General features: G+C 39.3%; 2 protein-coding genes and 1 long non-coding RNA gene across 7 annotated transcripts in view; 1 reads left to right on the top strand and 2 right to left on the bottom strand.

The window, feature by feature from the left end:
- The first annotated feature begins 614 nt into the window (after nt 1-614).
- On the top strand, nt 615-16,769 carry LOC137636122 (uncharacterized). 2 transcript variants are annotated; one of them, XM_068368527.1, is made up of 2 exons: nt 615-11,810; nt 11,968-16,769. In XM_068368527.1, exon 1 carries the CDS (start codon nt 2,677-2,679, stop codon nt 3,691-3,693), a length of 1,017 nt encoding a protein of 338 aa, XP_068224628.1. In that variant the 5' UTR covers nt 615-2,676; the 3' UTR covers nt 3,694-11,810; nt 11,968-16,769. The 2 variants fall into 2 exon arrangements, with proteins under 2 accessions (XP_068224628.1, XP_068224629.1); XM_068368528.1 differs by having other exon boundaries at nt 615-16,413; nt 16,669-16,769.
- An 11,883-nt stretch (nt 16,770-28,652) lies between these two features.
- Nucleotides 28,653-35,347, bottom strand: LOC137636123 (uncharacterized). The gene is made up of 3 exons (XM_068368529.1): nt 35,083-35,347; nt 34,403-34,589; nt 28,653-32,899 (listed from the first exon to the last, which is right to left on the bottom strand). Exon 3 carries the CDS (start codon nt 31,050-31,052, stop codon nt 29,982-29,984), a length of 1,071 nt encoding a protein of 356 aa, XP_068224630.1. The 5' UTR covers nt 31,053-32,899; nt 34,403-34,589; nt 35,083-35,347; the 3' UTR covers nt 28,653-29,981.
- A 16,035-nt stretch (nt 35,348-51,382) lies between these two features.
- The window catches only part of LOC137636120 (uncharacterized), a 27,937-nt gene continuing 18,371 nt past the window's right edge, over nt 51,383-60,948 (bottom strand). For all 4 annotated transcript variants that reach the window (XR_011042948.1, XR_011042949.1, XR_011042946.1 and 1 more), the window contains exon 5: nt 51,383-51,837. This is a non-coding gene — a long non-coding RNA (uncharacterized lncRNA). The remainder of the gene's footprint in view (nt 51,838-60,948) is intronic.

Below are 60,948 nucleotides of genomic sequence, written 5' to 3'. Positions count from 1 at the left end.
TATTTTTATAGTTTATGTATGAAAGATCTATTTTAATGATGTTACAGTTTTTAAAATGTTTTGTTTTAATTGTTCATTACTTCTCATACAGTATATTTTTTTCCTTATTTCCTTTCTCACTGGGCTATTTTTCCATTTAAGCCCTTGGTGTTATCTAGTACATTACATACATATACCAAGGCACTTCCCCCAATTTTGGGGGGTAGCCGACATCAAACAAATGAAACAAAATAGGGGACCTCTCCTCTCTACGTTCCTCCCAGCCTGACAAGGGACTCAACCGAGTTTGGCTGGTACTGCTGGGGTGCCACAGCCCACCCTCCCCCGTTATCCACCACAGATGAAGCTTCATAACGCTGAATCCCCTACTGCTGCTACCTCCATGGTCATCCAAGGCACCGGAGGAAGCAGCAGGGCCTACCGGAACTGTGTCACAATCGCTCGCCATTCATTCCTATTTCTAGCACGCTCTCTTGCCTCTCTCACATCTATCCTATCACCCAGATCTTTCTTCACTCCCGTGTCCGGAAAAGTCGCCGTAAACAAGTTTGCCGAAGGAAAACTCGCCTCAGGAGTTTTTGCCTCATGAAATTTTGCCCAATAGGAAAAATCACCGCAAGACAATTTTGCCGTAAAACAAGTATTTGTGATAAAAACACTTTAGTTTCTGAAGTACCATTTTATCTCTTTCAAATAACCAAGTTTGGCTTTCGAAGTTTCGATAAGTAAACAACCAATAAGGAAATCAAGTAATTTTTTTTATCTTTAATTTTATCTTTCTAAAAGTTTTTTATATATTCGACTAGTTTTTTGTAGGCAGCCAACCCAAGACGATGGTGTATCAAATGAAAACTAGTAGAGGAGGACTGAAATCAGTTGACGATCTTAACCCTTTTACCCCCAAAGGACGTACTGGTACGTTTCACAAAACCCATCCCTTTACCCCCATGGACGTACCGGTACGTCCTTGCAAAAAAATGTTATAAATTTTTTTTTTCATATTTTTGATAATTTTTTGAGAAAATTCAGGCATTTTCCAAGTGAATGAGACCAACCTGACCTCTCTATGACAAAAATTATGGCTGTTAAAGCAATTTAAAAAAAAATATACTGCAAAATGTGCTGGGAAAAAAATAACCCCCCGGGGGTTAAGGGTTGGAAATTTCCAAATAGCCTGGGGGTAAAAGGGTTAACTATATTTACCGATTAGATCGAAAATACGGCGAGAAAACATATTGGAAATGTGATTATATCGAGTGTAAAGCAAGAGTGCAATTGAATGGAGAGTTACTTGAAGAGGTGGATCAGTTTAAGTACTTGGGGTCTGTTGTTGCAGCAAATGGTGGAGTGGAAGCAGATGTACGTCAGAGAGTTGGAAGATGATAGTGTATCTATAGGCAAAACAGTCGGCGAGCATTGCCATCCTTCTCATCCATCTAAGCCTAAAGTTTACGAAGCAAAAACAAAAATTCATCCATCTAAGCCTAAAGTTTACGAAGCAAAAACAAAAATTCATCCATCTAAGCCTAAAGTTTACGAAGCAAAAACAAAAATTCATCCATCTAAGCCTAAAGTTTACGAAGCAAAAACAAAAATTCATCCATCTAAGCCTAAAGTTTACGAAGCAAAAACAAAAATTCATCCATCTAAGCCTAAAGTTTACGAAGCAAAAACAAAAATTCATCCATCTAAGCCTAAAGTTTACGAAGCAAAAACAAAAATTCATCCATCTAAGCCTAAAGTTTACGAAGCAAAAACAAAAATGAAATCAATAGCCACCAATTCACAAGCCTCTGCACGGTCCCTAATTGCAGAGGTTGCATCTAGTTTAGATTCAAATGCATTTGTTTTTCATCCCCATTATTTAATATTGGTAATAATATGGATTCTCCCATGCTTCCTTCCTGTTCTGATATGATGTTCTTTTCTTCATTTCCCGGAATTCTGACATTAAAAAATCCAACTTTTCTATTATATTTGCTCTTTCGCCTTCATATTTATTTTTGTGTGTATACCTGCAATTATCCCCATATCTGCACCAACCCCTGGCATTATAGATGCATTCTTTGTAGTTGGGCTCTAAATGTGCATATTTGGGTTGAAAGGTCTCATATCTTGGGGCTCAAGCACATTTGTCGCGCAGTATTAGAGGCTGGAGGCAAAAGGAAAATCAAGCTCCTCCAATCCCAACCGGAAGAAGTGGGTATATTATACATACATACATATACCAAGGCACTTCCCCCAATTTTGGGGGGTAGCCGACATCAACAAAGAAACAAAAACAAAATGGGGACCTCTACTCTCTATGTTCCTCCCAGCCTAACAAGGGACTCAACTGAGTTCAGCTGGTACTGCTAGGGTGCCACAGCCCACCCTCCCACATTATTCACCACAGATGAAGCTTCATAATGCTGAATCCCCTACTGCTGCTACCTCCGCGGTCATCTAAGGCATCTGAGGCAGCAGCAGGGCCTACCGGAACTGCGTCACAATCGCTCGCCATTCATTCCTATTTCTAGCACGCTCTCTTGCCTCGCTCACATCTATCCTCCTATCACCCAGAGCTTCCTTCACTCCATCCATCCACCCAAACCTTGGCCTTCCTCTCGTATTTCTCCCATCAACTCTTGCATTCATCACCTTCTTTGGCAGACAGCCATTTTCCATTCTCTCAACATGGCCAAACCACTTCAACACATTATACCAGAAGAATATAAATTTCTTGAAAATGGTGATCAGTTGTTATTATATGATAGTGGGGAAGATTGTCCAGACAGATTTTTAGTTTTTGGCACAAAAGCTGGGCTAGACGACCTTGAGAAAAACAAGGACTGGGCGTGTGACGGCACGTTTAAATGCATCCCAGAGATATATTACCAATTGTTCACGTTACATATTGTTATAAAGAATATTAGCATACCACGTATTTTTGTCTTGCTACCTGACAAATCTCAAGTAACTTACAGCAGACTTTTCAGTGCCTTCAAGGACTTACGCCCATCATTACAACCCGAAACCTTGATGGTCGATTTTGAAAAAGCAAGTATTAACGCCTTTTCTGCTGTATTTCCAACAATAAAAGTAACAGGTTGTTTATTTCATATGGCTAAGAATATTTATAGGCACATTGTGGATCTCGGTTTAAAGTCGCGTTATCAAACAGACGCAGATGTGGATCTCGGTTTAAAGTCGCGTTATCAAACAGACGCAGATGTGGATCTCGGTTTAAAGTCGCGTTATCAAACAGACGCAGATGTGGATCTCGGTTTAAAGTCGCGTTATCAAACAGACGCAGATGTGGATCTCGGTTTAAAGTCGCGTTATCAAACAGACGCAGATGTGGATCTCGGTTTAAAGTCGCGTTATCAAACAGACGCAGATGTGGATCTCGGTTTAAAGTCACGTTATCAAACAGACGCAGATGTGGATCTCGGTTTAAAGTCGGGTTATCAAACAGACGCAGAATTCAACAACAAATTCAAATGTTTCACCGCCTTAGCTTTCCTTCCTGTGCAAGATGTTGTTGATGGATTTATCGAGCTATCAGATGATGACGATTTACCCCAAGAATTAGTATCTTATTTCGAAACGCACCATAGAGGAGGAGAACGGGGTAGAGGAGAGCGAAGACGAAGAGTGGAGCCTACTTTTCCTATTGCATTATGGAATGTTTTTGAACGAGTTCGAGCATAATAGAAGCAGAACGAACAACAGCATAGAAGGCTACCATAATGCACTGCAGAGCTCAATGACAAATAAGCATCCAAATCTATGGAAGCTTATTTCGTATCTAAAAAAGGAAGAGAGGAGCGTTTGTATGGTGACGGCCAGATCCCATAGAAAACGGGAATATTCTGAACTGGCCGTCGTTCTAAAAACAATTTTGGCGGAAGAAGCTAACTTAAAAAACCAACCTAACCTATGCTAAAAGCCGTATCCTTAACCAGGGGGGCTTCGCCCCCCGGACCCCCCCCCCCTCACAATAGTTTCCTTACCTACGAGTACGACGGGAGAAGCTAACTTAAAAAACCCACCTAACCTATGCTAAAAGCCGTGTCCTTACCCAGGGGGGCTGCGCCCCCCCGGACCCCCCTGTACACAACATATTTAAGATCCGTAGACCATTTCCAAACTTTTTGATTCTATATTTACCACATACAGTCGGAGCGATAATAAGCAAATTAGGACGCTTGGCCGTAGCGCTACAAACTACCCGGAAGAGATTTTAGCAAGAAAGAAAAAGTGTGACTTAGACCGAGGAAACGCTAAAGGAATGAAAAAGGTATATGGTGATGTCAACACAAGACTCCATTGACAAGTAATTGGGTACAATTCTGCACAGAAAAGAGACTATTTGCGTAGTATTGCGTGGAATCTGCACTCTTTTTAACCCTTTTACCCCCAAAGGACGTACTGGTACGTTTCACAAAACCCATCCCTTTACCCCCATGGACGTACCGGTACGTCCTTGCAAAAAAATGCTATAAATTTTTTTTTTATATTTTTGATAATTTTTTGAAAAAATTCAGGCATTTTCCAAGAGAATGAGACCAACCTGACCTCTCTATGACAAAAATTAAGGCTGTTAAAGCAATTTAAAAAAAAATATACTGCAAAAGGTGCTGGGAAAAAAATAACCCCTTGGGGGTTAAGGGTTGGAAATTTCCAAATAGCCTGGGGGTAAAAGGGTTAAATTATTGCATTTTTTCTGTTCTCTTGTTTTACGTCAAAATTGTCTTAAGGCGATTTTTCCTATTAGGCGAAATTTCTCGAGGCGAGAATTCCTGGGGCGAGTTTTCCTACGGCAAACTTGTTTACGGCGAATTTTCTTAAATCCCTTCACTCCATCCATCCACCCATACCTTGGCCTTCCTCTTGTACCTCTCCCATCAACTCTTGCATTCATCAAAGAGGTGGAGCTGGGGGGAGAGTGACTGTACCAGTTCAGTCCTCTGGGTGCTAAATGGGTTACTGCTCCTCAGGTGTTCATTCAGATGTTCACATGGATAGTAACCTGGGGCCACTACAAGCGATATGTACGACTGTAGATGCATGTCTCGAGTGGGTGATCCTTGCCTCTGTGTGGCAGTGGCGACAAGATTGAGTTCGACTTTCCACTTTCATCATGATCTGGGGATTGTGATAATCAAGGCAAAGTTGAATTGCTTACCCAAGCCAAGGTCGATACACTTGGGCATGTCGGATTCAACTAATTAGGTAATCACATCAGCAAGCCTAAGGAGGTAGTGCGTATATTCTGTCATACAGAACTACCCCAGCTCTGACAGAATCTTCTCAGCCGCCTTTCTTAACTGGAGAAGCTCATCCTTCTAAGACAGTGGTTCCCAACCTTTTTTCTGTCATTTCCCCCCTGCACCCAGTTCAACCATCCATATTTCCCCCTTCATGCCCCGCCCAGTCCTCATGCCCACTCGCCTGCTTCAGAAATGGGCATGACACTCCAATTCTCCCCTTGAATATCATGTCTTTGAGAACTGATATGATCATATCACAATTGAATGGCTAACAGCAAATTGCCGCACGTACTATGAGGATATTTTCCTCTTGTTTTAGTTAGTAGGTTGTGTAATTATTTCCCCCCCTGGAAGCTTCAAATTTCCCCTCAGGGGGAAATTTCCCCCAGGTTGGGAACCACTGTTCTAAGAGCTCCTTTGGTAAAGATCTCATCAAACACTGTTGGAAGAATCGCTGGTTAGCGTTTAGGGATTACCATCCCTTCTTGTGCTGTTAGGATGGGAGATTTGGGTTGATCTTACCTTTTGACTAACAAGGAACCCTCTTAGGGGAATCCCTCTTAAATCTTTGACTCCTTACATGCAACTATGCTCAGGTGCATTAAAAGAAGGAAGGCGGGCATGCCCGAACAACCGAGTTGTCTCAGCAGTGGGATCAGCAGAAGCATCTACTTTAATGGCTTGGGTTTAGCAATCCTATGGTGCTGCAAGTCTTCCAAGAGCCTTGAGGAGGAATCCGACTGATAGATGCGATAACACCACCTTATTGGCTTACGTGTAGTTCCATAACCCGACAAAGCAGATGCTTTTCGGGGAGGCATTTCATGCTGGTGAGTTGTCAGCCAATCACATTCTGGGCAAGAGGAATGGGCTAGCAGACACAGTAACCAAAGGAAGTTTGTAAGGTCAGATGGTTCCTATTATGCGTAATGAAGTGTGTCCTGGTTGGAGTGTTCTCCAGGAAGTGACTTGTTTACCATACAGCTAGACAAGAAGAACCCCAGGTTTTCACCCCCTTTCCAACTCCATGATCTATGTTCGAAGTCACCTTCCAACACCCATGGGATCACTTGGATGGTTACACCCTGTCTCCAATGAAACCTGGTTTGTCAACTAGTCTAACGTATGAGATTACACCGGGACTCAGGATGATTTAGGTGGCTCCCAGATGGCCTCATCCCAAATGGTTTCCTGTTTTCCTTTGTCGAGATATGGAGGAACCCCCTTGGCCTTCACTCGCATGGTAAAGTAGGACATTCTCTATGGTGGATATCAAAATAAGGGATTCTTCTCAAGTCAGATCATCTGTAGACAAGATTGCGGAGTTTCACTTCTTGGCTGGGAGAAGCTCCTCTCAGTAGTGCCCATCAAGGCTACCACTCAGACTTGAACATTGTCTTTTGATGGAAGGGGATAGTTTTTCTTTACCGCATCCGAGCCTTTGAGAAGGTCTTGGTCTAAGTTAACCCTTTTACCCCCAGGCTATTTGGAAATTTCCAACCCTTAACCCCCAGGGGGTTATTTTTTTCCCAGCACATTTTGCAGTATATTTTTTTTAAATTGCTCTAACAGCCTTAATATTTGTCATAGAGAGGTCAGGTTGGTCTCATTCTCTTGGAAAATGCCTGAATTTTCTCAAAAAATTATCAAAAATATGAAAAAAATATTTTTTATAGCATTTTTTTGCAAGGACTTACCGGTACGTCCATGGGGTAAAGGGATGGCTTTTGTGAAACGTACCGGTACGTCCTTTGGGGGTAATAGGGTTAAGACTCTCAAGACTGTTTCTGCTGCCTTATAATCAGCAATGAGGTTAAGACTCTCAAGACTGTTTCTGCTGCCTTATAATCAGCAATGAGGTTAAGACTCTCAAGACTGTTTCTGCTGCCTTATAATCAGCAATGAGGTTATGTTGGTAACATGGTCTCTCTGTCTTAGTCTTCCAATCTTAAGAGGTGTGTAGAAGCTACTTAGTGTAGTGCTGTAGTGGTTAGCGGGTTGCGGTCGGATGTAGCACATAGACTGACTGTTCTAGATGCCGACCCAACTCTCACTGCACTACACTTAAGAGAATTGTCCCCAGAAAAGTCAGTACTCTATAGTATTAGCACTAGGCACCAGCCCCTTGATTTAGTTCTTGGCAAGTGGACCTAACAAGCAATTGAGATCTTTAGGTATTTTTGCAAATACTGCACTTCACATTATACAGTTTGAATCTCAGATAAGATTTTAGTTTAGACAAGCATATGAAACATTTCAGTAATTTAAATTTGCTCTGCTATCTAAATGGTTAGGAATCGGTAACGCAGTCGTCGGAAAAGAATAATCTTAACCCTTTTACCCCCAAAGGACATACTGGTACGTTTCACAAAAGCCATCCCTATACCCCCATAGACGTACCGGTACGTCCTTGCAAAAAGCTGCTATTTAAATTTTTTCTTGCATATTTTTTATAACTTTTTGAGAAACTTCAGGCATTTTCCAAAAGAATGAGACCAACCTGACCTCTCCATGACAAAAATTAAGGCTGTTAGAGCAATTTAAAAAAAAATATACTGCAAAATGTGCTTGAAAAAAAAACGCCTGGGGGTTAAGGGTTGGAAAGTTCCAAATAGATTGGGGGTAAAAGAGTTGAGTATCACCAACTCGGCAAATATAGAAAATAAACGGGTTTAAAGGTCGCTCATGAATGGCAGCGGCAAAGACAGTTACTATGCCCTAGAGACTGATCATATATACATATAATCAGCACCCAAGCGAGGACCAGGGAGGGCCAAGCAATGGCTGCTGATGACACAGCAGGTAGGCCTATAGACTTCCTCAAACCTCCCATCTTTAGCTCACAAGTATGGTGAGGTTGCAGACATTACAAGAAACTATCGGGCTTGAGAGGGGTTCGAATCCCAGTCCGGCAGATCACGAGGCAGGGACACTTGCAATAAGCCAATGCAGCGTTGTAAATAGTTTATACAAAATTTGCAGTCATTCTATGACTAATGATAATAATGTGCTCATCATGAAATGGTCTGTATTGTTTCAAATGAAGTACCTCAGTGAGGCTTAAATCATACTGACCACTAAACCAGAATGAAATGTCACATCTAACATTTAAAACCAACACCTATCAAGAAATTTAATTTTGACCACAGCAGAGCATACCAGGATGGTCTTGCTCCGGATTGACGACACGAGGAATTTTGCTCAGCAGCTTTCTCAGAGCTGGACTGTGACTGAATTCTTGTTCCACAGTTTTCAATGTGAGAGAAGTTTGTCAAGAAATTTAATTTTAACCACAGCAGAGCACACCAGGATGGTCTTGCTCCGGATTGACGACACGAGAAATGTCGCTCGGCAGCTTTCTCAGAGCTGGACTGTGACTGAATTCTTGTTCCACAGTTTTCAATGTGACTTGTGGCTTTACATGATTACAATAAAATGATATACAGTATCCTCTGCATAAGGTATATTGCCAACTCAGGCAAGTTACTTCACAGATTTCATCACAAATGTCATAAACTGGGTTATTTTAGGTCATGAAGTTTTGGTACATCTTGCCTGGTCTACTGCGAGTTGGGCATTTTTCTAACACAAAAAAACAAGAAAGGAGTCATGAGATAAGATGGCTGATTGCTAAACTATAGTAAAAGTGTTAGAATTATGAAATGATCAGTATGAAAATGTATAACTTGATTTTATTTTCATACAAAATGGTATTATTTATTTGCAACTATTAATTTAATAGTGCTAGGATCATGGCCAAACTTGGACCCTGCCAGGATACGACCCCGTCTCCATGCCATCTCTGTATGAAGTGTGGAGTGGCACGGAGAGAAGAGGCTTTTGTGCACCCTGAGGGCTCTGCAGTGCTGTCTGAAGAAGGCCTGACTGCTCAGAACCTGGGTGACGGCGACTCTTCCTTGGCACGGTCCGAACCAAGAAAGAGTCGTGTAGAACAAGATCTCTTTTAGACTTCGGAAGTCTATCCGTAATGGGAACGCTTGAATTGCTGAGAGAGTCTAGGTTCCAGGTAGGACCGGAACTTGCAAAGTCCGGGACTAGGTTCCACCCTTGTCTTCAAGAGGAGTCTTGCAGTTAGCTTAGTGTGAAGGTTGGGTGGTTGTAGTTTATGTACATACATACATATACCAAGGCACTTCCCCCAATTTTGGGGGGTAGCCGACATCAACAAATGAATCAAAACAAAAAGGGGACCTCTACTCTCTACGTTTCTCCCAGCCTGACAAGGGACTCAACCGAGTTCAGCTGGTACTGCTAGGGTGCCACAGCCCAGATGAAGCTTCATAATGCTGAATCCCCTACTGCTGCTACCTCCGCGGTCATCTAAGGCACCGGAGGAAGCAGCAGGAAAGGGGGTAGTTTATGTACCAGAGCATTTTCATGGCCTTTATTCTAGAGGTGTACTCAAGCTTTTGACACATTTGCGCTTGGTCTTGTGATGGTTGCTAGCCCAGATCCCTTAGGAGACAGTAAGCATATCCTCTCTGGTAACATATAAATTTAACTCTGTAAAGGAGGAAGAATGACTGACCCCTCCTCCATTCTTTCTGCCTCTATCTTGGGGACAAAGTGGTCAAAGTGTTACTCTGTAAAGGGGGAAGAATGACTGGCCCCTCCTCCATTCTTTCTGCCTCTATCTTAGGGACAAAGTGGTCAAAGTGTTACTCGCTTGATCTGGCTTGATGATGTGAACTACACTTCTGAGCTCCATCTTTAAAACCTATGAAAGTTCTCATCCATCCTCCATAGACAAGGATGAGGATGGTAGAATATATACCAGCACTTTGTCATAAGCCAGGTATATTATTCCTGACTGCAAACCCCTTAGGCGGGAAAGGGATCCCTCCTTTGAGCAAGTACAAATGTTCTCGAACATCTCCAGGGAAGAAAAAGAAAGTACCACTTCCGACATTCCAAGCAGTGAGTCTCCCTACCTAAAAGACGATGTTTTGTATTTGAGTAGGAACAAATCACAAATTTTTAAAGTAATTTGTATTTTTCCTAGCAATACGAACATGCGTTCTTTAGATTATACTTATCCCGTCAACCACTCCTCTCAGTCTTGAGCCAAAAGGTCATTATTGAAGAGACTATGACAGGTAAGGGGGTGGGCTCTCGCCTTTGCTCCCAAAGTTTGCTTGACTGCTTGTTCAGCGATTCAGCGGCCGTCCAGCTTTGAGCTGAAAACACACTCCCTACCCAAAGGACTCAGGTTTGTATAGCTAGGAAAAATACAAATTACTTTTAGAAATTTAGGATTTTAGTTATGTTGTGATAGCTTTTGATAGATTTTAGAATCTTAACTGTGACCATTTTTTCCCAACAGCTTTCCGAAAGATTTATATAAAGTATTAATTTGCCTAGAAGGCACCTCTTGGGTTGCACGGGGCAGGGAGTGCAGTGTGGCCACCCACCTGAAGAGGAGGGAAAAGGAAAGAAGAGGAAGAGTTGATGGAGAGGTATGGGATCCCAGACACTTCTTTTTCATAACCCCCTTCTCTCTCCCTCCCTCCCTACCCCCTTTTCTTATTGACTTATGTGTATGATTCTTTCCCTCAGTGTCTCTCCTCTCTCTCTCTCACTCTCTCTCACCCAGGTCTTTCCAACCTGTTTTCTCCAGATGTTCAGTTCTTTAATTTTGGTCTGAAATATGTCTTTAATTGCCTTGTTAGTTAAGTTTGTTGTTTAGTAAAAGGACCTATAATGTTCTTTATAAAAAATTGTTTACTGAAGTCAGTATTGCATTTGTCAAAATCATTTGCTTATTACTTTCATTGTGTGCTGCTATTTTGATCCAATTATTTTAGTACTGAAATTTTTCTAATGAATGTATATGTAATTTTTATTCTGTGTGCTATTTCTGTTCTTTAAGCAAATTTAGAAATGATTATGTACATGATTTGATGTGTATTGCAAGAGAAAATATGACTTTACATGTAATGCTTAACACTTTCAAGGTTTTATTTAAATACTTCTTGTTCTCATTAAGGAATTTACTGTCTCATATAAATAGGTAGCAAGATTGTAATTACAACTTACAATCTAACCAATGTGATCTGGTTGATAATATTTTTAAGTCTTAGTGTTTAAAGTAAGAAAGGATAATGGCATTTCTTTGTAATTAAATAGTATTGAAAGTTTTTTCATTTCTTTGGTTGATATAAATGTCACTTATTTTCAGTTGAACTGAGATGTAAAATGAATTGTAAATAATCATTTAAACGAGTCACATGAAATGTAAAAGCCACTTTTGTATAATGGCTTTAAAATACTGTATCGTATTCTTTAGCTGCATTAATTGAATTGAATTTCTGTTAAATTGTCATTGGGAATACTCGTCAACTGTTTTCACCAAGTGTACAGACAGACTCGCCGATATTGCGGGTGCGTTGAGATCTCTTGGTCCACAGGGCGTCGGACACTGCGGGCCATAGTTAGTATTGCCGTTTAGACCTTTAGCGGCCCTGTAGGAAATTCTGAATAGGGGTGTCATGTTGTCGTCTCGTTCTTGTCTTAGCTATGTCGCTGAACTGGTGGGTTTTCAGATGTCTGGGAACCTAGGAAACATTGTTGGTTGAATATTATGGACCTTTGGAGGAATCATAAGGATCACTGTATTTGTTCTATGTATCCCAGAAAAGGCTAGTGTCCTTTGTTTCCTGTTTTTGTTCCAGGAACATTTAAGAACTGGTAGGTTTTCAGATGTCTGGGAATCTAGGAAACATTGTCGGTTGAATATTATGGACCTTTGGAGGAATCATAAGGATCACTGTATATGTTCTATGTATCCAGAAAAGGCCTGTGTCCTTTGTTTCCTGTTTTTGTTCCAGGAACATTCAAAGCTCTGGATGTTTGGCCCTCAATCTCATCTAGTTACTGTGCTGACATTTTTATTCCCGGTTTATTTGTTGTATTTGAAGAACACTTGGTATTATTACCATGTTTTAGGGAGATAGTTGTTATTATTATTCACAAAGAAACTGGCTCAAAGTCCTGTATCTTTCCACCCCTTATGTCTTGAGACAAAGAAAGACAAAAGATTATAGTTAAACTACTGATGGAAATGATAAATAAACATACATATCTTGTATGCAGAACACATTTGGCTCAAGCTTTGAGACAAATTTAGTGTATTGTGAAAGTTCCTTTACTTTACTTTTCCCATGTTTTAAACAAATGTGGAGAGATAATACATACATAGATATACCAAGGCACTTCCCCCAATTTTGGGGGTTAGCCGACATCAAACCAATAAAACAGAAAAGGGGACCTCTCCTCTCTACGTTCCTCCCAGCCTGACAAGGGACTCAACCGAGTTCGGCTGGTACTGCTAGGGTGCCACAGCCCACCCTCCCCCGTTATCCACCGCAGATGAAGCTTCATAACGCTGAATCCCCTACTGCTGTTACCTCTGCGGTCTTCCAAGGCACCGGAGGAAGCAGCAGGGCCTACCGGAACTGCGTCACAATCGCTCGCCATTCATTCCTATTTCTAGCACGCTCCTTTGCCTCTCTCACATCTATCCTCCTATCCCCCAGAGCTTCCTTCACTCCATCCATCCACCCAAATGGACAAAGTAAAAAGCAGTGTTTACTGCTTTAAAATCTTGGCTCTTGTTAACTCATGCTCACTGATTTGAGTTTTGTCTTAGAAATGATTATTTATCACTAGGTACTGTGTTAAAGAGATATCCACAAGAATGGTTCGTTGACTATTCATGATAGCGCTGAGTGACTTCACCCGTCCAAGTTCCTGGCCTGTTGCCTAAATCTTATCATACCAGTACAATCCATTTCATTACCCCCAAAGGACGTACTGGTACGTTTCACAAAACTCATCCCTTTACCCCCATGGACGTACCGGTACGTCCTTGCAAAAAAATGCTATAAAAATTATTTTTTTCATATTTTTGATAATTTTTTGAGAAAATTCAGGCATTTTCCAAGAGAATGAGACCAACCTGACCTCTCTATGACAAAAATTAGAGCAATTTAAAAAAAATATGCTGCAAAATGTGCTGGGGAAAAAATAACCTCTTGGGGGTTAAGGGTTGGAAATTTCCAAAGAGCCTGGAGGTAAAAGGCCTAAGGTCTTCTCCATTCTTCCATTGTTTTTATTGATTTGAGATTGTTATTACAGTGTTCCATTGTAGTAGAACAGAACACTTAGTTGGTTCATAGGATTCTATAGGCTTGGTCCTTTGAAATAAGTGAGTGCTGGAACATTGCAGAGTTGAAGTTACACAAATGCAACCAGATAGAATTAAGAGAGCAGACGGCCGTTCAAAACCGAGGGTTCAAATTGACGCCTCAAAGAGCCTAATGTACCCAGGGCTGTGGGAAAAGAAAGAGCAAACATTATGTGCTACCCATTCAAGGGTCATCTCTCCTTTCTGGAAGATCAAATTATGACTGGTTTCAATTTGTCATCTGCTTATCAGATTCAAGTTATGATCTAATGGACTTGAAAAAAACATTGTTTTCAAAATCTTCTAAGAAAGGGATAAGCAAAAGTTGATGAAGATGACAACTGCAATACTTATAACAGAGACTTCTTGAAGTCTATTAAATTGAATCCTGAAAATTTGATGTTTCAGGATAGGAAAAGCAGAATTAGAGAAAATAAGTTAGAGTCTCTAGTTTTACCATCCACCTTCCATAAGCTCACATATACTGTGCATTAAAGCTTTTGAACGGCACCTCGTAGTAACGGGATTTTGAGGAGGGAGAAGTCTAATTGGAAAGGGATCTCTGGTAGTGGTATCACTCGCCCCAGTTTTAATACCGACACCCTTTAGGGGTAAGCGAGCTGGATATATTCTTGGCATTCCATACAACTTTTTCTCTGGTATATTTAGCAGTATCTATACCTTTGAAATGGTGCTTTAAGGAGCATTTCACTGGGCGACACAGGTTCCTTACCCAGAAATAGATTTTTCCTTCGTCAAAATCCCTTTTTTGTACCGTTTCATGTTCAGACTGTTGTCTCAAAAGAATATGTTCGGTGGTAAGCATGCTTTTTTTATATGCTTACGAAGCAGTTCATTTTGAACCAAAGATGAGCATGTGTTTGTTTCTTCTCACATAGACTTGGAGCTTTCTTTTTTACAGTTCACGTCCAGTCTGTCTTCTCAAGAAATATGCTCGGTAGTAAAGTGTGCTTTTTTATATGCATACAAAGTAGTTAATTTTGTACCAAAGAAGATAATTGTCTCATTCCCCATATGGACGGATAGTCCTCTGCAGAGTAGAATGTCCTAATTTTGGAAAAAGAAAGGAATATTCTCATACCCAGTTGATGAAAACGGGTAAAACTTCAAAAGCTATATGGTACTTCACTTTAAAGTACAGTATAGCATTACTGCTTCTCTGATTCTTAGGAGGGTTCAATTTTTGAAATTTTCACAAGTTAAGGGACAATATCCTTAACTTTTTTGTTCAGGGTGCCAATAGACACTTTGAAATCTTCCTGAAAATTAGTTTTATAGAAGGTAGTTTCCAGGATAATCTTTCTCATGTTCCTGTGACTTTTATTATTTCAAAACCCAGATACAAGATGTGGAATTCTCTTCATTGTTTTTCCTGACATGTTATTACTACCAAGCTACAATCCTTGTTGGAAAAGCAGGATGCTACAAGCCTAAATGCTCCAGCATGGTTCAGTAATAATGTTAAGACTTAAGTCAACCTGTCCAACAGAGTCCAACAGAAAACCATTTGTTAAAAGTTCAAACTTCAGAAGTTCCACTGATTCAACTGCTCGATTGGGAAGGTCATTCTACAATCTGGTCACAGGTGTAATAAAATTTCTAGAATACTGTGTAGTGTCGAGCCTTTTGATGGAGAAGGCCAAATTTAGAATTAACGGCTAGATGGTATGTCACTGTCACCTCAGTTTCTCGGACCCGGGCTCGATTCCCGGGCCAACCAGAAGCTATGATCTTTGAGTCGATTCCCCCTTGGGTCTCTGATCCTGAGGTATAGAGAGAATCCAGATATTAGGAGGAGGATAATATATGGCTTCTTTGAATATTAAAAACATGTCTAAATGTGCAAAATTTATCACCTAGTTCTACATACAAGATGGTACAGACTGGGAAAATCTGAATAAAGAAGAATCCTATGTAATATGCATAAAGTGTAATTCAACAAAGTTCCCAGGGAATATCCAGATCAGGAATAATGAATTTAATATACCAAGTTATTGTCCAACAAATTGATATGAAAGTCAGCACCTTGAGACCAGACAGGACAACAGTACTGTAGCATGGTAGAATGAAAGAATTAAAACATTCCCTGTCGATAGACTAATCACTGGAAATCATAAAAGATATTCTCAAGAAGCCAATTTTTTGTGTGCAATCTACTGTTGGCTATACAGTAAACAGGAAGGCAAAAAGTCCATACGTGATTTATTTATATTGTTTATGATGGCACCTCTCTATGTTACACTGTATATATGCAGTCTAATACAAATTAATTTTTTTAAGATGGAATTTCAAGCATGTTCATGGTCTACCCGTGACCTTACTGCTTGGTACGGCACTCAAGGTCGTGGAATACCCATTATCTATGCCAATTATTTTTGAAAGTCTTTAAAGCTTCTGAGCATTAATTTTTGAGATGAGGATGCTTCACCTATGGCTTATGTACTCAAATAAATCCTCTAGATTTGTCATACTATCATATTTTTCTCTTTCATATTAAGCCTATAAGTTTTAGGAAATGTTATATAGTTCTTTGAACTAGACTTGTGCCTATCAGTCTCACAAGAGCTTTCTTGGTTAAAGAGATCTTTTCTCTTTGGGAATTTCCCAAAAGAACTTCTCATCTATGTCCATGATGACTTTGATTACCATTTCCAATCAGGATGGCTGCAAGTATAAACCAATGTCATGTTCATTCTTTAAAGGAAGGTTAAAACTGCATGAATAGTATATCATTGGTGGTTTTCTGCCTCCATTGATGCTAATTTGAAATGGAATCAGTCTTTCAAGTCTTATTTAGTGACTATTTTATTCTGCCTTCTGTTGTTTAATTGAAGCTGATTAAAAAGGTTTTCTGATTAAATAAGGTTTTAGTAGTTTTACCACTTGACTACCAAGACAACTTCCTACTTTCTTTTGACTAGTGGATCATTTGTTCTTTATTACATACATATACCAAGGCACTTCTCCCAATTTTGGGGGGTAGCCGACATCAACAAATGAAACAAAAACAAAAAAGGGGACCTCTACTCTCTACGTTCCTCCCAGCCTAACAAGGGACTCAACCGAGTTCAGCTGGTACTGCTAGTGTGCCACAGCCCACCCTCCCCCGTTATCCATCACAGATGAAGCTTCATAACGCTGAATCCCCTACTGCTGCTACCTCCGCGATCATCTAAGGCATCGGAGGATCTTTATTGAGAGATGAAAATTGTAGCAAGAAAACTCTGGTTATCAGATAGCCAGGTGTAGAAAGAGCAAAAGGAAATGAAATCCCGTTTGAATTGTATTATTGAGGGCATTATCTTTGAATGCTGTTTGTCTCAGTGTTCTGTGAAGGAATTGCCTCTCGTTACTTTTAAATAATTCTAGTGGCAGATAGCCTTTTTTGATGAATTCTGACAATAAGTTAATTGTCATATTCATTTTTTCCCTTGTTTCTTTGGAAATAAGTTTTGAGTCTGGTTTCCCATTTTGAATTGGTCATACACAGATACTTGGAAAGGAAATATTGAAGGTAGAAATGTATTTGTTGATATTTTTATATCAAAGTTAATCTAATGAATTAGCCTCTATTTTCATTCCATAAATGAAAGTACATTGATAGTGGCAATGAGAAACCAGATATTGTTGGTTGACATCTGTCATAGTTCTGTACTCAAATCTCCAGTCTTGATGAAGTGATCCACATCCTATAGAAATTTTTTATGGTCATCTGATCCTTTGTTTTGCATCTACAACATTAAGGATGCCAAATGCTCCGTAGTTAAACTGTTTGATTATAAAAGTGCATAGAGAGAAGCCGATAGACAGGACTTTTATTTTATGTTGGTGGAGTTCTATTAGTGGAAAGTTGAAGGTCATTTCATGCTTTGAGGTAACTTGAGTCGTATAGAATCAATTTTTCCGTTTGTAGTACTTATCCATGTACACCACATTTGCCAGGTATAGTGATGAGAGGTTGGGTCTTTTTCGTAGTTTGGTTTACTGTTGGCAATGTGAAGGTTGTTATTTGCAGTGGTGTTTGAGTATGGAATTGCTTCTCTTTGTATTTCCTCTTATTGCATCTTCCTAATAGAGGTTTAGGAGGGAACTACAGCACTGGAAAAGTAGCATTTCTTGATTTAGAGGCATAGCCCTCGTGCATCCTTAGCCTCATATCCTTGTGGGATTGACTCATAAAACCTCATTGGTATTTTCATATATGCAGTCTGTAATCTAAAATAAATTTTGGAAATGAAATTTTAAGTATTCTTGGTACTCAAGTACATGGACTACTTGTGACCTTACTTTGATAGTTTCTTGTACTGGCTTCTCAAGTCTTCTAAGGTCTCTCTTAAAAGCTTCTGAGTTTTGATTTCTAAGATGAGGTTGCTCCACGTTATGCCTTATGTACTTGAAGAAATCCTCTAAGGTTGTCATAACATCATGATCTTTTCTTACATAGAAGGCCTATAGGTTTTAGATCTGGGAAATGTTGCATAATCCTTTGAACTAGGCGTGTGCCAATCTCATGATTGCTTTTGTAGTTAAAGAATTCTTTCCTTGGTTTGGAAATTTCCCTAAAGATCTGATCTATGTTCACGATGACTTACATTAACTTATTTTGGAGGATGGCATCTTTTACATGTTACACTGCATATATGCAGTATGTTTTTGCCACCTTTATTCCAGCTGGGACATCTTTTCTTTATGATACAGTTTCAGATTTTATTGCATTGAGATGCCAAAGAAATTTTTCAATGTGGGATATTGTACTCTCTTGCATGTGATTTCATCAACTTTCCTTCAATGTAATAATGTAAAGATTATATCTAATCTAACAGCAAGTTCGCATCTTGGACAGGTTTGATGAATAGCCCTTTCTTTGCAGAACATATGCAAGAAGTGATTCTTTACTTTTAATAGATATTCTTGTATCGGCATTTTCTGGATTTTGGTAACTCGATGGCCATGTTTCGTAGTCAGGTTTTTTGTATAGTTCACTTCTTTATTTTGGACTTAACTACCAAGAAATATAGATTGTTTGGCCAAACTTCAGTAGATGTAACTGAAGAGCATTAATATACAGTTTGGTACTTTAAAATGAAACTACTTATGTAGTGAAATATTGGAAGCAGATCTTCAATTTTGTGATCAAAGATTTGAGAAGTTACAGTAGGTGTCTGGACCCTTATGTAATTACTGTGCTTTCTTGTATCTTGCAGTGCTGTACTTAATTTTTCTTCCTTGTAACATAGATAAAGTTACAAAATTATTGTATTTACATGCTGAACAAAAACCAATTTAATTGATTTGTCATGATTTCATTGACTTCATAATACCTGGAAGTGTGTTTCTTAAGTTGGTTTTGAAACGTCATTTGGTTATTTGTTGAAGAGAGGTGACTCATATACCCTGGGCATTAGCATTCCTTATTAAAAAACTGAAAGGGAGTTAAAATTCCGATTAATAATGGCAAGCCTACACAAGTGTTTCATACTGTATTCGGCTGATGATGTTTTCCTTACATAGCTCTGATAAGCACTTGGCGATACCATGGTTCTTCTATTCAGGATTTGTTACAAGTCGAGCGTAAGAGGTTCGCATAGGATTCGGTCAAATATTGGCTATGGTTCTCTTTGGAAAATTCTCATGGCTCAAGAGATGGATGCGTGTGACCCATGAAATATTCTGTGTGTCTGTCTGTACATTTTGGTGTTTACGGATTTCGGGCAATTTTTAATGGAAATTGAATAGAAGTATATCCGCAATTACTGCTAATGCGAGAAATGCTTTAAGGTCTTTTGATACCATTTTATTGAAGTGACTTTTACTTGCATTTGACCGAGGATGATATTTTAGATAAAAAATTTTGTATCTCATCTCTTATGAATATAATGTGGCCTTTTTAGCAACCAAAGAAATTTTGAGACAAAGCAGTAAATTTAAAATAAATTTTTAAAAATGTAATTTAAAGTTTTGTTTGAGTTTATTATTTTAAGACAAGCAGCAAATTTAGAATAAATTTTAAAAATGTAATTTGAAGTTTAGTTTGAGTTTATTATAAGATTGTTCAACCAGTGATATTGAAGGTTAGAATGTAAGCAGTAAAATAAGCAGTTTATAATTATGCTATGTGAATCTGTGTAGGAAAATAAATTGCTAAAAAAAAAGAAAAAAAAAAGAGAAAATGAAAACATTCAAGGACCTAGTAACACACTTTTTTAAAGAATGAAAACTGCTTTAATCATTTGTTACTAGGTGGGACCTGGGGTGGGCCTTGGTAGGGTTTTCATTTTCTCTTTTTATAATAAAAAACAATCTTGCTAAGTCTTAGAGACAGTGCTTTCCTGTTCCTTTGGGAAACATGAAGGATTTTAAATATTTCCTTATCCATGTAAAGTCTGTTACTTTCTCATGTAAATATATACCAAATCATGTACTTGTGTTTTCTGTTGACCACCATTTCTAGATTTGCATTTGAACAATCTACAGAAATAATATCACAGGTTAATCCTGGTATTTATTCATTAGAAAACTTCTGTACCAAAAATAATTGGGTCAAAGTAACCTCACTCTGAGAAAGTTTATGATTCTTGAATGCAAAACTTATTTCACTCATTTTTTTATGAGGAACATGACTAAGCCCTTTTTGATGGACACTTGAAACTTACTGACTTGAACTATTTGAGGGTCACTCTAAAACATCATATTCCAGCAAGCCAATTCTACCACCTAACATGGCAATATTAAAGGCCTTGTATTCCAGACCAAAATTAAAGAACTGAACATCTGGAGAAAACAGGTTAGAACAGAGACCTGGGTGAGAGAAAGAGAGAGAGGAGAGACACTGAGGGAAAGAATCATACACACAAGTCAATAAGAAAAGGGGGTAGGGAGGGAGAGAGAGAGAGAGAAGGGGGTTATGAAAAAGAAGTGTCTGGGATCCCATACCTCTCCATCAACTCTTCCTTTTCTTTCCTTTTTCCTCCTCTTTAGGTGGGTGGCCACACTGCACTCCCTGTCCTGTGCAACCCAAGAGATGCTTTTAGGCATTTTAACTTATGCAAGGTATTTGAGATGTTAATAAAATTACCATGTTTATTTCTTTGATTTTTATTGTATCCTCTTGTACATTTTATTTTTTTTTACATTTTGTTCAGTATACATTAAAGACTCTCCCTTGAAAAAATGCCTTTAATGCAAGATGATGTTGCAAAGCTAGCTTGTTCAATATTGCCTACACTACATCAAGCAAATTTAGTTTGAACTTTTTTTATACTCATTTTAGCAACAAGCAGCTTGCACTAAAGGCAATACCTTTCATCAAAGATAGATTTATATTTTTTCACTTTTGACCTTCATTAATTCATACCTTGGTCAACTGGCACAAGTCTCAAATTGAAAATGGACTTTAGTGCTGTAATATTTTCTACTTTACACACAATGGCTGAAAGTACATTATAAGATTATATCTGGTCAGTTAGTCACTGAGGCTAAAGCATAAAAGCTATCAGCAATAAAACATTAGGGAGAACAAGTCACAGGTGGTACAAAACGTGGCTAGGGTGTAAGGAGAGATTTATCACAATAATAAGTCTCTTCCAACGGTGTTCATTTGGTAGGAAATTTAGTGTCAAGTTACAACCCTGGGGTATAAATTAACTGATCTAATGAGTAAAGGTCCAGTGATTAGAAACCATGCTGGAAGGAAAGTGGTAAAAAGTGCAATAGAGCAAAGGTCCAGAGATTGGAAACCAAACTAGTACAAAATTTGCACTAGAGTAAAGGTCCACAGGTTGGAAAACCTAGTTAGAAAGGTGGCAAAAAGTGCACTAGGGGCCGAAGGTCCAGATTGGAACCCTAGCTGCAAGTACAGTAGCAATATGTGCAGTTGAACCACACATAAGGTTAAAAACCCAGCTGGAAGGGAGTGAAAACAGTGCAGTTGCACTATAGCAAAGATTGGAAGCCCAGTTGTAAGGTGGCAAACCCAGTACAATTGGACTAGAGAATAAAGGTCCAAAGGTTGGAAACCATGCTGGAAGAACAATTACAAAAAGTGCAGTTGCAAGGTGGCAAACAACAGGGTAGCAAAAGGCTACCAAGTCCAGGAATCTTTGATAAACTTCTTCAGATTAGAAAAAGCAACCATTATTAGCAGTGTTCAGAGAGGCAGTTTCCTACAGGCCTTGGGAACAAAGAAGCAGCCATGTGCAGAAAAATAAAACCAAGGTACAGATATAACCATACCTTAAAAGATATTTAACAAAGAATTCCATTATTTTGAATGAGTAACCAATTCATCAACCAGTAGAATTTATCTGGCGGTTGATAAGAACCATGTCAAGAAAAAATATTAATGGAAATTGAAATAGAAATAATGAAAAATGCAAAGCAGGTCCAATGGTTACAATAAAGAAAATTACTTTTTGCTTATCAAATGTAATGCCGAGACAATGCAGGCCAATTACTTTCCAAGAGTTCTTTGAAATATACAAGAATTTGAGGAAAAACCAGGAAAGCAACCAAGGTTAATGGTGTTACAACATTCAAAACTGTTGAAACTACAAATGACAACAGGAAACCAATAGTTACAAGTGAAATGACCAAGAGGTGTGGTTGCCGAGGGAAGTATAATCCAAAAGACAGGTTTGTACAGCTAGGAAAAATATAAATTACTTAAAAGGCATGTGAAGACCTAAGAGTTGGAATATATTCCACAATCCTCACCCTCACCTAGGGAGGATAGAAATTCTTCACGATCTAAGAAATGGAACCTAAGTTAGTTCATTAAAGAATGGAGAAGTTACTACAGACAAGATGCTTACTGTCCTGTAAGGGATCTGGGCTAGCTACACCACTAATTGAGCAGCCACCGCAAGAACAAACAAATGCGTGAAGAGGCTTGAGAGTACTCTTGCAGAATTAAGACCGTGAACATGGTCTACAAAATAAACACACTATCCCTAATTGCCCTGCAAGATTCCGAGAAGATAAGGTTAGGGCTAAACTCGACTTTGAGAGTTCCAGTCCTACCTAGAATCTCTCAGCAGTCGAGGTACAGTATATGCTTTACTAATAGACTCCTGAAGTCTGAAAGTGATGGTATTAGAGACAACTTTCGCTATTCTGCCCATGCTAAAACACCACTGCATAACCCTAAAAAGAGCCACAAAAGCCTCTTCTCTCCGTACCACTTCCGACTCTACACAGAGATGGGATAGAGGACTTAAACCTGGAATTATGCCCCATCAGCAAAAGAGTTTTTCCATGTGCTTTGGTACTAGACTAAGGAATTCATACACCTCTTAGAATAAGAGACTAAGGCAGAGATATCCAGTCACTCTCCTAACCAAAGGCAGTTACAAGTCAGAATCTTGACTGAGGTCTTCTCTAAAAAGGCTCGGACAAAGTATTCAAAAACAGCAAGACTGAGGAGAATTCTATCCCCTAACATCAGAAATACCAAGCTAAAGTCTGAGGGTAGCCTTGACTTATGCAACCGAGAGGAGCTTCTCCCAGCCAGGATGAACAGAAACTGCGATGGTGTAGAAATGATCTAACTCCAGAAGAATCTTTTGTGATATCCATCATAGAAAATGCCCCACTTCCCTGGGAGTGAAGGCCATGAGAGTTCGTTTGGGATCTCGACAAAGCAGAGCAGGAAACCATTCCCACGAGACCATCTGGGAGCCACTCGAATCGTGTACTGGTCTAATACCTCGCAACAGATTAGCAAAAGGAACAGGATTTAATGGAGACTGGGTGTAACCATCCAAGTGATCCCATGGATGTTGTAAGGCAACTTTGATGCAGATCATGGGGTTGATAAGGAGGGGAAACCTAGGCCACTTATTATCTAGCTGTAAGGTGAACCAGTGTCGATTTCCGTAGAGCCCTACAACCAGAAGCCTATCTGATACATCTGGATGTAGGGACCACTATGACCATTGGCAACTAAATTGATTCGGCCAGCCCATTCTCCTTGCCAGGAATGTTCCCAACTGACAACACCCTGGCATGTAATGCTGTCCTGAAATGCCTTTGATTTCTCAGCTTTTAGAGCTACACATGGTGGTGGTGTGTCAGCAACTAACTGGATCTCTCCTTAACGTTATTGGAAGGCTTGTAGTGCTATTAACGGTCTTCAATTCCAGGACTTCAAAGTAGTTGCTTCATCCGACCACAAATATGACAACCGTTGTTAAGGTGTGCGGCAACCAGTGACACATCTGCGTACCATTGCATGTCAAGACGCAAAGTAGTGGGCCTCTCATACAAGGGTTCCTCTTTAGCCAAGAGGTAAGATCTACCCATGTCTCCTATTCTCATCAGCATGAAGGATGGCAATCCCCGGTGACGAAGCAGTTTCTTCAAAAAGTACCTGAAGAGATCTCAAGAGTTCCAGTCCTACCTAGAATCTCTCAGCAGTCGAGGTACAGTATATGCTTTACTAATAGACTCCTGAAGTCTGAAAGCGATAGTATTCGAGACACTTTACTCTATTCTGCCCGTGCTAGTGAAGTTACAGACACACCGGGCTTCTTCAGACACCACTGCAGAACCTTAAAAAGAGCAACTAAAGCCTCTTCTCTCCGTACCACTTCAGGCTCTACACAGAGATGGGATAGAGGACTCAAACTTGGAATTATGTCCCATCAGCCAAAGTGTTTTTCCATGTTCTTTGGTACTTGACAAAGGAATTCCTACACCTCTAAGAATAGGAGACTTGGCAGAGATATCAAGTCACTCTCCTAACCTTTTCACCGATTATAAGGCAACAAGGACGGTCTTGCAAGTCAGAATCTTGACTGAGGTCTTCTCTAAAAAGGCTCAGACAAGGTGTTAAAAACAGCAAGACTGAGGAGAGTTCTATCCCCTACCATCAGAAGAACCAAACTCAAGTCTGAGGGTAGCCTTGACTTATGCAACCGAGAGGAGCTTCTCCCAGCCAGGAAGAACCAACTGCGATCTGGTGTAGAAATGATCAAACTTGAGAAGAATCTTTTGTGATATCCATCATAGAAAATGCCCCACTTCCCTGGGAGTGAAGGCCACGAGTTTGTTTGGGATCTCGGCAAGGCAGAGCAGGAAATCATTCCCACGAGACCATCTGGGAGCCACTCGAATCGTGTACTGGTCTAATACCCCACAACAGATTAGCAAAAGGAACAGGATTGAATGGAGACTGGGTGTAACCATTCAAGATGTCCCATGGATGTTGGAAGGCAACTTTTTGATAGATCATGGGGTTGATAAGGAGGGGAAACCTAGGGCACTTATTATCTAGCCGTAAGGTGAACCAGTGTCGATTTCCGTAGAGCCCTACAACCGAAGCCTATCTGAATCCGATACATCTGGATGTAGGGACCACTATGACCATTGGCAACTAAAGTGATTCTGTCAGCCCATTCTCCTTGCCAGGAATGTTCCCAACTGACAACTCCCTGGCATGCAATGTTGTCCTGAAATGCATTTGCTTTCTCAGCTTGTAGAGCTACACGTGGTGGTGTGTCAGCAACTAACTGAATGTCTCCTTAACGTTATTGGAAGGCTTGTAGCACGGCTGATAATTCCAGGACTTAATAGTAGTTGCTTCATCTGACCACAAATATGACAACCCTGTTGTTAAGGTGTGCAGCAACCCGTGACACATCTGCATACCATTGCATGTCAAGATGCGAAGTAGAGTGGGACTCTCATAAAAGGGTTCCTCTTTAGCCAAGAGGTAAGATCTAACCAAGTCTCCTATTCCCATCAGCACGAGGGATGGCAATCGCCGGTGACGAAGCAGATTCTTCAAAAAGTACCTGAAGAGATCTCGTGCAAAGACACTTGCTTTTGAGGTACCGTACCAGCTCCTCAAGTGCAGAACAGTAGCCAAGATTACTGTGTAAATTATCAAATATAACTGTTACCAGGATCACCAAATGTTTTAACCTCAGCTTGGGTAAAAAATTCAACTTTGCCTCAATTATCACAATTGCAATATCATGACGAAAGCGAAAAGTTAACCTTAATTATGTCACTACTGACACATGAAGACCAGGATCACCAAATTGAGGAATACATATTTTAACGTACTGTATTCCATAAAGGGGTCCGTAAATTACTACCCAGAATATCATCTGAACAAACTCCTGAGGAGTAGTACCCAGATTGAAGCCCAGAGACATGAAAACAGCATATGAAACTGTTACAGAAGGGAAGCATTAATAATGATCTAATGCATAGGTAATAAAAGTATGGATCTTTCAGATTCACCGAAAACACAAAGTCGTCACCCTATGAGATGCATTCGCGGATCCACTCAAAATTCCCTTTTACCTATGCCTGCAAGGCAAGGGCTCTTGGAAGAATGGATGCGTATACTCTTGGCAAAAGAGAAAAGGGGAGGGGAACAATGAGAAGAAGAGGGTAGTAAGCAGCGACACTGGGTGGGGTCGGTGCCGGAAAAACGGAGCTGTAGCATCAGTGGCTATAGAGGCAGTCCAGAACCTAAGGACAGTCACAGTGGGACCGAGGATCGAAGCTGCGACCAAACGTCACAACCCAGGCCACATACATCAGCCCTGTGGGCCTAAAAAAACAGAGCCATAGCAACATTCTGATAGCAAGTGACCCAAGCCTGGCTCTAATGGGGCAGATGAAGATCGTGACCCTCGACCTCTGCATTGGCCCTTGGGAACTAAAGTGTCAATAAGGAGCCCTTCATACAGCTACCAAGACTTTCTCTACTTCTTCATCTAAGAAGTTAATAGTTGGAACCCCAAGTGGAGAAACCACAGGGGTTGCTCCAACAGGAACCATATCACTTAGGAATAATGTCTCGTGGAAGGATAGTCACATTTACAAGGGAACAAAGCCCCAGAACCCCCAAAGCAGAAGTCAAGGTGAAGCACAAGGGAAAGGTGGAGATGGGCAACTTGAAGGAGATGCACAGGTAACCCCATGCAAAACTGTCCTCCCTGCCTGAAGGAGGGAAACCACTGCAGACACCATTGGTAACACTGACAATAGTTAGCCTACTGTACCTGAAAGACTTAAGGGGACCAAAACCTCCTTAGGTTACTCTCATCCTCAGTGGTAGGCAAATGTGGAAGAGCCTCCAACCTCTAAAGGGTTGGGGCGATTGCAGGAGGAAGCGCATATGCCAACAGAACTTGAGAGCTCACAGACATATATCAGAGGGCTCCTTGCTCCTATAACATTCCCTGGGAATTGAGCCAGAGGAGTAAGCAAAGCAGCAGCAAAAGCAGACGCACCTGATAAGCGTGAAGAAAAAGCATAGCTCTTCCTTCCCCTCAAAGCATGCGTCTGCCACCACAAAGAGGTCACAACTAACACTCGACATATGGGATTGACTGCAAACAATTATGCCCCTAGAGCACAAGGTGTGGATCTATAGCAGGTTGTGATAAAAATAACCTGGATGTAAAGTCCACCTTCCCACAATTGAGTGTCTCACTTCACATAATCTGTAGACAGCATTCACTTCCTGAAAAAGAAAAAAGAAAAAAAGTTTGATGTGGCCAGAAACCAATAGTGAAGAGACCTTGACAAGGGGGTGACACTCCTCCCCCCTTGGTCCAACCTGTTGCTTAACTGCTCGTTAATCTATTCAACGGCTGTCCAGCTTCGGGCTGAAGACATACCCCTTATCTGAACGATGGTCTAAATTTGCATAGGAATAAATTCTCATGACTAACTGTCTCCAGATACAATTTATAATACAATACTTATAAATTATAAAACACTAAAAATGTGATTTACCTTAAAATCCCTTCTTCTGCCATTTGATTTTACTCATCATGAAACTCTATTCAACAAGACAAAAATGATAAACGCTTTGAGCCAATGGTAAAAAAAAATTCACTGAGGCTCTACACAAATTATAAATTACCCAACTCTAAGACAACCAATATAAGCCTAATAAACTAGTTTTCTTTGGATGAGTTTTCTACCACAAAAACAATTAAAGAAATTCGAATTGCCATAAAACTGTCAATGAATCTACCTAAGCTTTGACGTTATCGGACCTATTAACTGCACATTCTAATATTACTTCCCCCACTGTAAGCACTATTCTGACCAATGTTCTGTCGAGCTAAGAGAGAAAAGTCATTAATTTAAAAAAGGTCTGAGCTAAAAGAGAAAAGTCATCAGTTTAAAAAAGGTCTGAGCTAAAAGAGAAAAGTCATCAATTTAAAAAAGGTCTGAGCTAAAAGAGAAAAGTCATCAATTTAAAAAAGGTCTGAGCTAAAAGAGAAAAGTCATCAATTTAAAAAAGGTCTGACCTAAAAGAGAAAAGTCATCAATTTAAAAAAGGTCTACAACATCTAATTTGGTAGAAGAAAATCCAGACTAACAAGGAATTCATGTTTGAATTACACCAGGAATTCAGGTTTGAATTACACCAGGAATTCAGGTTTGAATTACACCAGGAATTCAGGTTTGAATTACACCAGGAATTCAGGTTTGAATTACACAAGGAATTCAGGTTTGAATTACACCAGGAATTCAGGTTTGAATTACACCAGGAATTCAGGTTTGAATTACACAAGGAATTCAGGTTTGAATTACACCAGGAATTCAGGTTTGAATTACACCAGGAATTCAGGTTTGATTTACAAGACAGAGAGAAGACAGGGGACAGCCATCAAATCAAGTCAACATAGAAACCCCTAAGTTATAGTCAACGTAGAAACCCCTAAGTTATAGTCAACATAGAAACCCCTAAGTTATAGTCAACATAGAAACCCCTAAGTTATAGTCAACGTAGAAACCCCTACGTTATAGTCAACATAGAAACCCCTAAGTTATAGTCAACATAGAAACCCGTAAGTTATAGTCAACATAGAAACCCCTAAGTTATAGTCAACATAGAAACCGCTAAGTTATAGTCAACATAGAAACCCCTAAGTTATAGTCAACATAGAAACCCCTAAGTTATAGTCAACATAGAAACGTTTATATATGTAGTGAAGAGTTGTCTATAGACAAAGTTTGAAGTGTTATACAAGATGTTCATATATAGAACATGGCAGGAAGAATCGATTACATATATTCCCAATGAATATGTCGACCCAAGAAAAAGAAATTCTTAAAGTTGACTTGAAAATTGGAAAAAGCACAGGATAAAACAAGTCTTATATCATTATTACTAGATAAGCTACAACCCTAGTGGGAAAAGCAATACGCTATAAGCCCAAGGGTTCCAACAGGGAAATATAGCCCAGAAAGTTAAGAAAACAAGGAAATAAACAAACTACAAGTAATGAACAGTTAAAATATTTTCAAGAACTAACATTATAATGGATATTTCATATATAAATTATAAAAAATAAAACATGAGAAATATAGAATACTGTGCCTTGAGTGGCCCTTCAAGCAAGACCTAAAAAAGAAGGGAGTTAGTAATTTAAATAAAGTCTGCAACATCCACTTCAGCAAAAGATTGAATAAGGACTATACAGTATTCCAGAAATGCCTAAAAATTTGTAGAAAACCAATAGATATGGAAATAACCATAGGCAGACCTGTAAGAAGGCCCAGGAAATTAGGGACAAAAGACATACCAGTAGGTATGAACTACAGGGCAAAAATAAGACAGTGGACAACTATCATATGAAAAGTAACTCCACAAGAATTTGTAGCCAATGTAAAAATGCTTTTAACTATAGTGAAGAATTATATCTAATAAAAAAAGTTTGAAAATATGATTATAAAATTCATAAACAATGTGTCAGGAAGGCCAGCTTACAGAAATTACTGATGAATATGTCGACCCAAGATAAAAAATAAATTCTTGAACAAAGTTGACGACCTTCCACTTGATGTCAAGAATAGCAAAAATGTGACAGCTTTCAAGAAAAACCTGAAGACTTATCTCTTTGGAAAGTGTTATAATAGTGACCTGAAAACTATTAAGCCTGAATACAAATGCTAGCGAAATAACTAATAAGATACAGAGCAAAATATTAACTGGAAAGAAATTATTTTCACACACCAAGGCCCGCCTGAACAGACTTTAGTGTCTGATGAAGGGCGAGAGAAATAAACCCGTAAAAGTAAAAAGTAAAAGTAACAAGACCCATTTTAATAAGTTACAAGTTCCAAACAATCACAGTACAGTAGAAAATGGAAATGAAAGCCATAAAAGAACAAAATAAAACAGTGAGGAACATACCTAATACTAATCTTGCAAAGATTAAACCTAGATGGAAAAGACAGACTCGTTTTCAACATACTTGAGACAACATTCATAACAATCTGACATCATGGATAGAAATAAAGAGGAATGCACCAAGGACGTGTTTTGTTTCCAGACATATTTGCAATAAGGACAGAAATAGAGAGAGGAATGCACCAGGGATGTGTTTTGTCTCCAGACCTATTTGCAATGAGGAGAGAAATAAGAGAGAGGAATGCACCAGGGACGTGTTTTCTCCCAAGACCTATTTGCAATGATAGAAATAGAGAGAGGAATGCACCAGGGATGTGTTTTGTCTCCAGACCTATTTGCAATGAGGAGAGAAATAGAGAGGAATGCACCAGGGATATGTTTTGTCCCAAGACCTATTTGCAATGATAGAAATAGAGAGAGGAATGCACCAGGGATGTGTTTTCTCCCAAGACCTATTTGCAATGATAGAAATAGAGAGAGGAATGCACCAGGGATGTGTTTTGTCTCCAGACCTATTTGCAATGAGAGAAATAGAGAGGAATGCACCAGGGATATGTTTTGTCCCAAGACCTATTTGCAATGATAGAAATAGAGAGAGGAATGCACCAGGGATGTGTATGGTCCCCAGACCTATTTGCAATGATAGAAATAGAGAGAGGAATGCACCAGGGATGTGTATGGTCCCCAGACCTATTTGCAATGATAGAAATAGAGAGAGGAATGCACCAGGAATGCGTTTTGTCTCCAAACCTATTTGCAATGAGGAGAGAAATAGAGAGAGGAATGCACCAGGGATGTGTCTTGTCCCAAGACCTATTTGCAATGATAGAAATAGAGAGAGGAATGCACCAGGGATGTGTATGGTCCCCAGACCTATTTGCAATGATAGAAATAGAGAGAGGAATGCACCAGGGATGTGTATGGTCCCCAGACCTATTTGCAATGATAGAAATAGAGAGAGGAATGCACCAGGGATGTGTATGGTCCCCAGACCTATTTGCAATGATAGAAATAGAGAGAGGAATGCACCAGGGATGTGTATGGTCCCCAGACCTATTTGCAATGATAGAAATAGAGAGAGGAATGCACCAGGAATGCGTTTTGTCTCCAAACCTATTTGCAATGAGGAGAGAAATAGAGAGAGGAATGCACCAGGGATGTGTCTTGTCCCAAGACCTATTTGCAATGATAGAAATAGAGAGAGGAATGCACCAGGAATGCGTTTTGTCTCCAAACCTATTTGCAATGAGGACAGAAAGAGAGAGAGGAATGCACCAAGGCTGTGTTTTGTCTCCAAACCTATTTGCAATACATGGGGAAAATACCTTGAGAAACATAATAGATACGGTATCAGTATTGGAGGAGTCAATATGAATAACATCATGTATATGACAGTGACCATTGCTGACACTGCCAAAAAGTTACAACAATCAAACAACTTTGTTTACCTGGGTAGTATGGTGACTCAAGATAGAGAAAAAATGAGAAACAGAGAATCCTGAGAGACAAAAATGCATTTCAAATTATAAAAAATCTGCCGACATATAATAGAGTTGGTGCACAAACAAAAATTAGGGCTTTAAGAACGTGTGTGGTCCACCCTTATGGATGGGTCGGAAAGCTGGACAATAATGACAATTGAGAAACAAGCTAAATGCGGCAGAGATATTTTACAAGAGTATGCTCAGAATGCCTTGGATGGACAAAGTAACAAATGAAAACATAATGGCAAGTTTTGGAGTGCAGAGAGCAATGGCAAAAGAAATAGGAGAGACCAAACAGTGTTTTGCTGGGCTATTCATATGGAGAGAAAATTGAGCACCAATGTCTCACTGGGAGGATAGAGGGGAAAGCAGAGAATAAAGTACATGGACAGTATTGTGTTGGTCTTAGAGGGTAATTATACAAACAAATGAAGTGATACAAATGGCTTAGAGGCAGGGAGAGGTTGAGGTGGAGGCAACTGACCTCACCGTCCAGGACATGGCACTTCCGTAAGTATTGTAATGGATGGAAATAAGGTCATAAATGATCAAAACAATTGAGAACGAATGCATCTATAAAAGTTAACAATGATAATGTTAAATTTGTAGAAGTATTCAGGTGAAAGAATGCCAGGAAAACAAAGAGAAGAGTTCAATGGCTTGTCAGAGACCGAATCTATTACAAACAGACAAAATGATTAATAATTTTCTCTTTAGTTTGATAGAACATTGGACAAAACTTTACTAAACATCTAAGTTATCAATAATCCAAGAAATTTTGACTTCCTTCAATGACTTAACTCTTGTCACATCTGTTAAATTTAACATAAAGGTTTGGAATCTAGTCTCCATTTCACATTTTAAAATAATCTAAAATGGGATTTTAGCAGAAATATTCAATACAAAAAAAAAAATCTATTTACTCCACTTAAGACAATTCTAACACAATATATTACTCATATTTAAAGGCAATCCTATTTCAATTCCTCTACAGGGGCAATCCTATTAAAACATATTACTCCCCTACTGAGTAAATCTATTCACAGCTTTCAACATTGACCCAAGATATAATTCATGAATAAACCTATAATGGTTCTGGCCCCATACCTCCAAGTCAATAGTCTTTTCCCAATGATTTAGAAGACAAGTTACATAATGTTTGAAATTACTGTCTACATACTCCTCAACCTGAAAATTAATTGATATACCTTCCATATATATTTATTTATGATAGAACAAGTTGAGTATAACCTGGCTGTTATTAGTAATATAACAAATTGCTTGTTAAAAGTACAGCAGTTTTATAAATTTGTTGTTATATTGGGTTGGTGATCATTTACCAAGGAGCAGTTAACATTTACCTCTGGCTACGTAAATACTCATCTTACTAGTCTGTATATAGATACTGGATCAAAAGGATTATTGTAGCTTCGGTTGAAGACAAATAAAGAAGGTTTAAGGACATATATCACCGAACCAAATCTCATAAGTCATAATAGATAATAACCAAAATTCTTTCACTCACATTAAGTTTCATGATTATTTTAATGGCAGTAAAAATGTAAAAACAACAAAATCCTTCACTGCAAAGGTTATAAAGATAACACCAAGCTTTTATTTATATCATAAACATTTAGATTATGTCCAAGGCCGAGGGATGAGGGCGAACTAGTAGGTGCACCTGCTCCAAAGAGGCTTTAACCCTTGTAAAGTTCTTGTATTATATGTTCCACTGGCGAAAAATTTTACAGGGCAGCAAGCATACCTGAAAGATAAAAGAAGATAATCAGATCGCTGTATTATAAAGTTGATGTACACATTATTTGCCAGAGAAAAGTAAAAATAAAAAAGTTCTGTTGATATTGAAGAACTTACACATCATGAATGGTAAACCTAACCTAACCTAACCTCCTTGACATAAGTCTTCAAAAGACCAAACAATCATATCTTTATGCTATAGAGATATTTTTCGTTAAGGAAAGGTGGACGCCAGAGAAATATCAAGCTAAAAAAGCAAACAGCTGGGTACAAAGATGTCTAATGATAAGGTTCACATTAATTACCATAGAAGTTTTGGTGATATATAAGATTTTAAACAATATGAAACGGAAAAGACTTCCTTGACACAGTCCAAGCAATCACATCTCTAGGCTATTAAGAATTTACTTAAACGTAAGGTGGACACCATTGGAATAAACAGTTAAAAAAGGGGAACAGCTGGGCACAAAAACATCAAATAAAGTTCAAAGATGCAAGAGAGGATTGTACTGCAACCTGCATTCGGTAGCCTCAAGAAATCACTGGATTGAAATATTTTCTAGTACAGCAGTATCTCCTTCCTGGATACACACTTCTACTCTAGGTATTCTTTTTCTTTCCCAATACCATCCCGACATTAAGGGGTTGAATGCCTGATACGCCCTCTCCAATGCCTTCAACCAAAGGCATCCTTTTCCACCATACCTCTTCTTTCCATATCACCCTCTACCTTACCTCTCGCTGTCTAATTTTCTACCTCCCGCTCGATCTCCTCCCCTAAAAGGTTCCTCCTAAGGCCTCCTAACTCCCTCTCCACCATCCATCCTCGACACCATCTCAGTCGGGACACTGATCACCTCGGTGATCTTCACTACACCTGCCATTTTTACTTCATCATTTTACAATCTATCAAGCAGAGATATTTCCATTATCCACCTCAGCATTTTCATCTCTCTCTCAAGCTTTACTATTTTCATCTTTGAGAGTCTTAAGAGCCCACATTTCCAATCCATACATTAACACTGGTCTTACTACTGTGCTATAGAATACAATTTTGATAATCAAAATACTTCATAAATATAATAGCTAACAAGCATGCTCTAATTTCCTGTCAATAAAAGATAGTATGCAGGTCATAGTTATAAAATACAAGTTAGATTTAGGAAAACTTTGGGTGGATATTTTTAAGCCATAAATGCACTGAATGTTGGATAACCATTTGTTAATGAAAATAATTTACATGCAACGAGAGAGAGAGAGAGAGAGAGAGAGAGAGAGAGAGAGAGAGATAAATGCAGTGAATGTTGGATAACCATTTGAAAATGAAAATAATTAATAATTTACATGCAACTATATTGAGAGAGAGAGAGAGAGAGAGAGAGAGAGAGAGAGAGAGATAAATGCAGTGAATGTTGGATAACCATTTGTTAATGAAAATAATTTACATGCAACTATGTGAGAGAGAGAGAGAGAGAGAGAGAGAGAGAGAGAGAGAGAGAGACTCCTGTACCTTTGAAAATCGAGTAAAATATGGAGAGCAGGCTGCTAAAACACATCGGTGGGCCTGAAACTGAAGTCCTGCTACATGAAGAATGACATCACAACGGCGAACCAGTTCCCGTTGGCTTTTTAATTTCTCATGGCATTATCAGGGAGTAGTGTCACAGTCATTGCTGTTTCTATAGTATATTTAACATCTGAAAATATAAAATTCAACCTATAGTGTTGGGTTCAGGAAAGTTACACGAACAAAATATCAGTCAAGGCCAGCTGAAAACATGATGAAAAATTTAGGCACTGAAAAAATAATCTTGTATAAGAATTACCTAAGATTCATGCTCTAGCCTTTCTATTACCATTATCATTATTGTTATTACTATCCAAGCTACAACCCCAATTGAAAAGCAAGATGCTATAAGCCCAGGGGCTCCAATAGGGAAAAATAGCCCAGTGAGGAAAGGAAATAAGGAAATAAATAACCGAAGAGAACAAATTAACAATAAATCATTCTAGAAAAAGTAATGTCAAAAGAGATATGTCATATATAAACTATTAACAACGTCAAAAACAAATATGTCATATATAAACTATAAAAAGACTCATGTCCGCCTGGTCAACAAAAAGGCATTTGCTCCAACTTTGAACTTTTGAAGTTCTACTGATTCAACAACTGACTAAAATAAAATATACCTGTATAAGAACATTTTTTTCCATGACGTATGTAACACCACTTCTTTCTGTGGGATACAGGAGCTGGTAAATGAAGGAGATATCTTCCAGGAAGTAGTTTTCCGATGCCTCTTCTGCTTATTTGTCCACTGCCTCATTTGCGGACACACCCACATGACCTGGAACCCAGTAAAACTTAAACTTCCTTGCCTGCAGAAGGACAAATATACAGCCACTCTAAAAAGTTTAAAATTAAAGGGTTCGTAGGATTTAAAAACTGTCAATGCCTGCAACACACTACTTCCATCACTAAAAATGGTAAAATTTTCATCTTTCATTAATGCTACTTTTTTCAGTAAAACTTAAAACTTCCTTGCCTGAAGAACAACAAATATACAGCCACTCTAATAAGTTTTAAAACTAAAGGGTTCATAGGATTTAAAAACTGTCAATGCCTGCAACACATTACCTGCATCACTAAAAATGGTAAAATTTCCCTCTCATTAATGCTACTTTTTTCAGTAAAACATAAAACTTCCTTGCCTGCAGACCGACAAATATACAGCCACTCTTAAAAATTTAAAACTAAAGGGTTCATAGGATTTAAAAACTGTCAATGCCTGCAACACACTACTTGCATCACTAAAAATGGTAAAATTTCCCTCTTTCTTTAATGTTACTTTTTTCAAGAACAGTCAGGATACCATACAGCTCTGCTGTTAACCCTTTTACCCCCAAAGGGACGTACTGGTACGTTTCACATAAGACATCCCTTTACCCCCATGGACGTACCGGTACGTCCTTGCAAAAAAATGCTATACAAAATTTTTTTTTTCATGTTTTTGATAATTTTTTGAAAAAATTCAGGCATTTTCCAAGAGAATGAGACCAACCTGACCTCTCTATGACAAAAATTAAGGCTGTTAGAGCAATTAAAAAAAAATATACTGCAAAATGTGCTGGGAAAAAAATAACCCCTTGGGGGTTAAGGGTTGGAAATTTCCAAATAGCCTGGGGGTTAAAGGGATAAGATAAAGGATGCTAAAGGGAGTGTACATTTATAGCTCAAATGACAAAATTGGAAGAAGTAATTTGAATTATTTCTAGCAATACATACCTGGAGGTCTTTACTGTGGAGGCTCACCTCTAGGAAGGTGGAAGACAAAAACCAACTGGCTGGCATCTGTCCCGGGACGGCCTGTTTTGTGGTACCTTGAGGGATCCTGCACCGTGATATAGAGAGAGAGAGAGAGAGAGAGAGAGAGAGAGAGAGAGAGAGAGAGAGAGAGAGAGAGAGAGAGAGAGAGAGAGAGAGATCAATTTCATCAATAATTCTATTTTCCATTCCAAAGGTAAGGCTATGAGAGTTTTATTTTAAGACATCTTATAAATACCAAATACAAAGGGAGTTACTTTAACATCCCACTACTAACACATACCATATCAGGTCAACAAATGCATAATGACTGTAAACTAAGGTTAATTAAACAACGCAACAAATAAAAGGAATTACAGGTCCTTAACTTACAAATCTAATTGGTTCTAAAAAACTGTTTAGGTCGAATTGTTTGCTAGTTGAATTTTGTTAAATTTTGGTCTAGGGTAGGTTTAACCTGACTTACAGGCCTAAAATTTCCTGATACAAAACTCAAAAAATAGTAAAGTTTCATAGGAAATATTTTAACCATACAAACCGGAGACCTTTAATAAGAGTATGACATTGGCACAGCTGGAAATGGGCATTAAGCGTTCAATGAGGTAAACACACCAGGGTATCAGGTGCGCTGCCCACCTGATAGGTAGCACTACTTTCACTTTGACCTTTAACCTGGGACTTAACCCTTTTACCCCTTGGCTATTTGGAAATTTCCAACCCTTAACCCACAAGGGGTTATGTTTATCCCAGCACATTTTGCAGCATATTTTTTTTAAATTGCTCTAACAGGCTTAATTTTTGTCTTAGAGAGGTCAGGTTGGTCTTATTCTCTTGGAAAATGCCTGAATTTTCTCAAAGAATTATCAAAAATATGAAAAAAAAAATTTATAGCATTTTTTTGCAAGGACGTACCGGTACGTCCATGGGGATAAAGGGATGGCTTTTGTGAAACGTACCAGTACGTCCTTTGGGGGTAAAAGGGTTAAAGAATGGAATAAATACATAAGGCTGGGAGGAACGTAGAGAGTAGAGGTCCCCTTTTTTGTTTTTTTTCATTTGTTGATGTCGGCTACCCGCCAATATTGGGGGAAGTGCTTTGGTAGATGAATATATAAAAATCATTGAAGTTTCCACTTAAGCTTATGCAATATATAATGCCAAAAGAATAAAAGAAGTTATTATTATTATTATTACTAGCCAAGCTATAACCCTAGTTGGAAAAGCATGATGCTTTAAGCCTAAAGGTTCCAACAGGGAAAAAATAGCACAATACAGAAAGGAAAAGGGAAATGAACTCCAAGAGAAGAAATATCAATCAAAATAAAACATTTTAGGATATATAATGCCAAAAGAATAAAAGAAGTTATTATTATTATTACTAGCCAAGCTACAACCCTAGTTGGAAAAGCATGATGCTATAAGCCCAAGGGCTCCAACAGGGAAAAAATAGCCCAGTACAGAAAGGAAAAAGGAAACGAGCTCCAAGAAAAGAAATAGCAATCAAAATAAAGTTTCAAGATAATTAACAACATTAAATTATATCTATCATATATAAACTATAACAACTTCATAAAAAAAGTGGAAGAGAAACCACATAGAAAGAACATGCTCGTTAAAGGAGACTTATCCTAAGTCGAGTGGAAATCCCTGCATGACCAATCTGACTGCTTTACTGACCCAAGATATGTCAATGTACTTTGGTCCTGAAGAGAAGTGAAAGTCATGATGCCTGTTCAACATCCTAACTAAAGATGTTAGGCTAGGCCTCCCTTAGGGATTATCATTATTATTATTATTATTATTATTACCTGCTAAGCTACAACCCTAGTTGGAAAAGCAAGATACTATAAGCCCAAGGGCTCAAACATGGAAAAATACCCCAGTAAGGAAAAGAAATAAGGGAGAAATCAACTAAAAAAAGTAATGAACAATTGAAATAAAATATACTGTATTAAAATCAGGAACAGCATTAAAATAAATCTTTCTTATATAAACTATAAAAGGAAACTTGTCAGCTTGTTCAACATAAAAATGCTGCAAGTTTGAACTTTTAAAACTTCCACCAATTCAACTACCTGATTAGAAATATCATTCCAAAGCTGGAATAAAACTTCTCCAATATTGTGTAATAGTGGAAAGCCTAATGAGAATCTAAATTGGTTTTTTCCCAAAGTGGGCAGTAGATTGACATTGTGGGCGGTGAGACATAAGCTGTGTCTGGGTACCATAGTCGCAATAAGAGCCTTTAAGAAATAACTAGTTTATTTTTTCCTTTGTTTTTGCATAATATTATGTCAAAACATGTACGTTTACAGAATACAATTGTCATTAGAATTATAAGCGAATGCATTGCTCTGCTAAGTAGTTCAAAGTGTATCAAGGGGGGAGGGGTCTCTAAGAGTTCATCTGGAAACCAGGGGGAAACCACCCTGAAAAAGTTTGGGAACCACTGATTTCAGTCCTATAGGACTGAGTGACTGAATGTACATACATACATATACAAAGGCCCTTCCCCCAATTTTGGGGGGTAGCCGACATCAAACAAATGAAACAGAAAAGGGGACCTCTACTCTCTACGTTCCTCCCAGCCTAACAAGGGACTCAACTGAGTTCGGCTGGTACTGCTAGGGGTGCCACAGCCCACCCTCCCCCGTTATCCACCACAGATGAAGCTTCATGACACCGATTCCCCTACTGCTGTACCTTTGCGGTCATCCAAGGCACCGGAGGAAGCAGCAGGGCCTACCGGAATGTAGTAGCATCATATGATTAATGAGAATGCATAAATTTTCTCCATACTTCCCCTCGTAAAGTTTCAGCCCACGATAGACTGTTGTGAGAATGGTTTAACGAGTGCTTAAACTATTGATAGGGCGCAGATGAGAAGCCAGGCCCTCTCACCAGTCTGAAAGCTTTACTTATGACCTTTCGGTCAAGTACTGGGGGGAAGAGTTAGGTTATAAGACTTAGGTTTGTATAGCTGAATAATTTCTATCAATAGGGAGACTCACTGCACCGGGTTGGTAGTCCCCCTAGAACTGAACTGGTTGGTTCTTCTTCCCTGGATGTGTCCAACCCCTTGGTTCCATATGGGAGCAAAACAGTGATTCCAGGAAGCTCGTATTTCTCTTTCGTAGGGATGAAAAGACTGATAGAACCTGTCTTGTACATAGAGACATGTATTGGCCAAATGAAAAAACCTTTAAATGGGAGATGTCAGTTTTGAATAATTTACCTGTATGATGATTATGGGTTTGTATAGATTCCACCATCCCTCGTTTAGGAAGAAGGCGGAAGATACCTCTTTAAAGATAAAAGAATGGAGCTCTGATGTGTAACACAGCCTTTATTAATCCTACTGTCAATAGTCCAACAAAGCAAATTTACCCCTTACTTTATCAGTACCTGGACTTTCAGACAAGGATATTAAAACAAACAATCCTTAAAACAAGAAATGTTAATACCTGTATTAATCTACAACAATAACAACAAATGTAGCTGTTTCTAGTCCACTGCAAGACATTGGGTTGGAGAAGGTCTCGAACCTGGGGTCATAACCTACGGAATGGGACTTCTTTGGAGCCGCCTTTTGGCTTTAGCTGTTTGGAGACAGCTATTTGGCACCAAACTGGTTTACCGACGTCCTTTTTGAGATAGCGACATCCTTCCTGAGGCCAGGCTATTTTGGCACTTGAGATGAAATGGAATGCTGTATCTTTTTTTCTGAATGTGATGGATTTCAATATGAGGCAACATAGAAACCTAATCATGCTATTGCAGAATTTGTAAAAGCATATAACATGGTTAAGAAGATGAAAGAATAATTTTGGGAAGGTGAAGCTGGTTAGCTTTTTTATCACAAATCCGTGTGTGGTATGCAGAGGGAATATCTAACTCTTTTACCCCCGGGCTATTTGGAAATTTCCAACCCTTAACCCCGAGGGGGTTATTTTTTTCCCAGCACATTTTGCAGTATATTTTTTTTTAAATAGCTCTAACAGCCTTAATTTTTGTCATAGAGAGGTCAGGTTGGTCTCATTCTCTTGGAAAATGCCTGAATTTTCTCAATAAATTATCAAAAATATGAAAAAATAAATTTTTATAGCACTTTTTTGCAAGGACGTACCGGTACGTCCATGGGGGTAAAGGGATGGCTCTTGTGAAACGTACCAGTACGTCCTTTGGGGGTAAAAGGGTTAAAATGTTTTCATTGTCTTATGGCAGGACACGGTGTTTTCCTGTGTTGTATGCCCTATTATCGAATAAGCACAGAACATACTTTAGAATGTTCTGGATGATAAATGATTATCAGATTTACAGCCTAAAGAATTATACTGGGATCATCAACAAACTGCTTTTTTGCCATTAGTCATGTTGAAAGGATGCTTCTTCCATTTAGGCCATAATGTACACAAGTAATTGAAATATCTTGGGCTCTATATTATTATCATTATTACTTGCTAAGCTACAACCCTAGTTAGAAAAGCAGGATGCCCAGGGGCTCCGACTGGGAAAATAGCCCAGTGAGGAAAGGAAACAAGGAAAAAATAAATATAAACTATATAAACTTTAACAAAACAACTGGAAGGGAAATTAGATAGTGTGCCCAAGTGTACTTTCAAGCAAGAGAACTCTAACCCAAGACAGTGGAAGACCATGGTACAGAGGCTATGGCACTACCCAAGACTAGAGAACAGTGGTTTAATTTTGGAGTGTCCTTCTAGAAGAAATGCTTACCATAGCTAAAGTCTCTTCTACCCTTACAAAGAGGAAAGTAGCCACTGAACAATTACAGTGCAGTAGTTAACCCCTTGGGCAAAGAAGAAGTGTTTGGTAATCCCAGTGTTGTCAGGTGTACGAGGACAGAGGAGAATCTGTAAAGAATAGGCCAGACTATTCGGTGTGTGTGGGCAAAGGGAAAGTGAATCGTAACCAGTGAGAAGGACCAAATGTAGTACTGTCTGGCCAGTCTAAGGACCCCATAACTCGCTAGCGGTAGTATCTCAACGGGTGGCTGGTGCCCTGGCCAACCTACTACCTAGAAGGAATTCAATAATGATCCCATCTTTAACTTGAAATACAAATTATAGTAGCATTAACCTATGTACCGGAGTCAGGGTGTTCCGAAGACTCAATGAATCCCTCGAAGCCATTTGATGCGCAAACTTACTAACTACATCCCTTCTCTTAGGGATGCAGTTACCCCAGAGGAAAACACATATATGCCATACACTTCAGCAGTAAATATGGAAGCGGTCAGAGGAAGTGCACCTCTACAATTAAAACCATTACTATGTACTCCAAATCCAACGCCAGCATCAGATTTGGAGCCATCAGTATAGATAAAAGTTGATCCCCTATGTTCTTTAACATGTTCATTAAAAAAAGACCTGGTTTCTAGGTCTGACATATTCTTTTTATCTCCAATAAAATATTTACAAAAAGATATCTCTGGTAACTTCCATGGAGGCGTTGATGATACCTTGAATAGAAGTACATTATTTCTAATTATATCAGGAATTCTAGTACTTTAGCCTGATTGCACAAGTTCTTTGTGCTGTTTTTGTACGAGTGATCCAACCATGAGAATGCCTACAAGGGGTAATATGGAAGCCGTTCTAAAGTTTACATCTCTGGTGCTGACAAAACCACCAATTACAGAGTTTCTCACTCTTGAAACAAGGGGTCAAGGACGCCATACCAGGACCCAGAGGCAGCGGATTAGGATATATCCCTTCTGGGACGTAGAACTTTCTCTATGTAGAAAGGACTGGTGGAATTAACTTTGACGACCTCTCAACTTTAAGGGAGTCCTTCAGGTGGAATTAACTTTGACAACCTCTCAACTTTAAAGAGTCCTTCAGAGCCGAGACCGTCTGTTAAACCTTATGAATGGTGTCCTAACCCTGTCAGGACCAGAGCAGTTCCAGCCTATGTTCAGGGAAGAACCCACCAATGGATGTCTTCTCTCTATGGAAGGTAACAGAGGGACCTCTCCATATTTATTCAAACTTCGGATTACTCCAAGAACCAGCAGAAAGGACGACTCCTCACCAGGCTCTGCTGTTGGAACTTCCAAAGGATCTACGCCAGCAGGATCTGAGCAACCTACCTCTACAGTGGCGGAAGACGGACCCTAAAACATTACGCCAGATCCTAAATCATAATTGGAGAGGGAGAATTAGCGAGGTCTACCCTAGCCATTTTACTTGGCAGAGGAACAGAAGCATCTTCCTGCTTGACTACTGGATGACAATTCTTACACCACTGAAGAATGTCTTTCCACTGTCTTCCCAACTCTAGTGCAGGAATGGGGGAAAGTCTGATCATGCGGGAACAACTCCACAGGCGAAGCAGGGTCAGGATATCATTTAGCAAGAGGCTGTGGTGGCTTAACATCGTCCTCATTTGAGGTCGAGTCAGGAATAAGGACCAAATGGTACTCCTCTAAGTCACTCACTCTTACATGTCGTAACAAAAGGATCTAGAAAACTTGCATTATAAGCAGATGGAATCAAAGGAGTATGAGATCTGATTGGCACCAAAAGATGATCCTGCGGAATCACCTTAGGAAATGGAGAGAAAGTTTCAGGACATCCCTTCTATCCACATGCAGCCGAGGCAGCCACATTCCATGTTCATAGGAACTGGAACATTTCCGCTTCTCTTAGAAGTTGATCTAGGATTGATTGATTGATTCAAAGTTTTCAGGTATCCTGACATCTAAGGTCATTGACACCGATATCATTTAGTTTATATATATAAAAAAATAAAAGAATAATCAATTAAAACCATATAAGATTAATGTCATAAAAGTTAAATAGTTTTCAGCTGAAATAAATCTAAAAATGCCACTTGCATAGTACGACATGTCCAAGAATCTTGGTAAGGATGAACCTGCCATCCTCACCTTGAGTCTCAAACATATATATATTCCTTAAGTTATTATAATTGGGGCATTCGGTCAACAAATGCCTTACTGTTAGAGGTACCAAACAGTCGTCACAATTTGGTTGGTATTGGCCCTTCAGCAGAAACTCGTGTGTCAACCGAGTGTGACCAATACGGAGACGACAAGGAGACGTCTCCCATTTTCATGAATCATATTATACCTCCAAGGAGATATGACATTTGTTACCTCTCGCATTTTATTCCCATCTAGGCTATCCCATTGCTGTTGCCATTTATTGAAAACCAATTTCTTGATGTCAGGTAAGAAATCATTACAGGGAATGGAATACCTTCTTGGCAGCAACTCGGATGCAGCCTTCTTAGCCAGTGAATCTGCCTTCTCATTCACAGTAACACCTACATGTGCTGGAACCCAACAAAATCTAACCATTAAACCTCTCCATCCAATAATAAAAAGCCATTCTAAAATCTTTAAAACTAGAGGGTTGCTAGAATTAAAAACTTCTAGAGCTTGAAGGACACTCCTTGCATCACTAAAAATTGTAAAATTACCCTCCTTCTCCAACGCTATTTTCTCAATAGCGGTTAATATGCCATACAGTTCGGCAGTAAATATGGAAGCGGTTAGAGGAAGTGCACCTCTACAATTAAAACCATTACTATGTACTCCAAATCCAACGCCAGCATCAGATTTGGAGCCATCAGTATAGATAAAAGTTGATCCTCTATGTTCTTTAACATGTTCATTAAAAAGAGACCTGGCTTCTAGGTCTGACATATTCTTCTTATCTCCTATAAAATATTTACAAAAAGATATCTGGTAATTTCCATGAAGGCATTGATGATACCTTGAATGGAAGTACCTTACTTCTAATTATATCCAGACTGTTTAATAATTGTTTCACCCGAAAGCCATAAGGTTGAGGAGATTTGGGGTGCATTTCAAAGTATGTTGGGTGCCTTACAAGGCTTGCAGTCTGGAAGGCTAGAGAGTTAGGGAGTCTTTGCAATCTAAACCAATACCGAAGAATAGAAGACATCCGGTAAAGGTCCAGAGGCAACTCTCCAGCATCAACAAGGAGACTTGGGATAGGCGAGGTTTTAAAAGCTCCTGTAGACAATCTAATACCTGCATGATGTATCGAGTCTAATATTTTTAACTGGCTTGGGGTGGCTGAAGAGTATATTTCACATCCATAACTAATTTTGGAAAAAATCAAGGACTTGTATAATTTTAAAATAATATTGCGGTCTGCCCCCAGGATGTATGGGACAATACTTTTAAGATATTCAGAGCTTCAAGACATTTAGCTTTTAATGCTTTCAAGGGAGACACCCATGTAAGCCTACTATCAGATATCAAACCTAAAAATTTAGCTTCACTTACACAAGGGATTCGTTGACCTTTAATGTATATATCCGGGTCTGGATGTGCTCCCCGGATACGACAGAAATGGACAATTGTAGTTTTACTTGTCGAGAACTTAAATCCATTCATATCGGCCCAATGGATAATTTTATCAATAGAGAGTTGGATTTTTCTCTCAACCATTGCCATTCTAGTGCCAGCTAATGATATTGAGAGATCATCCACAAATAATGTTGAGAGAACATCCTGGGGAATGACTGAGGATATCCCATTAATTGCTAGTGCAAATAGGGTTACACTCAGCACACTACCCTGAGGAACTCCTTCTTCCTGGCACTAACTCTCTGATAGAGCTTCCCCAACTCTCACTTGATAAACTCTATGTGTAAGAAATGCCTGAATAAATAGTGGCAGCTCTCCTCTCAATCCCAATTCATGAATGGTTTTAAGAATACCATATCTCCATGTGGTATCATATGCCTTTTCAAGGTCAAAAAATACTGTAACATGGTGCTGTTTGGAAGCAAAGGCTTCACAAATAGAAGACTCAAGTCGTATCAACACATCAGTCGTTGAGTGCATTTTTCGGAATCCACATTGAATCGGTGATAAAATACCCTTCTTTTCAAGTACCACATCAACCTAACATTGACCATCTTCTCCATGATTTTACATAAACACGAAGTCAATGCAATTGGCCTATAATTTGCTGCTAAAAGCTTGTCCTTACCGGGTTTTAAGAAGGCTAGAATAATCTCTAGTTCCCAAACACTTGGGTAACTATGATCATGCCATATTCTATTAATAATGCTTAAAATAAATAGCTTTGTATTAAAATGTACATGTTTAATCATTGCATATGGAATTATATCGGGTCCAGGGGCTGTATCGTTGCAATGAGCAAGTGCGGAATCAAATTCTCTTTCAGTGAAAGGAGAATTATACGACTTCCCTTCCTGTTACAAAATTTAAAATTTTCTTTTCCTCGTTGCTCCTACACTGGTGACCAGGAGCTGCTACACTCTTGCACGATACATTTGAAAAATGGTCAGCCAGGGCATTGCTAACTTCATTTCCTTCAGTCACAAACTGACCATTCACTTTCAACACTGGTGGTGCGTTCGCAATCTAGTCAGTGATTTTCTGGTGGCTCTGTGCAAGGCTGTTAATTCTGAGGACCACCATGGGACTGGCCGTCTTTTGAATATTCCTGTGGTTTTGGGAATCGAATTGATTCCTGCTGTATGAAGAGTTCCATTCAGTAGGTCAATGGCATCATCAATACTTTCAAACTGTTCTGCTCTCCCTTCGATTTCACTTAGCTCAGAAAATTTAACCCAGTCTGCCTTATCAAGATTCCATCATGGAGATCTTTGTAAAGGTGGAACATTGTTGGTGTTTATAATGATTGGTGCATGATCACTAGCATGTCAATCATCCAATGTTCTCCAATCAAAATCAAGAAGACAGTTGAGCGCTTGCAATTGAAAGGTTGATGCATGACGTACCTGTCTGTACATGGAAGTGTGTGGGTTCTCCTGTATTAAGGAGTCCGACATCCTCGTTTTCCACAATTGATGATATAATATTGCCCCTGGTGTTTGCTAAAACATCACCCCACAATGGATGTCTACCATTCATATCTCCAAGTAAAAGAAAAAGTTGAGGGAGCTGTTGAATCACTTCTACTAAATCTTCATATAATATGTTATCATTTGGAGGCAAGTACAGCGAACATATTGTATATTTTCTCCCTATATCAATCTGTACAACCACTGCCTGCAGAGGTGTACGAATAGACAGATATTTGGGGAACATCTTGACGAACGTATATGAGACTTCCGCCATGGCTCCCTACTCCGTGATCATAAGGTGTCCTATAGCTAATATATTCACGAGGACAAGAGGTATTAGCATCAAGCTTCTCTCCTGTAGACATACAATTATGGGGGAATGCTCGTGAATTAAGAGCTCAAGTTCTTCATATTTGGCCCTTAAACCCTGACAATTCCATTGCAAAATGGAAGAAAAAAACTAAGGTTTATTTTTTGGAAGAGCTTTTAGATGAAGTCTTCCCATTACCAATTTTTGATCTAATGCTATTTCCCGGTGGTTTTATTAGAGAGGGTCTTGATAAATATGGTTTGGAGTTTGAGCTTTTATTGTCCTTTTGATCCAATTGTTGAAGGGGATGGTGGACCTCAACTTTAATTTCTGATTTATTTAAATTGTCTTCTGGTTGATCAGGAACATCAACAGACAAAACAACATATTTATCTGATGTCATAACTATAATATTTCTGATGGAAGGGGTTCTATCTCTTTTGCAATTTATAGGTGGTGAGGATCTACCAGGTTTTTGCACTCTCCTCACCACAGGTGCACCTGGTAACTTTGTTTCGGGTGGAACTTCCATCAAATCAGGCAAGGACATGGCCTGAGAGAGGTTAGTACTATTGCTGGTAATGGGGAAAGTTTGTATAGAAGTGGGCAGTGCCGCAGTTTTAATACACTGTGGCAAAGCCTTGAAGGGAATATGCTTACCTTGTCACGCAAAACTTTACTATCATTAGATGATGTATTTCTTTTCTTGGAATTACTGGCAGCACTATGTGGGTTCAATGTCTCCTGTGGTATATTTTCTCTTGATTTCAGTGCCTTTGCATAGCTGTTTGGTTTTTTCAGTAGTCTTTTGGCATGTCCTACACTGGTGTCTTCTACACTGGATTTGTTGAGGGCTGCTTCTTCAAACTTATAAATCTCGCAGCTCCTGTCAGTGGATTTATGGTTTGAATTGCAGTTCAAACAGCTGGGCTTAAGTGTACACTCTCCTGATAAGGACTGGCACAGATGCTACACATTTTTTCATTTTTACAAACTTTAGAAGGATGTCCAAATTTGAAACACTTGAAACATTGTAAGGGCTTTTGTTTGAAAGGTCAAACTTTAATTCTTTCATTTTAAATATCGATGTGGAAAGGCACATCAGCATCCTGGAAAGTAAGGAATAAACATTGACGTCCCTTGAATCTTATGCACTTTCCACACTGTTAATGGGCACATGGCTAGTATCTCTTCTATAAATTCATACAGATCATTATTGAAGACTACTCCCCTTTCGTAACTAAAATTTAGGTGGGGTTTGACATCTAACATATCCTCATCACTGCTTGTCTTAAGGTTAGACAGTATTACTGATCGCGTGTATGATTTTGCATAGATTAGGAAGCTATTTTTCCCAAAGCGAGATATATCACCTGGTGCAATGGTTCCTACCTTTTTCTGAATTAATTTGCTTTTTTTTAAAATAATTCCCATTACTCCCTTTAGGCTCGGCAACAAGTGGCTTGTTGGTTTTGGCTTTCTTTGGGGGAGCATAGTTATATCGATATCTTTCTCAAACCAGTCAGCAGGTCTATATACATCCAAACTGTTTGGTATCTTATCACATAGGGCACACATGACATTAAATTATTAATTTTGATATCATTGATGTTACATATTGCATTGAATGCTTCTTCATGATTATTCTAAGTTATCCATGAATGCCATTTTTCATTTTCAAGTTTCATTCTAATTTCTTTTATCACTCCATAGCATCTGAATGCTTTATTGAAATTTGGGTAACAAGAAGGATTGTAAGTTTCCCTTTATTACCCAATTAAATTGGTTTTAAAACATTAGTAGAGGGGTCCTTTTTTGTTCCTAGGTCGTCAACAGAATTTTCCTTAATTGAATTAGCAGAGGTCATCAACAGTGCCCGGGGAGAGTCAGCGTATCCAGGTGATGGGGGTTCGTTACTTGAAGAATCCATTAGACGAGAGAGAGAGAGAGAGAGAAAAGGGTTAGTTTGATGTACCTGCTCGAGAATATTAGGCCATCACACGTCAGAAAGGAAATTTGCACTCTCCACTATCAGCACAATGAGAGTATACTTCCCATATGGTCCACTCCATACCCTACCCAAAGGATAGCATCAAAACAGATATAGAGGCACAGGTGTAAGCTGAACCCGCCTGTTAGGACTGAGACCAAGATACTATGGAATCATCCTCCCCATATCTGTAATGACGGGCTTCCGGCCAAAAGCGGTGAGTCCTACTCCAAGCGTTGGATCCCCCTGGATTGCGAAGACCCAACACTTGAGAATAGTTCCGCCAAAAAGGTTCAAACCATCTTCGGGATGGCTGAGATCATCCAATACTCTCACATATAGCTCTGAATGCAAATACCTCCCAACCGCTACACCTTCTCCAGTTCGTCAAAGCAGGGCAGCAATAACAAATGCATAACCATCCGTGCCAGCAGCTATAATTTATATAGAAACATCCAAGCCAAAAGAAAAAGAAAAATCAATAAATACATATATACATATATAAGAGAAATTTTTCTCGTGGAGTTGGTAAAGCAACACGAAAGAAAGTTTATAAAATTAGGAGAAGGTCGAATTAATATTGAAAAAAAAAAGATGAGAGAGAAATTTAGATTCGAACTGGGGGAGCAATTTCCCCAAGTTCAAGAGCCCTCTTGCCCATCAAGTGTGCCGTGCTGAAGCTCACTGACTTCATCAAGGCATTCTCTCATTCAGAGGGCTCCTGGTTTAAGAATAAATAGCACGGCTGAAGCTCACTGACTTCTTCAAGGCATTCTCTCATTCAGAGGGCTCTTGGTTGTAGGATAAGTAGCACGGCTGAAGCTCACTGACTTCTTCAAGGCATTCTCTCATTCAGAGGGCTCTTGGTTGTAGGATAAGTAGCACGGCTGAAGCTCAGTGACTTCAAGGCATTCCCTCAATAAGAGGGCTCCTGGTTGTAGGATAAGTAGCACGGCTGAAGCTCAGTGACTTCTTCAAGGCATTCCCTCAATAAGAGGGCTCCTGGTTGTAGGATAAGTAGCACGGCTGAAGCTCAGTGACTTCTTCAAGGCATTCCCTCAATAAGAGGGCTCCTGGTTGTAGGATAAGTAGCACGGCTGAAGCTCAGTGACTTCTTCAAGGCATTCCCTCAATAAGAGGGCTCCTGGTTGTAGGATAAGTAGCACGGCTGAAGCTCAGTGACTTCTTCAAGGCATTCCCTCAATAAGAGGGCTCCTGGTTGTAGGATAAGTAGCACGGCTGAAGCTCAGTGACTTCTTCAAGGCATTCCCTCAATAAGAGGGCTCCTGGTTGTAGGATAAGTAGCACGGCTGAAGCTCAGTGACTTCAAGGCATTCCCTCAATAAGAGGGCTCCTGGTTGTAGGATAAATAGCACGGCTGAAGCTCAGTGACTACTTCAAGGCATTCCCTCAATAAGAGGGCTCCTGGTTGTAGGATAAACAGCACGGCTGAAGCTCAGTGACCTCTTCAAGGCATTCCCTCAATAAGAGGGCTCCTGGTTGTAGGATAAGTAGCACGGCTGAAGCTCAGTGACTTCTTCAAGGCATTCCCTCAATAAGAGGGCTCCTGGTTGTAGGATAAGTAGCACGGCTGAAGCTCAGTGACTTCTTCAAGGCATTCCCTCAATAAGAGGGCTCCTGGTTGTAGGATAAGTAGCACGGCTGAAGCTCAGTGACTTCTTCAAGGCATTCCCTCAATAAGAGGGCTCCTGGTTGTAGGATAAATAGCACGGCTGAAGCTCAGTGACTACTTCAAGGCATTCCCTCAATAAGAGGGCTCCTGGTTGTAGGATAAACAGCACGGCTGAAGCTCAGTGACTACTTCAAGGCATTCCCTCAATAAGAGGGCTCCTGGTTGTAGGATAAACAGCACGGCTGAAGCTCAGTGACCTCTTCAAGGCATTCCCTCAATAAGAGGGCTCCTGGTTGTAGGATAAACAGCACGGCTGAAGCTCAGTGACCTCTTCAAGGCATTCCCTCATTAAGTGGGCTCCTGGTTGTAGGATAAACAGCACGGCTGAAGCTCAGTGACCTCTTCAAGGCATTCCCTCAATGAGAGGGCTCCTGGTTGTAGGATAAACAGCACGGCTGAAGCTCAGTGACCTCTTCAAGGCATTCCCTCAATGAGAGGGCTCCTGGTTGTAGGATAAACAGCACGGCTGAAGCTCAGTGACCTCTTCAAGGCATTCCCTCAATGAGAGGGCTCCTGGTAGTAGGATAAACAGCACGGCTGAAGCTCAGTGACCTCTTCAAGGCATTCCCTCAATGAGAATGCTCCTGGTTGTAGGATAAACAGCACGGCTGAAGCTCAGTGACTTCTTCAAGGCATTCCCTCAATGAGAGGGCTCCTGGTTGTAGGATAAACAGCACGGCTGAAGCTCAGTGACTTCTTCAAGGCATTCCCTCAATGAGAGGGCTCCTGGTTGTAGGATAAATAGCACGGCTGAAGCTCAGTGACTTCTTCAAGGCATTCCCTCAATGAGAGGGCTCCTGGTTGTAGGATAAACAGCACGGCTGAAGCTCAGTGACTTCTTCAAGGCATTCCCTCAATGAGAGGGCTCCTGGTTGTAGGATAAACAGCACGGCTGAAGCTCAGTGACCTCTTCAAGGCATTCCCTCAATAAGAGGGCTCCTGGTTGTAGGATAAACAGCACGGCTGAAGCTCAGTGACCTCTTCAAGGCATTCCCTCCCGTGCTGAAGCTCAGTGACCTCTTCAAGGCATTCCCTCAATAAGAGGGCTCCTGGTTGTAAAATAAACAGCACGGCTGAAGCTCACCGACTTCTTCAAGGCATTCCCTCAATCAGAGGGCTCCTGGTTTTAGAATAAATAGCACAGCTGAAGCTCAATGACTTCATCAAGGCTTTCTCGCATTAAGAGGGCTCCTGGTTTTAGAATAAATAGCAAATGAATTCCAGGAAGTTTCAATAAAATAATGGCACATTCAAAATCAGAAGATTTTTAAAGACAAATACCCAATTTTCCTACAAATAAAATGGTAACAAATTTTGACAAGACATGCAGTATCCCCTTCCAGTAATAAGGGTGAAGACACCCAAGGGTTTGTGAACAGACCAATTATAAATGCTTCACCTTTAGACAAATCATTGATTTGGAACAATCTTTTGTAATGAGTGTGAAGTAGCATAACTTCATACTTGCCGGTCGTAAGACCACACTAGATACCCTATAACTTTTAATTGAATGAAGGCAATGAGTTTACATAGAAATTAAAAGACAACTGAACTCTAAATGCGGTGCTTAAGAAAAAAAAAAATTATCAAGCCAATGTCTATTTAAAATTTCACAGAGTGATAAGAAATTTTCTACCATACATGTTAACTGGATAAAGATGCTTAAATTCTTCCTGATGCAAATGACGTCAGCATAATCTTGAAATTCACTTCTAATCTTGATTGTCAGATCAACACTAAGACGTACTGCATTGCAGACCGTGAAGAATTACCTGTAGAAATAAATTAAATATTAAAAACATTGACCTTTTTTGTTCATTCAACATCAAATTCACTATTACTAAGCTAAGCAAAAAACCAGATTTGACTACAACATTTAAAGACATGAGAATAAATACTAAAAAAATTCTAAATATATCTACAAATGAATGAATAATTACATACATACATACACTAAGGCACTTCCCCAATTTTGGGGGGTAGCCGACATCAAACAAATTTAACAAAAAAGGGGACATCTCCTCTCTATGCTCCTCCCAGCCTGACAAGGGACTCAATCGAGTTTGGCTGGTACTGCTAGGGTGGCACAGCCCACCCTCCCATATTATGAATAATTAGTAATTAAAAATTGAAAAACAATGGCAGTTACAATTTCATTAAACTGGAAGACGAAAAAGGCCAAAATGGAAAAAAAAAAATACATTCAATGGAGCCTTTGTAGGGTGACGGCCAGATCCGTTTTCATTCATAGAAAATGGGAATATTATAAAGTGGGGTAGATTGTGGCCCTCATTCTAAAATCGAGTTCGTAGAAAACTGGAATATTCTGAACTGTGGCCGTCGTTCTAAAAACGATTTTGACGGGAGAAGCTAACTTAAAAAACCCACCTAACCTATGCTAAAAGCCGTATCCTTACCCAGGGGGGCTTCGCCCCCCCCCGGACCCCCCTTTACCTACTACGGGAGCGAGAAGATTCGTGGCCGGAGTAAGAACTCGAGCCACAAATTTTCAGGTAATTTAGGGTTTTCGGCAAAAAACATAAAAGTGTGCGTTTAAGCACATATTTAAGATCCGTAGACCATTTCCTAACGTTTTTATTCTATACAAGATAACAGTCGGAGCGATAATAAGCAAATTAGGACGCTTGGCCGTAGCGCTACAAACTACCCCATTCAATACTTGACGACTTTCAACAAAACACGTCGACAGGATTGCAATTGGATATATAGAATCTAGCCCATATGAAGTACAAAGAGGCAAGACAGCAGGGTGGGAGGAAGCAAGCTGTTATAATAGTCAAGTAGAAGGGCCTAGAGTCCGACGGCAAAAAAGACAAACTACATTAAGGCACAGGAGCTTTCAAAAGCAAGTAAAATGAAGGGACTCGATAGTTGATGCTGAAATTTATCAATAAAACTACAGTTAATCCATTTACCCCCAGGCTATTTGGACATTTCCAACCCTTAACCCCCACGGGGTTATTTTTTTCCCAGCACATTTTGCAGTATATTTTTTTTTAAATTGCTCTAACAGCCTTAATTTTTGTCATAGAGAGGTCAGGTTGGTCTCATTCTCTTGGAAAATGCCTGAATTTTCTCAAAACATTTTAAAAAATATGAAAAAAATATTTTTTTTAGCATTTTTTTGCAAGGACGTACCGGTATGTCCATGGGGGTAAAGGGATGAGTTTTGTGAAACATACCAGTACATCCTTTGGGGGTAAAAGGGTTAAGCAAATCATCTCTCTAATTCTATTATCTGTGACTATATACTGGCTGCTGGAAGATGCCCAGTACAGTATCATAAAATACTCACTAAACCACCCAATATAAATTGCTTGTTGAATGATCTCCAAGTTCTTATCTAGCCATCTACGTATTGTGCGCAGAAGGAGCAAATGGATGCCTCAAGTAGTCACTTCAAAACAATGCTGTCAACACATGCAGTACTGTACTTCAGTACTAAACAATGCTGTCAACACTTGCAGTACTGTACTTCAGTACTGTTTGTTACCTATGCACTGCAGTAAAGGTTACAGTACTATACAGTCTGAGTACCTTTAGCCACACTTTGCATTGTCCAAACCTGATGAAAATTCACATGTTCAGCAATTGGCCTTTAGTAAATCCATTAATAACCAACATGAAAACACAAAATGACAGACTAGGTTAGGTTATGAGAAAATGGGTTTGTGTGCACTGAAGGCAGAAATTTCAGAATACGACTGAATTATGACTACGTTTACACCTCCAAAAACCACTCGGTTTAACTTCCTTTCTTACAATTACGTTTTACACCATCAATTGCTGTAATTGTGTCATTATTTGTACCCGATCTAACTACTTCGAGGACATGAAAGTGCCGTAACGGCGCCCTTCACAGCCTGCACAAAGTGGCATAGTTGGACCTCATGGGCAGGAACACCTGAAAAAGAAAGAGAGAAAAGAAATTAGTTCCAGCTAGCTTAGGTTAACGGGAGAGTGAGACACGTCTACACTCTACTGAGCCAAAATAAAAAGTGATCGAGTCACCAGTGCTGGTGGGAGGAGTGGGTGAACACACCCCTGCTAACTACCGGTTTACTTAAACCCTAGTCAACTTCAGTTTCGCCTAGTTTTCAGCTCCACCGATATAACAATGCTAGGTTGAAGAGCGGAAAGTTTGTATCTTGTGTCGGGACAACTTATGTTCATATTAAAAAAATTTGCTAGAAAAACATCTACAGCTAAATACAAGTCACTGAAAATGACAAATTCATAGATAATTTGTATTTTTCCCTAACTAATACAGACCTGGAGTTATTTATGTGTATTATCTTTCAGCATAGCTGGAAGGTAGCCATTAGATTTCAACTGCGAGGTGGCAACCCTGCTTACCCACTCGAGGGTGGCTGGGGGGAACTACAGCAGCTCCAGTCGACAAAGATGATAACCTCTGGGGTAGAGGAACACGTTCCTTCGGACGTGAAGGAAGGTCTAGACTAATAGGTACGTTAGCGGACCTATTAAGATAGAGCGGAAGAGGACCAAGACGCAAAACCTCCAGTAGCTTCTCCTTTGACGGGGAACGCATCAACCCAAAGGAGGGCCACAGCAGACAAACAGCGTCGTCTGAGAGGGACTTCCCCGTGGAGGGCTCCCTCACTGCCTCTCTAGGGGAGACAATGGGAGGAGACCCCAAACGAAGTAGTCCCAGCATTGCCAGGCCGCCACTCGTACTCGACTTCTTCCCCTACGAGTATTACCCCAAACGGAGAGAAGCCCTTTTAAACTTCTTTTTCTTCTGCCTACCAAACCTCAGCTACTGGGAGGGCGAACACTCCCAGCACACACAAGGAGATTCCTTCTAATACGAGTGACTTCGGTACAAAGGACAGTGTGTGTGCAGTGTGTGTGGGGATCAGTCTCCTCCGAGGACATGAAAGTGCCGCAACGGCGCCCGTCACGCCCTGGACAAAGTGGCGTGGTTGGACCTCACAGGCAGGCTCACCTGAAACAGAAAGAGAGAAAAGAAATTAGTTCCAGTCAGTTTAGGTTAACAAGCAATGACGTAGGGATCACCATGTACCGTAGATCGTACTCTGAAATGAGAAAAAATAAATATTTCTTTAAAATAACTTTAATAAATTTAAAAACAAAATGGTGGTAGCTAGAATACAATTAGGAAATTAAATTTTTCTGGATTAAGTTCTGAAAAAGAAATGTAAAAAAAAAAATTATAAGGTTTCCTGAAAAAGATAAAAACTCTACAAGCAAAAATTACATATAAAGATGACTCTGATAATAACGACGAAGACTTTGACGAGTTCGATGACACCCAAGACTTCAAATATGATAACATCAACAACGACCTTGTTTGTAGTATGCATTTTGAAATCCATCCATAAGAGCTAGTTGTTACACCTTGAGTCAAACCACATGGTCCTATAAAACGGGAGGAATAAATGTGGTTGAGGAATGAAGTTGGTGTTTGTAAAACACTAGCATTCCACGAAGGCAAACCTTTTCCTTCCCACTAGGTGATATTGAAACATCCCACCCGGAGATATTTTTCTCCTTTTGTTCCTACTCTAACCCTCCACTAGAGTAGGAGACTCATCTTCTTGCAAGCACAGATAGTGGAGTTTGTGTGCTAAAACCACACATCTTCTGGCAGGTCACATCATAGCGGCAATTGTTGTGCTTGAATCAAGACATCTTCTAGCAGATCACATGATAGTTTGAATTTTTCTAGTCAAGACTAGGAGATTCCAGGACCTCCTAAGAATGCAGTGCATTTAAGTATACCATATCGGAACAAATGATCATTTACAAAATAAAGCTTTCATTTCTATCATTTTGTAGATAATACAGTACTCTGAAAGACAAAAAAAATAGTAAATTAACTATAACACAATTATGAAGAACATTTTCTTCCGAATAAAGTCCTCCGAATTCATACTAAAAAATACCAGCATTATAGAACAGGCTAATATATAAATCAGACTTCAACACAATATTTGGGTTAAAACTCCCTATTCTTTATTTTATAGATAGCCCTTTTCTTAAAACCTTCCAAGAGCTCTGGAACACTAATTGCAAGATTCTGCAATGTCTTCTGGGAGAGTTTATCGCAGGTACTCCTAATACCTCACGGTAGGTCTGCAACCGGTTAATCCCTTGCATGATAACCTTAGGTCAGGGTTCCATTACGTTCGTTTCTCACGTTCCTCAGGAGTCTTGTCCTTCCTGGCGAGAATTCCCAACCTAAATCCCAAGGTTAAAAAGAGTGGGAACGGGGAGTAGCTTACAGGTGTTTCCAGATGTTCCGAACGGAATAAGGTGAGTGATGGCGAAAACCTTCATAAAATATCCTTTCCAACATGCGATGATGCTGGGATCACCATGTACAGTAGATCCTATTCTGAAATGAGAAGTAACACATATTTCTTATATAAAGTTTAATAAATTAAAAAAACAAGTGGTGGTAGCTAAAACAATTAGGCAGATTAACGTTTCCGGATTAAGTTCTGAAAAAAAAAAAATTATAAGATTTCCTGAAAAAAATATAAATTCTTCATGCAAAAATTACGTATGAAGACGACTCTGATGATAACGACGAAGACTTAGACGAACTCAATGACGACGACTTTGACGAATGCAATGACAAGACTTCAATATGAAGATAACCTCAACTCTGATAACTTCAACGACGACCTTGTTTGTAGTATGCATTTTGAAATCCATCCATAAGAGCTAGTTGTTACACCTTGAGTCAAACCACATGGTCCTATAAAATGGGAGGAATAAATGTGGTTGAGGAATGAAGTTGGTGTTTGTGAAATACTAGCATTCCATGAAGGCAAACCTCTTCCTTCCCACTAGGTGATATTGAAATATCCCACCCGGAGATATTTTTCTGCTTTTGTTCCTACTCTAACCCTCCACTAGAGTAGGAGACTCATCTTCTTGCAAGCACAGATAGTGGAGTTTGTGTGCTAAAACCACACATCTTCTGGCAGGTCACATCATAGCGGCAATTGTTGTGCTTGAATCGAGACATCTTCTAGCAGATCACATTATAGTTTGAATTTTTCTAGTCAAGACTAGGAGATTCCAGGACCTCCTAAGTATGCAGTGCATTAAAGTATACCATATCGGAACAAATGATCATTTACAAAATAATGCTTTCATTTCTATCATTTTGTAGATAATACTCTGAAAGAAAAAATAGTAAATTAACTACAGTATAACACAATTATGAAGAACATTTTCTTCCGAATAAAGTCCTCCGAAATCATACTAAAAAATACCAGCATTATAGAACAGGCTAATATATAAATCAGACTTCAACACAATATTTGGGTTAAAACTCCCAACTCTTTATTTTATAGATAGCCCTTTTCTTAAAACCTTCCAAGAGCTCTGGAACACTAATTGCAAGATTCTGCAATGTCTTCTGGGAGAGTTTATCGGAGGTACTCCTAATACCTCACGGTGCGTCTGCAACTGGTTAAATCACTTGCAGGATGACCTTAGGTCGTTTCTCACGTTCCTCAGGAGTCTTGTCCTTCCTGGCGAGGATTCCCAACCTAAATCCCAAGGTTAAAAAGAGTGGGAACGGGGAGTAGCTTACAGGCGTTTCCAGATGTTCCGAATGGAATAAGTTGAGTGATGGCGAAAACCTTCATAAAATATCCTTTCCAACATGCGATGATGCTGGGATCACCATGTACAGTAGATCCTATTCTGAAATGAGAAGTAACACATATTTCTTATATAAAGTTTAATAAATTAAAAAAACAAGTGGTGGTAGCTAAAACAATTAGGAAGATTAACGTTTCTGGATTAAGTTCTGAAAAAAAAGGTAAAAAAAAAATTTATAAGATTTCCTGAAAAAGATATAAATTCATGCAAAAATTACATATGAAGACGACTCTGATAATAACGACGAAGACTTAGACGAACTCAATGACGATGACTTTGAGGAATGCAATACTAAGACTTCAATATGAAGATAACATCAACTTCGACAACTTCAACGACGACCTTGTTTGTAGTATGCATTTTGAAATCCATCCATAAGAGCTAGTTGTTACACCTTGAGTCAAACCACATGGTTATATAAAGTGGGAGGAATAAATGTGGTTGAGGAATGAAGTTGGTGTTTGTAAAACACTAGCATTCCACGAAGGCAAACCTCTTCCTTCCCACTAGGTGATATTGAAACATCCCACCCGGAGATATTTTTCTCCTTTTGTTCCTACTCTAACCCTCCACTAGAGTAGGAGACTCATCTTGTGGCATGCACAGATAGTGGAGTTTGTGTGCTAAAACCACACATCTTCTGGCAGATCACATAGCGGCAATTGTTTGCTTAAATCAGACATCATCTAGCAGATCACATGATAGCTTGAATTTTTCTAGTCAAGACTAGGAGATTCCAGGACCTCCTAAGTATGCAGTGCATTAAAGTATACCATATCAGAACAAATGATCATTTACAAAATAATGCTTTCATTTCTATCATTTTGTAGATAATACTCTGAAAGAAAAAATAGTAAATTAACTACAGTATAACACAATTATGAAGAACATTTTCTTCCGAATAAAGTCCTCCAACGAAATCATACTAGAAATACCAGCATTATAGAACAGGCTAATATATAAATCAGCCTTCAACAATATTTGGGTTAAAACTCCCTATTCTTTATTTTATAGATAGCCCTTTTCTTAAAACCTTCCAAGAGCTCTGGAACACTAATTGCAAGATTCTGCAATGTCTTCTGGGAGAGTTTATCGCAGGTACTCCTAATACCTCACGGTACGTCTGCAACTGGTTAAATCACTTGTAGGATGACCTTAGGTCGTTTCTCACGTTCCTCAGGAGTCTTGTCCTTCCTGGCGAGGATTCTCGACCTAAATCCCAAGGTTAAAAAGAGTGGGAACGGGGAGTAGCTTACAGGCGTTTCCCGATGTTCCGAATGGAATAAGTTGAGTGATGGCAAAAACCTTCATAAAATATCCTTTACAACATGCGATGATGCTGGGATCACCATGTACAGTAGATCGTAGTCTGAAATGAGAAGTAACACATATTTCTTATATAAAGTTTAATAAATTAAAAAAACAAAATGGTGGTAGCTAAAGCAATTAGGAAAATTCAATTTTTCCGGATTAAGTTCTGAAAAGAAGATGTAAAAAAAAATAAGATTTCCTGAAAAAGATATAAATTTTATATGCAAGAATTACATATGAAGACGACTCTGATGATAACGACGAAGACTTAGACGAACTCAATGACGACGACTTTGACGAATGCAATGAAAAGACTTCAATATGAAGATAACATCAACTCTGATAACTTCAACGACGACCTTGTTTGTAGTATGCATTTTGAAATCCATCCATAAGAGCTAGTTGTTACACCTTGAGTCAAACCACATGGATGTATAAAATGGGAGGAATAAATGTGGTTGAAGAATGAAGTTGGTGTTTGTAAAACACTAGCATTCCACGAAGGCAAACCTCTTCCTTCCCACTAGGTCATATCAAAATATCCCTGCCAGAGATATTTTTCTCCTTTTGTTCCTACTCTAACCCTCCACTAGAGTAGGAGACTCATCTTCTTGCAAGCACAGATAGTGGAGTTTGTGTGCTAAAACCACACATCTTCTGGCATAGCACATCATAGCGGCAATTGTGCTTAAATCAGACATCATCTAGCAGATCACATGATAAGTTTACACTTTTCTAGTCATGACTGGGAGATTCCAGGACCTCCTAAGTATGCAGTGCATTAAAGTATACCATATCGGAACAATAATGATCATTTACAAAATAATGCTTTCACTTCTATCATTTTGTAGATCATACTCTGAAAGAAAAAAAAATGGTAAATTAACTATAACACAATTATGAAGAACATTTTCTTCCGAATAAAGTCCTCCGAAATCATACTAAAAAATACCAGCATTATAGAACAGGCTAATATATAAATCAGCCTTCAACACAATATTTGGGTTAAAACTCCCTATTCTTTATTTTATAGATAGCCCTATCTTAAAACCTTTCAAAAGCTCTGGAACACTAATTGCAAGATTCTGCAATGTCTTCTGGGAGAGTTTATCGCAGGTACTCCTAATACCTCACGGTACGTCTGCAACTGTTAATCCCTTGCATGATAACCTTAGGTCAGGGTTCCATTACGTTCGTTTCTCACGTTCCTCAGGAGCCTTAGTCCTTCCTGGCGAGGATTCCCAACCTAAATCCCAAGGTTAAAAAGAGTGGGAACGGGGAGTAGCTTACAGGCGTTTCCCGATGTTCCGAACGGAATAAGGTGAGTGATGGCGAAAACCTTCATAAAATATCCTTTCCAACATGCAATGATGCTGGGATCACCATGTACAGTAGATCCTATTCTGAAATGAGAAGTAACACATATTTCTTATATAAAGTTTAATAAATTAAAAAAACAAGTGGTGGTAGCTAAAACAATTAGGAAGATTAACGTTTCCGGATTAAGTTCTGAAAAAAAAGGTAAAAAAAAATCTATAAGATTTCCTGAAAAAGATATAAATTCTTCATGCAAAAATTACATATGAAGACGACTCTGATAATAACGACGAAGACTTAGACGAACTCAATGACGATGACTTTGATGAATGCAATACTAAGACTTCAATATGAAGATAACATCAACTTCGATAACTTCAACGACGACAACTTCAACAACGACCTTGTTTGTAGTATGCATTTTGAAATCCATCCATAAGAGCTAGTTGTTACACCTTGAGTCAAACCACATGGTTCTATAAAGTGGGAGGATCAAATGTGGTCGAGGAATGAAGTTGGTGTTTGTAAAACACTAGCTTTCCACGAAGGCAAACCTCTTCCTTCCCACT

The sequence above is a fragment of the Palaemon carinicauda genome, unplaced genomic scaffold (assembly GCF_036898095.1).
Source record: "Palaemon carinicauda isolate YSFRI2023 unplaced genomic scaffold, ASM3689809v2 scaffold234, whole genome shotgun sequence".
Classification (NCBI taxonomy): Eukaryota; Metazoa; Arthropoda; class Malacostraca; order Decapoda; family Palaemonidae; genus Palaemon; species Palaemon carinicauda.
Note: the sequence above shows the minus strand (reverse complement) of the source record. Positions and strands in the feature narration are given on the sequence as shown.

What these genes read in the sequence shown, in the direction of transcription:
- LOC137636122 (XM_068368527.1), top strand. Translation starts at nt 2,677, where the DNA reads ATGGCCAAACCACTTCAACACATTATACCAGAAGAATATAAATTTCTT.
- LOC137636123 (XM_068368529.1), bottom strand. Translation starts at nt 31,052, where the DNA reads ATGGTCACTGTCATATACATGATGTTATTCATATTGACTCCTCCAATA.